Source organism: Anomaloglossus baeobatrachus, chromosome 1, assembly GCF_048569485.1.
Source record: "Anomaloglossus baeobatrachus isolate aAnoBae1 chromosome 1, aAnoBae1.hap1, whole genome shotgun sequence".
NCBI lineage: Eukaryota > Metazoa > Chordata > Amphibia > Anura > Aromobatidae > Anomaloglossus > Anomaloglossus baeobatrachus.
In genome coordinates, this window is record NC_134353.1 from 771,946,151 (window position 1) to 772,018,239 (window position 72,089).

Below are 72,089 nucleotides of genomic sequence, written 5' to 3' on the forward strand. Positions count from 1 at the left end.
AATAGTGTTTGCAATCTGCCTATTGAGCCCCGCTGCCAGGAGGTAATTAACATTATTTCCCCTGGCAGCGGTCAGGTTTTAGTCATCGGGGAAAAACACTGGCGTGGGTTCATTGTTCACTCTGTTTCTCAAAAGTGGCTACTGTCCCCGTGCCTCCCGCACTAACTGACAGCCGTTTCTAATGCTGAGTGGCTGTCAGTGGGTGCGAGGCACGCGATAACAGGCTGCCACTCTTGATACACACAGTGGGGACTGAACCCGCACCTGCACCTTCCTTGACGACTTTTCTAAATAACCCAACTTTCCAGAAAAAGGTAGGTCAGAACTGAAGTTACCTTTTTTTAACTGCATAATAAAGATATTGCAATGCTGATTTCCTTTCAAGAGAACCTGTCAGGTCAAATATGCACCCAGGACCACGAGCAGTTCTGGGTGCATATTCCTAATCCTTGCCTAACCGTCTCTGTATACCATAGCATAGATAAAGAGATCTTTAGAAAAAGGTGATAATTCATAGGGTCATTATTTAACAATAACTTTTTCAAAAAGTAGAAAAAAAAATGTGTCAAATTTAAGTACCATGAATCAATATCAATATAAAGTACCATATATCAATATCACTGAATCAACAGTTTGTGCAATGGTCTATAGTAGCAATTACTTGAACTATGCATGTTCTGTATGACTTGGAGCAGGCTCCCACCTTGTTCGGGAGGAATTAAATTGTTCTTTAAATCCACTGAGGTATGTGGCTATTCGTTTGTGCACAGCCTTCTCAAGTTGCCACCACAGCATTTGTAAACATTAAATGTGCTCCTATGTTGTTTTTAAATACAAGAGGCTTTCTCCTGGCAACCCTTCCAAGCAAGTTATAAGTGTTCAAGTTCATGACATTTAGAAAAAGAATGAACATGTAACATTCTGAGGCCTTTAGAGTCTGAGCTGTAGGTCTTTGTTTTTTTTGCAATTGTTATGATAATTGCATTCTTTAATTTTGGGTGCATATTTGCTAGAACACCCACTCCTTGCAAGATTGTCAATGTTTTAAATTAGTGAATAATTTTTCTCACTGTAAAAAGATGGACACCATATTGTTGGTAATTTGACATATAACCCTTCGTAGATTGATAGCAACAACATTTGCTTCCCTAAGGTCATTGCTGATGTCTTTCCTCCTCCTCATTGTGTTAACACTTGCTTGAATGTTACAGACCAGCAAAATGCCAAAACGTCTGCTTTTATAGAGGTAGTCACACTACTGATGACCAATCAATCAAGGGCATTTGATTGCCTGGCTGATACATACACTCCTAATTCTTATGGAAGCAGTAGGAGTGTACTATTCTTTCACACAGTACTTCTGCATTATGGCCTAGTTTTCGTTAAACAATGACAGTCTAATTACATAGGTTGAAAAAAGACCTAGGACCATTTAGTTCAACCTTCTGCACCAAATATATATTTTGTCATTAAATATAATTGATAATGTTTGTACTGAGGAAATCATCCAGCCCTTTTTTAAAAGCTGTTATAGTATCTGCCATTACTACCTCTTGTGGTAGGGCATTCCACAGTCTGACAGCTCTAACTGTAAAGAACCCTTTCCTAGTTAGCTAACGGAATTGCTTTTCTTCCACTCGCAGTGAATGCCCCCCGGTCCTTAGTATTCTCTTTGGAAGAAATAAGCCATGTGCCAGTCCTTTGCACTATACATATAAATGAGATCTCCTCTGAGACAACATTTTTCTAAGCTAAAGAAATCCAACTTTTCAACCTCTCATCATACGGGAGGCCTTCCATTCTTTGCAATTATTTAGTTGCCCTCCTTTTGAACTATCTTCTTAATATCATTTTTAAAATGTGGAGCCCAAAGCTGGATTCTATATTCTAGATGCGGCCTTACAAGTGATTTATAGAGGGGTAACACTACATTGGGATCACGGGTTCCAATCTCTCTTTTCATACACCCTAAAATCTTGTTTGCTTTAGCAGCTGCTGCTTGACATTGAGTACTGCTGCTCAGATTACTTGTAACCAGAAAACCCAAGTCCTTCTCCTGTTCTGTAGTCCCGAGTTTACTTCCATTTAATGTATATGCAGCTATAGGATTACTCCATGCTAGGTGCATTACTCTACATTTATCAACATTAAATCTCATTTGCCAAGTGTTTGCCCAATTTGTAATGTATTCTTTTGTATTTACCCGATATTAAGACCTTCATTTTAAATTATGTCCGGATATGTAAAACCATAGAATTCAAAGAAGGTGTACTTAATTTTTCTGATGACTGAGTGGTAAAACCTAATCTACCACTACTATGAGTAAAAGTGGAAAAATAAAGAAAAAAAAAATTATCTAAAATGATGTAAATCGTACTGTTCTGCCATCTGGTTTTGATTCTCCTCCACCTGCCATGTAATTCAACATTGTAAGCACTAAAGAGAATTTCTGTGTTAATCTTACATTTCATTAACAAAGCATACCCCACCCCGGATTGATGTCTTCCAGATGGCGAATTATGTGACAGACAGAAAAGAATGAGATTATAGCAGGATGTAACTGATTTTCTAAAGTATAGTAACCCATATTAACCTAATGCCGATAGGCAAGCAAAAAAGAATCTATGGTAGAACAAAAAGGTGGAAAAAAAGTCACATTTTATTCAACAAGGATTGGCCAAAAATGGAAACAGACAGATACAAATTGTACAATCTAGAAAGATCTCCACACAAAAACTGCACTTTATATAGGTGTATTTTAACTGAGGTACTGTATAGAACACACAGGCACCTTAGAGCCACTTCTAAAGTGGCACTTACTTTACAGGACAAAATTTGGAATTAGAATGGAACCACAACATATCCATTGAATAAAATATACAGCATTATGTTTGCTTATATAGTGTCGATATATTCTGTAACACTTTAGACACTGAAATCACGGTCCCCATTGGGGCTCACAATTTGAATTCACTATCTATGTCTTTGGAGTGTGGAAGGAATCTGAAGTACTCCGAGGAAATTCACGTGAAATACAGAATCTAAATTATAATTTAGTGTTTAAGTCTAACAAAAATTGTTGGACCACAGCGTTTGATGAATTCCCAGCAGGTAAAGCTATTTTACATTGATGGTACATGACTAAGATGGCCATAGTTGTAGGACTAGTCGGTCTCTGACCACCACCAACTAGGAAAAGAACAAGTCCGCAGAAGCTGCTGCAGAAAAAGATATTCCATCAATGGAAGATCTTAGGAAACCTCTTAAAATTTAGTCCATTTGTAACATCCCTCCTAAATCCAGCCTTCAATGGCCAGTATGGAACAACTTTAGTTGGAGACTATTCTTTGCTTATCAAACTAAAGCATAGATGGCTCATTATAAAAAAATATTACACATTCTGCATTACTTTTACTATACTGGAAAAAGATGTATGCCCTACTTTATACAAGAGCGTCAAGAAAATGTGCAGTTTTGGCATACATAACCCATATTTGGACTTTCTCCGACATCTAGACCAACAGCTTGTATTCGTATCCTGTTAATTCCCAGTATTGCTTCTCCAAACCCAAAGAATAATCACTAACTGAGCATAGACCCAACTGCTGCCACACAGATATTTCCTCCAAATAACACAGATTAAATTGACCTTTTCTTAGTACAGTGGAACCTTGGTTTACAAGAACAATCCGTTCTGGGAGTGTGCTTGTAAACCAAGTTACTCGTCTAGCAAAGCAAAATTTCCTATAGGAAATAATGTAAGCTCAGACAATTTGTTCCACAACTTGTTCAATGTCCCATCCCGGTCCCCTATTGTGCCATTACACACACACACACACACACACACTATACTCACCTTAACTTCCGTTCCCTTCGCCGACCTCCTGATTCTTGTAGTTCGCCGGTACAGGATGTGTATCGGTTAACCATCGCGACCGATACCTGAGCTTCTACTGCCAGCGTGCTGACATCAAAGGCAGAAGCCACTTGCTTCTGACTGGCCAGCGGGCTGCCTTTGAGAAGTGGCTGACAGCGGAAGTTCCTCCATCGTCGCGATGGTTACCCGATACACATCCTGTACTGGCAAACTACAAGAACCAGGAGGCCGTCGAGGGAACGGAAGGTAAGGTGAGCATAATATGTGTGTGTTTGTGCAGACTGCAAGAGCGGGTCAGAGCGTGGTTAAAGTATGGAACCGGAAGTGTGTGCGGTGAGTATTTGCTCGTTCAGCAAAGCTTGCTCATAAACAGAGTTGCAAATTTATAGCAAGCTTTGCTCGTATAGCGAAATACTCGCTAACTGGGTTGCTTGTAAACCGAGGTTCCACTGTATTTAATTTTACATTACTAATCCGCTGATGAGGATAGTAGTCCTAAAGTCAAAGCCTAACATTCGATTTCAAGCAAAAATAAAAACACGGGCCTTGTTCTTACTCTGCAAATAAAAAAAAAAAATAAAAAAAGTGCCACCTATTGGAAATAGCAATCATAAAAGTCAATATCGACCCGTCTACCTCTCAGAAGAGATCATTTGCATATTTAATTTCCCAGAGGAATACTACAGGCTTTTATGTCTCCTCATACTGGCATGTCATTTTCCACAAGGAAAAGCCTAACCTAAGCCTAGGACATCAGGTAAGATGAATGGATGCTGCCATAGACATGAGAAAAGATTTGAATTGATAAGCTTGGAAAAAAAAAAAAATTCCATAACGCAATTTTATTTTATTCTGCATATTCCATATCTTTATTTCATGGCCCCCTTATTGTCTGTGGAAAAGTGTTGAATCCAGCACTCTGCATGGATATGAAAATGGCAGTCCGGTAAAATACCTCTGTGACCACTTTTTGGTTGTCCACGGCTCGGTTCACTTCTGCGCAGGTGATGAATACCCCAAGGGCATGTATAGGTAGAGAGCACAAAATCTACTGTGTATGAGAACAGAGAACCAGTTAATTGTGTATCACCTGCCCACCGCCAAACTCCATTGTAGGAGCTGGCGACAGTCTAATGTTTACATAGGCAGCCGGGGGCCTCTATAGTAAAGCTAGAGTAAGCAGTGAGGGGGCACAGTAAGGGGGACATCTATAGCATGACATCTTCTCAACTGTCCCCTTTATAATTTTTTTTTTACAATGTGTTAGTGGAGATTGAATATCCCAATCTCTGTATGAATTCCTTACAATGGTGATTGATAGCATTGCAAGGGGAAGACTTTTCTCCTGAATACACTGAACTTAAACTTTTATGTGCCAGGATGTTTTTGTGCCATTTTGGCAACTAGAAGTACAGACCTGTAGATTTAACATGCTCTCCTATGTAAAAGCAACATATCAATCTTGTTTAACCAGACCGAGTCTGTAAAACGTAGTTCACAAATGGCTTCTGTTTTTAAAGGGAACCTGTCACCAGGATTTTTCCAAATAAACTGTTCCACCACCAGTGAGCTCTAATATGCAGAATTCTAGAATAATGTATATAAGAGCCCAGGCTGCTCTGTAGAACATAAAAAAGACCTTTATTATACTCACCTAGGGGGCGGTTGAGTGCAATGGACATTCTTGCCCTCAGGTCCGGTGCCTCCTCCATCTTGTGCAGCGGCCATCCTCCGTCCCAGCCCCGTGTGGATGACATCTCCTACGTCATCCACACAGAGGCCACCATTGTAGTGCACATGCGCACTTTGACATTTCCTTGCGCCTGTGCATTACTTTGCTCTGCCCGCAACGTGCACATGTGCAGGAACGCAATGGCAGCCTCTGTGTGGATGACGTAGGACGCATCATCCACACAAGGTTGGGAAGGAGGACAGCGACTGGACAAGATGGAGGAGGCGTCAAACCAAGAGCAGCGACACCCATTAGACCTGACCCCCTCCCTAGGGGAGTATAATAAAGGTCTTCTTTATGTTCTATAGAGCAGCCTGGGCTCTTATATACAGCATGCTAGAATACTGTATATAAGGGCTCACTGGTGGTGGCTGCAGTTCATAAGGGAAAAACCTGGTGACAGGTTCCCTTTAATATAGACCCCTAAATTTTAATGACTAATTCCTATCTGTAAAAAATGGACTAGAGAAGGACATGCACTAATTTTCCTTTAAAAGGACAACATGAATGACAAATGTTGTGTGAATAAGGCCTGATGCTGACAGATCAATCTTATAATCTCATAGTGCAATGTAGGAACATAAAAAGAGTTATCTAGAAGACTGCAAATTATTGCTATAAGAATTTGGTCAATTACACAGAAATTATGTATTTGAATCAAGCAAGCCTTTAGTAGAAATTTCCAGTAATCAGCTAAATAAACCCTTTAATATAGACTTGGTACTAGATGAATATGTATAGAAATAGGGTTAAAATAGATGTATGGCACAATCAGTTTTCTTCCAGTTTGTGGAAGACGCAACAAGTAACTGGCATTTGTTCATGCCGTAAACTTTTAACAACCAGCAAACCCAAATTTACACACGCATAAGCAATCTCCAGAGTCCTGACTATTCCAAGTTAAAGGGTTATTCCCATCTCCAAGATATTATTCCAATATGTAGTAGGTGTAATAATACTATTAGCAAGTACCTCCAATTAGAAATGTAGTATAGTTCTCATACAACCATGTCTCTAAAGCCTGCTTTACACGTTGCAATTTCGCATACGATATCGTATGCGATTTGCAACGCCCCTATCGTATGTGTGGCATGTTCAATTTGTTGAACGTGCAGCACAAACAATTAACCCCCGTCACACGTACTTACCTTCCATACGACCTCGATGTGGGCGGCGAACGTCCACTTCCTGGAGTGGGAGGGACGTTCGGCGTCACATAGACGTCACGCGGCCGCCGGCCAATAGAAGCGGAGATGAACGGGACATAAACATCCCACCCATCTCTTTCCTTCCGCATTGTCGGCGGGAGCCATGGACGGAGGTAAGCTGTCGTTCAATGTTCCCGGGGTGTCACACACTGCGATATGTGCTGCCTCGGGAACATTGCACAACCGCACGTTCAATCTTTGAGGAATGAACGACGTGCATGCGATGAAAGGATTTTCGATCAATCGGAATTGCACGGAGGTTTTACACACTACAATCATACTTACGATGCCGGATGTGCGTCACTTACGACGTGACCCCGCCGACACATCGTAAGATTTATTGTAGCGTATAAAGCGCCCTTTACCTCATGTTCAGGGTATTGCAGCTTAGGTATCCATAGTTTTATCCACTCAAATAGTGACAATTAGGTATCCATAGTTAAGACCACAAGCAACTAAGCCCTGCACATTAGGTAAGGCCCTGTGCCCACAGGAGAAAATACCTGCGGATTTTGCTGTGGAAATCCTGCGTATTTTCTAGATTTTCCAGATAAATCCGCAGGTTTGCGCAAGTACACAAACTCTCCTTGTTATCCTACGTGATTTGGTGTGTGCTGTTTATATGCTGCCAATTTTCCACCTGCGGAAAATGCTGCGGAATTTCCGCTGCCGCAAAGAACTGCATGTCAATTATTCCTGCGGATTGTCCTGCGGATTTCCTGCCTTTCTACTATGGAGATACAGAGGGGGGGGGGGGGGCAATCCGCAGGACAAATGCACAAATTCCTCACATTTCCCTTAGGTTTTCCGCAGCAATTCCGCATAAATGATAGCTGCGGATTCCAGGGAGCTGCTGGGTGACCCTGTAGAAATACCTGCAGAAAAATCCACAGGTATTTTCTCCCGTGGGCACAGGGCCTAGATGATATGGCTATATAAAGAGCACTATACTGCATTTCTAATTGGGGGTATTTGCTAATATTATTACATCTACTACATATTGGAATAGGATAAAGAAGATGGGAATACTCATTTAAAATAATAAAGACTAACATTGCACATACTCATCATGATCACCACAAGGAACCCCTTGCCCAAGGAGACAATATCCGTAAGCAGCTATAGACAATACTGTATTCACTTCATATGACAAACAGGCAAACAATCAGATTACAGATGAATCCATAAAGGTATCAGTTATTAGTGTACTGCAAGGTACTCATACTGGATACTCATGCAGATTTCCAACGGATTAGTACTGGATACGACCACGAGTAACATGAATCCAATTAGAAGCATCGTTCATTTTGCAGTTAGACTTTAGAGAGGAGTCCTGACTCGGGGGCACTTGCTTTAATAAGGTTTTGGATTTCTTTGAATTTAGGATGATCCTTATCCGCGACCAACTGTAAGAGTACAGCCTCACTAGTGGTAATAATAATCCCGTTCCTTGCAAGACGCTGCAAAAGAAGAAAAAAAGTGCAACCATGAAAGGAAATTACATTAGATCATACTTTTATATAGTATCTAGAGAATAAAAAAAAACAAAAAAAAACAAAAAAAAAACCACCCCAAAAACACACACACCACACCTCACAGCTCCTGTTGGGTTTACAGTGGATATAAAATGACTGCACTACTGTTGAAATGCCAGATTTGTGTCATGTTAAAAAAAACAAAAAAAAAAAAAAACAACCAATTACAATCCCCTCAGAACTTTATCCGCCTTTAATGTTACTCATAATGTGTACATGCATTGAGAAAGAAACTGAAATCATCTTAATGGGAAAAAATGAATAAGTCTAAAATAATGTGGTTGCACAAGTATGAACACCCTTTTATAATTGGGGATTGTTTCCACAATTATTTACCTTAATGTGAAAGGGAACCTGTCACCAGGTTTTTCCCGTATGAGCTGTGGCCACCACCAATGAGCCCACAGCATTCTAGAATAATGTATGTAAGAGCTCAGCCTGCTCTGTATAACAAAAAAAAAATACCTTTTTTTTTCTCACTTAGGGGGTTGTCTGGTCCGATGGGTGTTGCTGCTATCGGTCCAGAGCCTCCTCCATCTTGTGCGATTATCGTTCTCCTGTCCAGCCCTGTGTGCATGACGTGTTCTGCGTCATTCAGAGAGGTCTCCATTGCACTCCTGTGCATGCACACTTTCATCTGCCTTGCTGAGGGCAGCACAAAGTACTGTAGTGCGCATGCGGTCTTTGACCGTTACCTGTGCCTGAACATTACACTATTTTGCACTGCCCTCAGCCGAGCAGATCAAAGTGCGCACGCGCAGGAGCAAAGTGGACGGCTCTCTGTGCATGACACAGAAGGCATCATGCACACAGGAATGGCCAGAAGGACGGTGATCACACAAGATAGAGGAGGCGCTGGACCAAGAGCAGCAACACCCATTGGACCAGAGCAACCCCTAGGTGTGTATTATAAAGGTGTTTTTTTTTTTAAAGTTATACAGATCGGCCTGGTCTTATATACAGTATTCTAGAAAGCTATATATAAAGAGCTCACTAGTGCTGGCCGCAGCTCATAAGGGAAAAACCTGGTGATTGGTTCCCTTTAAATAGCAGTCAGTACTACCATCATGTAAAGTGATTTTGATTTACCCCATATAAAAGTTTCTGTTCTAGTCCGAGTTTCCTGACAAAATCATTGCCCGTAAACAACTTACAACATAGCCAAGGGATCTCAATGTTAAAAGTAATCAGTCAGGAGAAGAATACAAACAAACAAAAAAAAAAATTTCCAGACATTAGATATACCATGGAACATTGTGAAGATGGTCATCAAGTAGTGGCTTAAACTTGGCACCACAGTGACAATACCTAAAATTTGATAATTATGAAAAGACAAGAATAAAATTTGTCCAGGAGACATCCAAGAGGCCTGCAGCAACATTAAAGGAGCTTCAGGATTTTTGCAAGTACTGGTTATACACTGAAAGTAACAATAACCCATTGTATTCTTCATAATTTTGGCCTCTGGAGTACGGTGGAAAGACAGAAGCTTTTCGTTACAAAGAAAAACATTCAAGCCTGGCTATGTTTTGCTAAAATCTACATAGAGTCTGCCAAAACATGTGGGAAGAAAATCAAAGTTTTGGTATGGGCCAGCCACATCCCAGATTGAATATAATTGAATACCTGTGGGTTGAACTGAAAAAAGCTGCACAGAGGAGATGCCCTCACAATATGACAGATTTGGAGCACTACTACTAGGAAGAACTGACAAAGATTGTCAGTTCTTGATGTACCATGCTAATAGACTGCTACTCAAAAAGACTAAAGTGGGCTTTACACGCTGCGATATCGGTACCGATATCGCTAGCGTGCGTACCCTTGCCCATCGTTTGTGCGACACGGGCAAATTGCTGCTCGTCGCGCACAAAATCACGCACCCCCGTCACACGGACTTACCTGTCCTGTGACTTCGCTCTGGCCGGCGATCCGCCTCCTTTCTAAGGGGGCTGGTCGTGTGGCGTCACAGCGACGTCACACGGCAGGTGTATAACAGAAGCGGAGATGAGCGGGACGTAAACATCCCGCCCTCCTCCTTCCTTCCGCATTGCCAGTGGAGGCAGGTGAGGAGATGTTCCTCGCTCCTGCGGTGTCACACACAGCGATATGTGCTGCCTTAGGAACGAGGAACAACATCGTTAATTAGAAGAGAACATTTTTTTGTTTTAGGACGACCTCTCGGCGGCAAACGATTTTGGCTGCTTTTGCGATCGTTTTAGGTCGCACAAAAGTGTCACACGCTGCGATATCGTTAATGACACCAGATGTGCGTCACTAACGACGTGACCCCGACGATAAATCATTAACGATATCGTAGCGTGTAAAGCCCGCTTAAATGTTGCCATAAATTCAAAAGGGAACTTCAACAAAAGTATCAGTTTAAAAGGTGCTTGTATATTTATTCAACTGCATTATTTTAGTTCTTTTTCGTTTTCCAACTGAAAAGATGAATTTGTACAGAATATAGGTGACATTAAAAGGTGGAATATATTCTGAAATTATTCTTGGTATGATTTTGACTTTTTAGATCTATTATCTATTATCTTTAGATCTATTTTATGTGTAAAATTAATTTGATCTGGAAGCTACCAGCTATAAAGAAGCACTGAATATGGTTAGTGTTCCTATAGAATAACATAACTTATACTTCTATATCTGTTTTTGTATGGGGAGTCTTTCAGATGGATATACAGTGCCTACAAGTAGTATTCAACCCCCTGCAGATTTAGCAGGTTTGAGAAGATGCAAATAAGTTAGAGCTTGCAAATTTCAAACAAGAGCAGGATTTATTAACAGATGCATAAATCTTACAAACCAACAAGTTATGTTGCTCAGTTAAATTTTAATAAATTTTCAACATAAAAGTGTGGGTCAATTATTATTCAACCCCTAGGTTTAATATTTTGTGGAATAACCCTTGTTTGCAATTACAGCTAATAATCGTCTTTTATAAGACCTGATCAGGCCGGCACAGATCTCTGGAGTTATCTTGGCCCACTCCTCGATGCAGATCTTCTCCAAGTTATCTAGGTTCTTTGGGTGTCTCATGTGGACTTTAATCTTGAGCTCCTTCCACAAGTTTTCAATTGGGTTAAGGTCGGGAGACTGACTAGGCCACTGCAACACCTTGATTTTTTCCCTCTTGAACCAGGCCTTGGTTTTCTTGGCTGTGTGCTTTGGGTCGTTGTCTTGTTGGAAGATGAAATGACGACCCATCTTAAGATCCTTGATGGAGGAGCGGAGGTTCTTGGCCAAAATCTCCAGGTAGGCCGTGCTATCCATCTTCCTATGGATGCGGACCAGATGGCCAGGCCCCTTGGCTGAGAAACAGCCCCACAGCATGATGCTGCCACCACCATGCTTGACTGTAGGGATGGTATTCTTGGGGTCGTATGCAGTGCCATCCAGTCTCCAAACGTCACGTGTGTGGTTGGCACCAAAGATCTCGATCTTGGTCTCATCAGACCAGAGAACCTTGAACCAGTCTGTCTCAGAGTCCTCCAAGTGATCATGAGCAAACTGTAGACGAGCCTTGACATGACGCTTTGAAAGTAAAGGTACCTTACGGGCTCGTCTGGAACGGAGACCATTGCGATGGAGTACGTTACTTATGGTATTGACTGAAACCAATGCCCCCACTGCCATGAGATCTTCCTGGAGCTCCTTCCTTGTTGTCCTTGGGTTAGCCTTGACTCTTTGGACAAGCCTGACCTCGGCACGGGTGGAAACTTTTAAAGGCTGTCCAGGCCGTGGAAGGCCAACAGTAGTTCTACAAGCCTTCCACTTCCGGATGATGCTCCCAACAGTGGAGACAGGTAGGCCCAACTCCTTGGAAAGGGTTTTGTACCCCTTGCCAGCCTTGTGACCCTCCACAATCTTGTCTCTGATGGCCTTGGAATGCTCCTTTGTCTTTCCCATGTTGACCAAGTATGAGTGCTGTTCACAAGTTTGGGGAGGGTCTTAATTAGTCAGAAAAGGCTGGAAAAAGAGATAATTAATCCAAACATGTGAAGCTCATTGTTCTTTGTGCCTGAAATACTTCTTAATACTTTAGGGGAACCAAACAGAATTCTTGTGGTTTGAGCGGTTGAATAATAAAAAGACCCTCTGAATAAACGTTTCACAATTTAAAGGAAAAATAAAAAAAAAGAAATAACATTCTTTTTTGCTGCAGTGCATTTCACACTTCCAGGCTGATCTACAGTCCAAATGTCACAATGCCAAGTTAATTCCGAATGTGTAAACCTGCTAAATCTGCAGGGGGTTGAATACTACTTGTAGGCACTGTACATACTACAGAACTTCGAACATAGCAGCAAAATACTTGCAAATGCCACATTAAAAAGCAGTATTGCTATATACTCCTAGTGATATTATATTCTCTGGTTCACGATGAGTATTATCTATAGAGTTTAACCATACCAATTAAAAATCATATATTACAATTGTGTAAAATTAAAAGAAAAAAAAAAGAAAAAATAAAATTGGGTTATGTGGAGATTTCCTAATCTGCTAAATTACCCTGTCAATAATACCTAAGCTGTAATGCCCTGCACGTGAGGTTAAGGTACTGTCACACAACAAGATCGCTAGCTGAGTCACGGTTTCTGTGACGCAGTAGCGATCCCATTATCGATCTCGTTATGTGTGACACTTACCAGCGATAAGGCCCTGCTGTGAGATCGCTAGTCGTTGCCGAATGGTCCAGGTCATTTTCTTCAAAGGCGAGGTCCTGCTGGGCAGGACACATCGCTATGTTTGACACTGTGTGACAGGGTCACAGTGACTGTCGCTACTGCGACCTGTATTGTTCCTGCATCGTTGGCAGGGTCTGACTGTGACATCTCACCAGCGACCTCCCAGCGACTTACCAGCTATCCCTATCAGGTCGCTTAGTTTTCGGGATCGCTGGTAAGTCGTTGTGTGTGACTTGGCCTTAAGAGACATGGCTAGATCAAAACTATGCTATATTTCTAATTAGAGTTTTTTGCTGATATTATGATCACACCTACTAGATATTGGAATAGGATCTTTGAGATGGGAATACCCTTAAAGACTGATTAATGGTTTGCACCCTGGGGTGAAACCTCTGTATGTGCTCTCATGAAGTCTTCTCTTACAGTTCCTAAACTCACTAGTGCATTTAAAAAAAAAAAATAAAAAAATACAGCTTTTCTGCTCTCTCTCTGATGGATTTCTTATTTTTTTCAGTCGACTGAGGATCTGTTTTGGATCTCATGTTGTGGGTATACAGCAACATCTTCCAAATGCAAATGCCACACCTGGAATTAGCTCCAGACCTCTTATCTGATTACTTGATGATGGATTAACAAGGGAAAAATCCCATGCAGCCCATTGAATAGATTTTTAGATTCTATTGCAATTATTATTCAATTACTTTTGGCCCCTTGAAAAGAGACAGCTACATATTAAAAGAAGAGAGAGAAAGAAAGAGAAAGAGAGAAACCTATTCAGCTTCCAACATAAATTTTCAATTGAATTGAGATCAAATCTTTGTGATGGCCACTCCAAAACATTGCCCTTGTTATTCTTAAGCCACTTTGTAACCAGTTTGGCAGTATGCTTCTGGTCATTGTCCATTGGGAAAACCCATTTCCGCCTAAGCTTTAAGTTCCTGACTGATGTCTTGATATGTTGCTTCAGTATTGCCCCATAATCTTCTTTCCTTATGATGTCATCTATTTTGTGAAGTGCAACAGTGGCTCCTGCAGCAACATAACCCCACATGATGCTGCCATTCCCGTGTTTCACAATTTGGGATGGTGTTCTTAGGCTTCAAAGCTTCCCCTTTTTTCCTTCAAACATAAAACGATGGTCATTATGGCTAAACTTTCCAATTTTAGTTTTGTCAGACCACAGGACATGTCTCCAAAAATTAAGTTCTTTGTTCCTGTGCGCATTTACAAACATTAATCTGGATTTTTTAGGTTTCTTTTGGAGTAATGGGTTCTGCAGAGTGGCCTTTCAGCCCATGTTGATACAGTACTTGTTTCACTGTGGATTATGACACAATCTTTCCAGCTTCCACCAGCATCTTCGACAAGGTCTTTTGCTTTTGTTCTTGTGTTGATATGAACATTTTTGACCTTCTCTGATATACAGAACCCATCTCCTTCCTGAGCGATATGATGGCTGGAAATTCCCATCTTGTTTGTACTTGCGTATGACTGTTTGTACAGATGAACGAGGCACCTTCAGGTATCTGGAAATTGCACCCAAGGATGAACCAGACTTGTGCAAGTCCACAATTCTCTTCCTGAGATCTGGGCTGATTTTTGTTTTAACTTTCCCATGATGCTACACAAAGAAGCAGTGTGTTTCAGGTATGCATTAACATACATCTACAGGTGTGTGTCTAATTAACTCAGATGTTGTCAATAATAAGCTTTGAAAGACATGATATCATCATATGGGCTGTCCGATATGGTTTAAAGGCATAGTACTCATAGTGTATGTAAACTTCTGACTCTGCAGAAAGTAATAAAAATCCCTTAACATTCTCTCTCTCTTTCGTAAAACATTCTCTCTCTCTCTGTCATTATTACAGTCGGCTGCTGCAGTGAGCCATCGGTGATCCCTGCACATGTCTACTGATTTGAACAGCACACATGTGAGGTTAGCAGGCGAGGGTGGATCTGCGATTCACCCACGCCTGTTAACCCCTTAGATCGCGCTGTCAAAATCTGACAGCATGATTTAAATGGTCGCAGTGGGGAACGCGCCATTCCCTGCCACCATCGGAGGCCCCATGACGCGATCACGGGGAGCCGATGGTTGTCATGGTAACGACCTGTTGCTATCATGACATATTTCCTGTTAGAGCTGACAGAGCGTAGACTCTCACAGGAATGCTGCATTTCTGCTGATGCAGCACGTTTGGTGTCTACAAACCTGAGACATCATACTGATACATCAGTTTTACCATATAGTGAACACTGAATAAAATATCCGAAAAACAATCATGCAATTGCACTTTTTTTTGCAATTTCACCGCACTTGGATTTTTTTCCCCCATTTTCCAGTACACTATACTGTAAAACTCATGGTTTCATAACAAAGTACAACTCTTCTTGCAAAAAATAGCCCTCATATGGCAATATTGACGGGGAAAAAAAAAAAAAAAAGAAGACGGTTCTCGGAAGAAGGGGAGCAAACAAAAATAAAAAATAGAAAAAAGTATAGAAAAAAATTGCCTGGGGTAAAGGGGTTAAAGTTCGTGGACCAGAATAAAAATCAATCACCTGTCTGTACATAACTGGTGAATTTGAGGCTTTGTCTCTGCACTTTCCGCTAAACCTCCACTAGTTACACAAATATAACGATGCCATTTTGTGTAATGATTTCATAGTGCTCAGCCATTGATGCATGGATTTTGCCCGTGGTGACTGGCGTTCAAAGCTGTAAATGTCAGCACAGCGGGTTTATTCAGAGAATTCAATTCGCACTTATGCCACGATAATTTAGTGGCTTTTCAGAGACTAGCTGGGACGCAGACTGCAAGGTCTTCACACAATTTAGCTGGGTCATCGAGTGCTCCATGCGTCTGCCTACTGCTCAGCTGGCATACACCGGCTAACGATCCTCATCAGCCCACAGCGGACTGATAGCTGAAGGAAAATACGTATTATCCGGAAAGATCTCTACAGTATGGCAGAATCATAAACTGAAGGAAACAGAACAAATACCATAAACCATCGGCTCAATCAGGGCTATTTTAGTGGCAGGCCAACAGCTATAACCTACTTTGTTTTTAATAAACCCCTGTGGGAAGAGTGTGGCAAAAGCTACATGGATGAAGGATGTGAGACTTATTCATTAAAAGACATATATATATATTATATATATATATATATTAGTCAAACATATAATGTTAAACATTAAACCTTTGTTTCAGAAATAGACACAGAAGTCTAAATGGGGAGATTAAATGTAGACTAAAGCGGACTTGTCATTTATAATAATACTAGAAGGTGGCCCGATTCTACGCTTCGGGTATTATAGAATTTACGTATTGTGTAGTTAATGTATGATTTTTGTATATATATATTAGATGTTGTCTGTAGTTAGCAAGTGTTTGTGTAGGGGCTGTACATGTTCTGGGTGTTGTCTGGGTGTGGCGGGGGGTGAGAGCGGTGTTGTTTGTGTGTTGCGTTGTTTGTAGAGCGCTGTGTGTCTATCATTGTGTATGTGTGTTGCGTGGTTTGTGTGGGCGTGTGTGTGTGTGTTTGTGTTTTGGGGGGGAGGTATGTTTTGTATAATGTGTGTGTTGTGCGGTATGTGCGTATATTTGTGTGTGCCGCGGTGTTTGTGTGTTGGGTGTTGTGTGTGTGCGTCGTTGTCTGTGTAGGGCAGTGTTTGTGGTTCCCAGTGTGTGTGTGTGGTGTGTTGTGCAGTGCGTGTGTGGCAGTGTGTGTGTGTGTGTGTGTGTGTTTTGGGGGGAGATGTGCACCCCCCATCGTGCTCCATCCCCCATACTGTGCTCCCCACATCATGCTCCATCCCCCTTGCTGCGCACCCCCCATCGTGCTCCATCCCCACTCCCCATTGTGCTGCATCCCCCATGCTGCGCATTCCCCATCGTGCTCCATCCCCCATGCTGCGCACCCCCCATCATGCTCCATCCCCATGCTGCGCACTCCCCATCGTGCTCTATCCCCCATGCTGCGCACTCCCCATCGTGCTCCATCCCCATGCTGCGCACTCCCCATCGTGCTCCATCCCCATGCTGCGCACTCCCCATCGTGCTCCATCCCCATGCTGCGCACTCCCCATCGTGCTCCATCCCCATGCTGCGCACTCCCCATCGTGCTCTATCCCCCATGCTGCGCACTCCCCATCCCCTATGCTGCGCACTCCCCATCGTGCTCCATCCCCCATGCTGCGCACCCCCCATCGTGCTCCACACATCCGATCGCATACACGCGCTGACACAATCACAACATCCGGAGATACCACATGCTTCCAGCCATGTGATCCTCCGGCAGGTCCTGGAAGATCACTACACAGTATCGCCGCCGAGAAGCAAGCGATATCACGGGATGTTGTGAGTATGTGGATGCGATCTGGTGTGTGTGGTGTGTGTTGTGTGTTCGTTCCGCTGCAGGGGACCTTGATGCGCTCACCTCGTGTGGGGGGCGGAGCCTGGGCGATTGTCCAATCCGTGCGGGGGGGGGGGCGGAGCCTGGGCGAGGAGAGCGGCCAATCCGTGCGGGGGGAGGAGCCAAGGCGAGCGCCCAATCCGTGCGGGGGGGCGGGGCCATGGCGAATCCATGAAGCCGAGCGGCCAATCCGTGCGGGGGGGCGGGGCCATGGCGAGCCCAGCGGCCAATCCGCTGTTTGTCACCGTAACGACATGGCCAATCCGTGCGAGGGGGGGCGGACCCGAGGCGAGCGGCCAATCCGTGCGGGGGGAGGAGCCAAGGCGCGCGGCCAATCCATGCAGGGGGGCAGGGACATGGCGAGGCCAGCAGCCAATCTGCTGTTTGTCACCGTAAGGACATGTCCCGGGACACAATTTTGGAGCAAGACAGACAGACAGACAGAATAAGGCAATTATATATATAGATGTTGCCTTGTCTATGCATCAAATGGCAAACAAACAACTAAAAAAATATATATATTATATACAGTGTCTTGCAAAAGTATTCGGCCCCCTTGAATTTGTCAACCTTTGCCTACATTTCAGGCTTCAAACAAAGATAAAAATGTTTAAATTAATGCTGAATAATCAAGAAGTGGGACACAATTGTGAAGTTGAACGAAATTTATTTTAAACATTTTTTAAAAAATAAAAAACTGACCAGTGGGGCGTGCAATATTATTCATCCCCTTTAAGTTAATACTTTGTAGCGCCACCCTTTGCTGCGAGAGACTGAAGTTCTTGCTCATTCTTCCTTTGCAAACAGCTGGAGCTGTGAGGTTGGATGGAGAGTATTTGTGAACAACAGTTTTCAGCTCTTTCCAAAGATTCTCGATTGGATTAAGGTCTGGACTTTGACATTCTAACACCTGGATACATTTATTTGTGAACCATTCCATTGTAGATTTTGCTTTATGTTTGGGATCAATGTCTTGTTGGAAGACAAATCTCCGTCCCAGTCTCAAGTCTTTTGCAAACTCCAACAGATTTTCTTCAAGAATATATTTGGCTCCATCCATCTTCCCATCAATTTTAACAATCTTCCCTGTCCCTACTGAAGAAAAGCAGGTCCAAACCATGATGCTACCACCACCATGTTTGCCAGTAGAGATGGTGTTCAGGGTGATGAACTGTGTTGCTTTTACGCCAAACATATCGTTTGGCATTGATCCCAAAAAGTTTGTTTTTTGTTTTATCTGACCAAAGCACCTTCTTCCACATGTTGGTGTGTCTCCCAGGTGGCTTGTGGCAAACTGTAAATTACACTTTTTATGGATATCTTTGAGAAATGGCTTTCTTCTTGCCACTCTTCCATAAAGACCAGATTTGTGCAGTGTACAACTGATTATTATCCTATGGACAGACTCTCCCACCTCAGCTGTAGATCTCTGCAGTTCATCCAGAGTGATCATGGGCCTCTTGGCTGCATGTCTGATCAGTCTTCTCCTTGTTTGAAATGAAAGTTTGGATAGACGGCCGGGTCTTGGTAGATTTGCAGTGGTATGATATTCCGTCCATTCCAATATGATCACTTGCACAGCGCTCCTCGGGATGTTTAAAGTTTTGGAAATCTTTTTGTAACCAAATCCGGCTTTAAACTTCTCCACAACAGTATCACGGACCTGCATGTTGTGTTCCTTGGTCTTCATGATGTTATCTGCGCTTTAAACAGAACACTGAGACTAAAGCTGGGTTTACATGCTGCAACATCGCAAAGGACATCGCTGTAACGTCACCGGTTTGGTGACGCAATAGCGACCTCCCTAAGTCTCTGCTAAGTCGCTGGTGAGCTGTCAAACAGGCAAACCTGGCCAACAACTTACCAGCGATCCGGACCTGCAGAGCGACCTAGCTGGTTGTTGTGGACGTTGATAAGCAGCCTTTTGAAAGGGAAGTTGCTAACAAAGTCGCTGAAAAGGATTCACACACTGAAACTTCATGCTGCACAGCGGGAAACAAAGGACCTAGGAATGGTCCTGAATGACTTGTAGTGATCAGCAACTTCCAGCAACTTCACAGCAGGGGCCAGGTCGCTGATAGGTTTCACACACTGCAACACTGCAACATCGCAAACAACATCGCTATTGCGCCACAAAACCGGTGACGTTACAGCGATGTCGTTTGAGATGTTGCAGTGTGTAAACCCAGCTTATCACACAGCAGGTGCATTTATATGGAGACTTGATTACACACGGGTGGATTATATTTATCATCATTGGTCATTTAGGACAACATTGGATCATTCAGAGATCCTCAATGAACTTCTGGAGTGAGTTTGGTGCACTGAAAGTAATGGGGACGAATAATGTTGCACGCCCCAAAAAGGTTTAAAATAAGCAAAAAAAATTCGTTCAACTTCACAATTGTGTCCCACTTGTTGATTCTTCACCATTAATTAAATTTTTTTTTTATCTATGTATGAAGCCTGAAATGTGGGTAAAGGTTGACAAATTCAAGGGGGCTGAATACTTTCACAAGGCACTCTACTCGTATGTTTACATATATATGCACTTTTGGCACCCTCACACTTTATTCACATGGCTTTAATATAAAATTAACGATCTCAGCAAAGAAATTCTGGAAAACCTAAAAAGTTGGCATTTTTATGACTCAAACTTTTTGGCTTTTACATAGAATGGCCATTTGGACAGATCAATAAATACTAAAAGGGAGGAGGGAATTATTCCAGACAAGTGTTTGTATGCCAGTCCTGATTTGGTGTCCGCTGGAGTAAGATGTGCCAAATTCATTAAGAGGAACATGCCCTCATAATAAATTTCGCGCATCTTTCAGAGTCAAAACATGTACCTTAGTCATGGACAGACAAAAATAGGATAAATAAGCAAATTCTTAAGCACAAAACTGCACACGAAGGATGGGAAATCTTCTGTAAGGAAATCCTTAATGCACAAGAACTAATAATACGAAAAGGAAGAAAAATGGGAAAGACCTAAAGAAACCAGGTTGGATGACCGAAGAATTATATCACCTGCTTAAAAAGAAAAAACATAACAAGTGGAAGACGGAATTATACCTAGGGAAAAATACATAGCAGTCTGCAAAATCTGCAAGACAAGCATCAAAAGGAACTAAGGCCGAACACGAATTGAGGCCTGCAAAAGAGGCCAATGGAGTCCTGCAGAATCAAAAAATTGAAAATAGTCAACAAGGTGGAACCGCAGGTGGCAATACTAAATTAATATTTCGTATCTGTCTTCTCCAAAAAAAACTAATGCAAGCATCTGCAATAATCATGATAGAGATGACGGTCAGGAGGAGTCCAAGTTGACATTAAGCAAGGGACTGATATTAGAACACTTAGCCAAGTTAAAGGAAACCAAGTCCCCAGGAGATGCTTTACACCCTAGAGTCCTGAAAGAGATAGCTGAGGAAATAATACCGCTTGCCATAATCTTCAATAAGTCATGGGAAACAGGAGTGATCCCTCTAGATTGGAAAAGGTTAAATGTGGTGCTTATTTACAAAAATGAAAAAAAAAAAAAAAAAGTAAGATCCAGGGAATTAGAGGCCAGTAAAATATTAGAGCAATTTGTCAAGGAACATTTAGTTACTTAAATACATGGATGGGAAGGCATTAATCAACCAAAGCCAGCACGGCTTTATGACCAATAAATTTTGGTCAGGCCAACCTGATTTCCTTTTATAACAAAGTAACTGAATGGTTGGACCAGGGGAATGCTGTGGATATAGTATACCTTGACTTCAGTAAGGCATTCTATCAAGTATCACATGACATCCTCATTGAAAGAATTATCAATTATGGAATTGACAAAAAAAAAAAAAAAAAAAGTTGGATGGCTTCATCACTGGTTTAATGATTGGGGACAACAAATAATACTAAATGGCTACACATCAACCAGAAGGAAAGTTAAAAGCAGAGTGCTTCAAGGCTCTATTCTGGGGCCAGTGCTGTTTAATATCTTTATAAATGATCTGGACAACAGAATTATTAGGGAACTCAAAACTCACAGATGATCCTAAGATAGGAGGAGTAGCCAACACTAGAAAGGATAGAGAGCGTATTCAAAAGGATCTAGACACACTTGAACAATGGGCTGAGGAGAACAGAATGGGGTTTAACAGGGACAAATGCAAAGGCCTACATCTGGGTAAAAGAAATGTAAAAAGGCTATATAGTATGGGAGGAGTAGAACTAAGAGATAGCACTAGGGGAAAAGGACTTGAGCATCACAGTAGAGATCTGACTCAATATGAGCCAACATGGCGGTGCTGCAACTAAAAAGACCAACAAAATTCTGGGATGTATCAAGACAAGCATTGAATCAAGATCAAGAGGTAAATATTCCGCTACACTTTGCCCTGGTCAGACCCCACCTGGAATCCTGTGTATAGTTCTGGGCGCCCCAATTCAAGAAAGACATCGATATATTGGAGCAAGTCCAGAGAAGGGCAACCAAGATGGTAGAAGGTCTGCAAACCATGTCATATGAAGAACAGCTAAAAGGACTAGGAATGTTTAGTGTGTAAAAGAGAAAGGTGAGAGGAGACTTCATAGCGGTCTACAAATATGTGAAAAATAGTCACAGTGCAGAGGGAACTATCCTATTCTAATTAGCACAAGGAAGTACAAGAAGCAATGGGATGAAACTTAAAGGAAGGAGATTCAGATTAGACATTAGGAAAAACTTTGTGACAGAGAGGGCAGTCAGGGAGTGGAACAGGCTACCACGGGAGGTGGTGAGCTCTCCATCAATGGAAATCTTCAAGCGGAAACTGGATAAATATATAGCTGGGATGATTTAGGAAAACCTGCACTCGCAGGGGATGGACTCGATGGTCCTTGAGGTCCCTTCCAACCCTACCATTCTATGATAATAATTGATCTATTTAGCTGCAGAAGGTCCCCTTTACAAATGTGTGTAAAACACAGATGCATGACACGTGAAAAAAAAAAACAAAAAAAAACTTACCTCTCCCCATTAAAACATACCGCATCCAAGCGTTAACCAAATTTCAAATGTATGGCCATATTTAAAAGGGTTTTTTTTTACTGCTTTGATACAAGGTAAAAACAGTAAATATATAATAAACCAATTCATTAACGCGATTATGCCAGAATTCTGTTGTAAATTGCTTTGTGAAGGCGGAATTTATTTTTATACAACATTGAGTTACGAAAACATTTTCTCACTTGGTATTTTTATACCAGAATCTGCAAGATCGGCCAAAATGGGTGGAGATGAAGAACAAAGGGGAGGTGTACTTTGTGCCACAAATCTTACACCTGTCTCACATGCCACTTGTCAGATGCTACTGGTTCATTAAGGTGAGCGTTTCAGTAGTCCACCTCGCATTGTTCCCGCTATTCTTGATTAATGAATGCAGGCTATTGTGTTTTCAATAAGTCATAAGTAATGTTTTCTAGATGTTCCACCACCAACCTGCTCAAGCTCTCAGATCTCACAGACAGTGGTGGTAGCATGAGATCGAGCAGCCCTGCGGCACAGGCACAGAGTGACCACAGTAAACGTCTAGTAATCTACTATAAATTTAGTCAATTCGATAATCCATTACTTTTTCAGCTAGAAAAAAAATTATACAGGGAAGTAGGGGGTATATGGGAAATGAAGGGAATTTTGTTACTTACCGTAAATTCCTTTTCTTCTAGCTCTTATTGGGAGACCCAGACGATTGGGGTATAGCTACTGCCCTCTGGAGGCCACACAAAGCACTACATTAAAAGTGCAAGGCCCCTCCCCCTCTGGCTATACCCCCCCGTGGTATCACGGGTACTCCAGTTTTAGTGCCAAAGCAAGAAGGAGGAAGCCAACAACTGGTTTAAACAAATTAACTCCGAGTAACATCGGAGAACTGAAAAACCGTTCAACATGAACAACATGTGTACCCGCAAACAGCAAAAACAATCCCGAAGGACAACAGGGCGGGTGCTGGGTCTCCCAATAAGAGCTAGAAGAAAAGGAATTTACGGTAAGTAACAAAATTCCCTTCTTCTTCAGCGCTCTATTGGGAGACCCAGACGATTGGGACGTCCAAAAGCTGTCCCTGGGTGGGTAAAGAAATACCTCATGTTAGAGCTGAAAAACAGCCCCCCCCTACGGGGATGTCACTGCCGCCTGCAGGACTCTTCTACCTAAGCTGGCATCCGCCGAAGCATAGGTATGCACCTGATAATGCTTGGTGAAAGTGTGCAGACTCGACCAGGTAGCTGCCTGACACACCTGTTGAGCCGAAGCCTGGTGCCGTAATGCCCAGGACGCACCCACGGCTCTGGTTGAGTGGGCTTTTAGCCCTGAAGGAACCGGAAGCCCAGCAGAACGGTAGGCCTCTATAATTGGTTCTTTGATCCATCGAGCCAAGGTGGCTTTAGAAGCCTGCAACCCCTTGCGCGGACCGGCGACAAGGACAAAAAGTGCATCGGAACGGCGCATGGGCGCCGTGCGGGAAATGTAGATCCTGAGTGCTCTCACCAGATCTAGCAAACGCAAGTCCTTTTCATACCGGTGAACCGGATGAGGATAAAAGGAAGGCAAGGATATATCCTGATTAAGATGAAACGAGGATACGACCTTAGGGAGAAACTCCGGAATGGGGCGCAGCACTACCTTGTCCTGGTGGAACACCAAGAAGGGAGCCTTGGATGACAGAGCTGCCAGCTCAGACACTCGCCGAAGCGATGTGATCGCAACAAGAAACGCCACTTTCTGTGACAGGCGAGAAAAAGAAACTTCTTTGAGAGGCTCGAAAGGCGGTTTCTGGAGAGCCACTAGTACTCTGTTCAGATCCCATGGATCCAACGGCCGCTTGTACGGGGGCACAATATGACAGACCCCCTGCAGGAACGTGCGCACCTTAGGAATACGTGCTAGACGCTTCTGAAAAAACACGGATAGTGCCGAGACTTGCCCTTTAAGGGAGCTGAGCGACAAGCCCTTTTCCAACCCTGATTGCAGGAAAGACAGAAAAGTGGGCAATGCAAATGGCCAGGGAGACACTCCCTGAGCAGAGCACCAGGTTAAGAAAATCTTCCACGTTCTGTGGTAGATCTTAGCAGAAGTTGACTTCCTAGCTTGTCTCATTGTGGCTACCACTCCCTGGGATAAGCCTGTTGACGATAGGATCCAGGACTCAATGGCCACACAGTCAGGTTCAGGGCCGCAGAATTCTGATGGAAAAACGGTCCTTGAGACAGCAGGTCTGGACGGTCTGGAAGTGACCACGGTCGGCCGACCGTGAGATGCCACAGATCCGGATACCACGATCTCCTCGGCCAGTCTGGGGCGACGAGTATGATGCGGCTGCAATCGGATCTGATCTTGCGTAGTACTCTGGGCAAGAGTGCCAGAGGCGGGAATACATATGGGAGGCGGAACTGCGACCAATCTTGCACCAAGGCGTCTGCCGCCAGAGCTCTTTGATCGCGCGACCGCGCCATGAATGCCGGGACCTTGTTGTTGTGCCGAGACGCCATTAGGTCGACGTCCGGCACCCCCCAGCGGCGACAGATTTCCTGAAACACGTCCGGGTGAAGGGACCATTCCCCTGCGTCCATACCCTGGCGACTGAGGAAGTCTGCTTCCCAGTTTTCTACCCCTGGGATGTGAACCGCGGAGATGGTGGATGCTGTGTCCTCCACCCAATTCAGAATGCGCCGGACTTCCTGAAAGGCTTGCCGGCTGCGCGTCCCTCCTTGGTGGTTGATGTATGCCACCGCTGTGGAGTTGTCCGACTGGATTCGGATCTGCTTTCCTTCCAGCCACTGTTGAAAGGCTAGTAGGGCAAGATACACTGCCCTGATTTCCAGAACATTGATCTGAAGGGTGGACTCTTGCGGAGTCCACGTCCCCTGAGCCCTGTGGTGTAGAAACACTGCTCCCCACCCCGACAGACTCGCATCTGTCGTGACCACTGCCCAGGATGGGGGCAGGAAGGATCTTCCCTGAGACAATGAGGTGGGAAGGAGCCACCATTGTAGAGAGTCCTTGGCCGTCTGGGAAAGAGAGACTTTCCTGTCTAGGGAAGTCGTCTTCCCGTCCCATTGGCGGAGAATGTCCCATTGAAGTGGACGCAGATGAAACTGCGCAAAGGGAACTGCTTCCATGGCTGCCACCATCTTCCCTAGGAAGTGCATGAGGCGCCGTAAGGGGTGCGACTGGCCCTGAAGGAGAGATTGCACCCCTGTCTGTAGGGACCGCTGCTTGTTTAGCGGAAGCTTCACTCTCGCTGCTCGAGTATGGAACTCCATGCCAAGATACGTTAGTGACTGTGTCGGTGACAGATTTGACTTTGGAAAGTTGATGATCCATCCAAAAGTCTGGAGAGTCTCCAGCGTAGCCTGTAGACTGAGTTGGCATGCCTCTTGAGAGGGTGCCTTGACAAGTAGATCGTCTAGGTAAGGGATCACCGAGTGTCCCTGAGAGTGCAAGACTGCTACCACCGCCGCCATGACCTTGGTGAAGACCCGGGGGGCTGTCGCCAGACCGAATGGCAGAGCTGCGAACTGAAGATGGTCGTCTCCTATCACAAAACGTAGAAAACGTTGATGTTCTGTAGCAATTGGCACGTGGAGATAAGCATCTTTGATGTCTATTGAGGCAAGGAAGTCTCCTTGAGACATTGAGGCAATGACAGAACGGAGGGTTTCCATCCGGAACCGTCTGGCGTGCACATGTTTGTTGAGCAGTTTTAGGTCCAGAACAGGACGGAACGAGCCGTCCTTTTTTGGCACCACAAAGAGATTGGAGTAAAACCCTCTCCCTTGTTCCTGAGACGGTACAGGAACCACTACTCCTTCCGCTCTTAGGGAGTCCACCGGCTGCCGCAGGACATCTACACGGTCTGGATGTGGGGAGGTTCTGAAGAACCGAGCTGGAGGACGAGAACTGAACTCGATTCTGTACCCGCGCGACAAAATGTCTGTCACCCACCGGTCTTTGACCTGTGACATCCAAGTGTCGTAAAAGCGGGAGAGCCTGCCCCCGACCGGAGATGCGGAGGGAGGGGACTGGAAGTCATGAGGTAGCCGCTTTGGAAGCGGTTCCTCCATTTGCTTTCTTGGGGCGTGAATGAGCCCGCCAGGAATCTGAGTTTCTTTGCGTCCTCTGAGTCCCTTTGGACGAGGAGAATTGTGTTTTGCCCGAACCTCGAAAGGACTGAAACTTCTGCTGCCACTTTCTCTGCTGAGGTTTGCTTGATCTGGGCTGGGGTAAAGAGGAGTCTTTACCCTTGGACTGTTTAATGATGTCAGCCAATGGCTCGCCAAACAGTCTATCTCTAGATAAAGGCAAGCTGGTTAAACATTTTTTGGAACCAGCATCTGCTTTCCAGTCCTTTAACCACAATGCTCTGCGCAAAACTACCGAATTGGCAGACGCCATTGAGGTGCGGCTGGTAGATTCTAGGACCGCATTGATAGCGTAAGACGCAAACGCGGACATCTGCGAGGTAAGGGACGCCACTTGCGGCACCGCTGGATGTAAGATAGCATCCACTTTTGCTAAACCAGCTGAAATAGCTTGGAGTGCCCATACGGCTGCGAATGCTGGAGCAAACGACGCGCCGATAGCTTCATAGACAGATTTTAACCAAAGGTCCATCTGTCTGTCATTGGCATCCTTAAGTGAAGCGCCATCCTCCACTGCAACTATGGATCTAGCTGCAAGCTTGGAAATCGGGGGGTCCACCTTTGGACACTGGGTCCAGCGCTTGACCACATCAGGGGGGGAAAGGATAACGTGTATCCTTAGAACGTTTAGAGAAACGCTTTTCTGGATGAGCGTCGTGTTTCTGGATTGATTCTCTGAAGTCAGAGTGATCCAACAGAGCACTCAATTTACGCTTGGGATAGAGGAAACGAAATTTCTCCTGCTCTGCCGCTGCCTCTTCTGCTGAAGGGGCTGGGGGAGAAATATCTAACAGCCTATTGATGGCTGAGATAAGATCGTTTACCATGGCGTCCCCATCCGGGGTATCCAGATTGAGAGGGGTTCCAGGATTAGACTCCTGATCACTCTCTTCAGACACATCACAGGGAGACTGATTGCGCTGAGACCCTGAGCAGTGTGATGACGTTGAGGGTCTTTCCCAGCGAGCCCGCTTGGGGTGGCTGGGGCAATCATCTGAGTCATTATACTCATCCTGAGAAGCCGGGGACCCCCTTGCAGTCTGGATTAAATCCAACTGCGGAGGATTAGAGGACATAGACCTCGCCGTGTCCATAGACTGAGCCCCAGGCATGGATTGCAAAGTTTCCAGGATTTTTGCCATAGTCACAGACATATTAACCGCAAAAACTGCAAAGTCTGTCCCCGACACCGGGGCAGGACTTACAGGCGTCTCAGCCTGGGTCACTATCTCTCCTGACTCCGGCTGGCGAAACAGCACCGGATCTGAGCATTGCACACAATGGGGGTCCTTGGAGCCTGCTGGTAGAGCAGCCCCACATGCAGCACACGCAGTGCACACAGCCCTAGCCTTGGCAGCTTTGCGTCTTGTGGATGACATGTTGCTGCCTCCTCAGAGCGATCTGGGGTATTCAGCCAGGAAGCGACCTCACAGTGCAAGAAATCAATAAATATCTATGTCCAGTGACACAATACACTAACATACACTGAGGCACTAGAGGGGCCAGCTGAAAAGCCGCTTACCGCCCGCTTAAGAGCGGGTGTGTGGTCTTCCAAAGCCCCTCAGTCTAGGTCTCCCAGAGCCTTGCGTCCTTCCTCCAGCCAGACATGCATGTAATGGCTGCCGGCGTCCTGAGAGAAGAAGGGGGGCGGGCCCTGGGCGTTCCTGACCAAGAGCGGGAAGCCTGCTTCCCTCTGTGCCTAGTGAGAGGGCTGGAGCATGTAAATCAGGCTCCAGCCCTCCTCGCTGCCGTGAAACAGCGTCTCTCCCCTACCCTGATTGACAGGGTGGGGGCGGGAACGATCGGAGCTGCCGGCGTCCTAGGCCCAAAAGCCGGGGACTAGAGTTATAAACGCCGCCGCCGTAAAAGCGCGGTCGGCGTATCCCCGGCGCACCACAAGTCACAGCAGCGCCGCCCGGTCCAGTGAGGGTCGGCGCTGCGTTCCCACAACACAAAGTCCCCCAGATAACTGTAGGAACACCAGCTCAGTGTACGGTCCCCGGCGCACTACAACACCCAGCCAGCCCGGAGTGTGTCTGTGCCTGCCGGGGACACAGAGTACCTGTATGATGCAGGGCCCGGTCCCTGATGGTACTCCTGCTCCGTATCCATCAGGTTCTAATGGGTCTGTGGATGGAGCCCGGCGTCAGAGCTTTGAGGCCGGCAGGATCCCACTTCCACAGAGCCCTACAAGGGGATGTGGAAGGAAAACAGCATGTCAGGCTCCAGCCCTGTACCAGCAATAGGTACCTCAACCTTACAACACCATCCAGGGGTGAGAAGGGAGCATGCTGGGGACACTATATGTGTCCTCTTTTCTTCCATCCGAACTAGTCAGCAGCTACTGCTGACTAAAATCTGTGGAGCTATGCATGGAATGTCTGACCTCCTTCGCACACAAAGCTAAAACTGGAGTACACGTGATACCACGGGGGGGTATAGCCAGAGGGGGAGGGGCCTTGCACTTTTAATGTAGTGCTTTGTGTGGCCTCCAGAGGGCAGTAGCTATACCCCAATCGTCTGGGTCTCCCAATAGAGCGCTGAAGAAAAAAATAATCTACAATGTCATGGGCAAAATGCTTCACTATAAGATAAGAGAAATCGGTAAGAACCGAGTGAATGCAATGAACACAGAAAGCAGCGTATTCTCACCTCTAAGGCAAACATTCTATCCATCATGCTTCTAGATGAAGAGGCATCTGCCACAATGTGGACTTCCACTCCTCGGCCAACCAGGTCCAGTGCAGTTTGTTGAATGCAAACATGTGTCTAAAAAAGAAAAAAATAGAGAGAAAGGACATTCATGAGCTACCGTGGTTCTGCTCCATTCATGATCTCACACGATCCAACTAAAGTGAAGGGCACCGCTATCATTCCCTTCAGGGGCACAACTAGCAGTAAGTAATATAACTGAATAGTCTCTCCCCAATCTGCCAATTTTGGGGTTATTATTATAGAGCCATCAATTCCATGGCGCTTTACATGTGAAAAAGGTGTACATAATAGGGACAAGTACAATAATCATAAACAATACAAGACACAGACAGGTACAGGAGGAGAGAGGTCCATGCCCGCGAGGTTCCCAGACCCAAACCATTAAATACTTAGTAGTACACATGAGGTCCATTTTGTTGGTTCTAAGTACTTCACTTACTTCATTACTAATGTATTTTCCAATAAAAATGTAAATCTGGCGAGTTGGGAGAATCTCTTAGCGTGTTGTGCAGAAGTCCCAAAATGTATGGTAAAGTTGCAGTAGCTATAGAGGGTGAAAAAGTCACTGTGCCACTTTAAAGGGACTCTCATCACTAAATGACTGTTCAAACCAAGTACAGGCGCTCGTCCATCATGGCGGGGCCAATCATTTAAATTCACCTTCCCAACCTGCTTGTTTTCCATCTTTCTCCACCCTTCTCTGGCTCTATGAAGCCAGAGCCATCAAAGAAGAGGGGAGGGTTGAAATACAGGGAAAACAAGCAGATGGGAAGTTGAATTTAAATGATTGGCCACACCACGATGGACGAGCGCCTATACTTGGTTTGAACAGGCATTCAGTGCTGACACAGGCCCTTTAATACAGTTACCAGCATGTCATCAAAATCACATTGTCTGATTATGGCAGTATAAAATATCTACATGCTTTTAATCAACTTACACTGTAATCTGCAACACTGTGTGGCTTACCTCCAGATAGTCTACAGAAAGACCTGTCAATCAAGCCTAACGTTGAGAGAGAACTGTCACTCAAGCTTAGTGGGGATAAGCCAGAGGTGACCAGTCCAGCACTTCTCTACTTTCTCTGAAAGATTGCAGCAGTATAAAACATGGTTCATGTGACCAATTCATACAGCTCATGGTTATTATTATTGTAGCGCCATTAATTCCATGAAGCATTACATGTGAAAAGGAGCATACATAATAGGGAGAAGTACAATAATCATAAACAATACAAGGCACAGACTGGTACAGGAGTAAAGAGGACTCTGCACCCGGGAACTTTTAGTTCAGTTTACAGGTGATGGGTGTGGCACAGACTGGTACATGAGGAGAGAGCACCCTGCCCCTGAGAACTCACAGTCTACCGGGGATGGGTGAGGCACAGACTGGTAGATGAGTAGAGAGGGCCCTGCCCCCGAGGACTCACAGTCTACAATATGGTTAGGATGAATGTACAAATAGGTTAACTTTACTCTTTCACTGCTATAAAATGTACGTAACATGCCTTGCTCTTAAACGCAAGCCAAGTAATGGCTCAGCTGTGCATTAGTGCAGAGCTGGCTGTGAGTCAGTGTTGGGTGTGCTTACAACTGCTGTTCTCCGTGTCCTGCAGCTGCATCAGCACACCTGCATGACAAAGCCGGTGGCCGTCAGGATCTATCCTAAACCTAACACTTGCCCTTCCAAATAATACAATAGGAAAAGTTGGTAAATGCAGCTAAAACCACAACACATTGAGCTCACCTCAACTCCAAATAGTACAACGCTACGAACTCCAGGAATTTCCGCCAACGCTGCCTCTACTTCTGGTAAGACCATAGAAAACTTTGTCTTTGGGACCACAAGCTTCACTCCCGTTAGGTCAAGTTCTTGTACTGTGCTCCCAAGTCCTTTAGGATATTGCTCTGTGACAATCACTGGTATTCCTAGTATCCGTGCACCTTGTAGCTGGGAATAAGAAAGGGAAATGGAAATACATGAAATATATAATGCTGTGATGACATAATGGCAATCCTTAGACATGATAAAATCCAAAAGAAGGTTACATTTTTGAGGCCCTTTAAAAGTAACTGTGGGAGCAGCACACTATTATGATACTAGTTCAGTTAAACGCTGGAAGAATAGAGTATTGAAGGCATAACGCAAAGCTCCAATGAGCACAAATTCCTGCCGGCTCCGTACTGATGCACTGCGGAGTCGGTTGTCATGCAGAAACGGTTTGAGCTTACAGCCGCTGCTTACAGTATAGCGAGTGTTGACTGTAGCTGCACTGGCACATCTGCATGACTGAAAGACTATTGGACATGACAGGTTCCCTTTAATTTAAAAGAGCACTTCCCATGTTATGGCTTCAGGAGCACACCACTCCTCTGCCGTCTTGGGATGGCAGGGCACTCCTGAAGACTGACAGGACTAGTGGAATCAGGGGCGGACACATCATTGGTGAAACATGTGCAGCCGCACAGGGGCTCACTTCCACCTCCAAAATATCAAGCAGCTTTTGTTACAGAACTGACTGCAGGAGGTTCATGTACTGTTCTTGCACAGGAGCCATTTCCTGTTTGTGACTGAGCAGAATGGTCGCACCGCTGGTCTGAGTTTAGCACTCTCCAGAAAGATATTGGGGAAAATATTTTTAGGCTAGGGGTTTTATACACTGACAATACTGAAAAGCCAACTAGAGTGACTTGCAACTGTTATTTTGGACACATAGGAGTCTTAAGGCTGCTTTACACGCAGCGACATCGCTAGCGATGTCGCTTGTGAAAGTACCCACCCCCGTCATTTGTGCGTCACGGGCAAATCGCTGCCCGTGGCGCACAATATCGCTAGGCCCCATCACACATACTTACCTTCCTAGCGACGTCGCTGTGGCCGGCGAAGCGCCTCTTTTCTAAGGGGGCGGTTCGTGTGGCGTCACATGGCAGGCATCCAATAGAAGCGGAGGGGCGGAGAGCAGCCGCATGAAAGACACCCCCACCTCGTTGCCGTAGGACGCAGGTAAGCTGTTGTTAGTCGTTCCCGGGGTGTCACACGTAGCGATGTGTGCTGCCTCAGGACCGACCAACAACCTGCGTCCACAACAACCAACGAGATTTTGAAAATGAACGACGTGTCAAATATCAACGATTAGGTGAGTATTTTTGATCGTTAACACTCGCTCCTAGCTGTTACACGCAACGATGTCGCTAACTATGCCGGATGTGCGTCACGAATTCCGTGACCCCCGACGACATATCGTTAGCGATATCGTTGTGTGTAAACGGGCCTTTAATTTCAGGACCTGGTCATTTCCCCTCCCCCACCCCATGTACATTTTCCAGTTTTTTTCGTACTTGAGCTTTTAAACAGTTCTGAAATGCTCTATTCAAACCATTTTTTGTTTTTGCCTCATTTTGGGACTAGATTTTTTCCATTTTTATTTTTGCTGATATCGGGGGAAAATGTAAAGAAAAATAGGAAAACTTAACTATTTCTTACCTCTTTATATACTTTTTTTTTTACAACCATAAAGGACAGTTGAAAACATTTTAAATTGCATTCCCCTTTTTGGAGATTTTTTGTTTTTTATGTTGGACATATATTTGATAAGGATGCGGCTAGGATGAGCAATTTGGACTTAAGGCACCTCTGTTTTAAAAATTTTTCTCAACATTTATTTCACTGAGCCCCTCAAAGTTTTAAAAGACCAATTCATGCAGCCCATGATTAGGATGTGGGGGGACTTCTAACATATTATTCATTTTTTTTTATTTTGCTTATTTCCCCTGTAACTAGGGCTGATATATCAGCCCCAGACACATGGAAAATTCAGCCTACAGCCTGCATAGAAGAGCTGTTTGGTTCTCCTAAGGTCTAGCAGCTTTTATTCTCTCCCATGATTACTGGGTGTTGATGAGGAAGCACCCTTAGCACTTCCTATGCTGTAAACAAAGTGTTAGTTCAGCACTGTGTATGGGAAGGCAGATACGGTAATAAACCCTCTCTGCGGGTAGCTGGCTGTGTCTGACGGCTGCACAATCTCATGCAAGCAGCTAGTCTGCCTATTCTCATCTACTATTTAAAAAGAAATTAAGTCTTTTATGATGCAGATCAGATGTAGCATTCTGCATTATATATACCCCCACCATAATTTTGGGTGCTCTTGCAGGACTGTTTGCCCTCCAACTATATCAGTCCCATCATTTTTTTTTACTTTTACAGCAAGAAACACACAAACTCACCAATCTCTGCCCTACACTAATAATGTCTCCAAAATACTTGATTGCTGGTCTGAATCGCTCTTGCATGTCACAACAGAAAAACACAGTACTTGCAGGCGTAAGGTTCCCAAGAGTAGTCAGCTGCAAGAAAAGCAAAGGAAAAATCAAAATATACACATAAATTATATTCTCACAATATGGTTTATCTCCTAGTAAAAGTTAGAGGTCTAGAAAATATATTTAAAGGGATTATCCGGAATTTTATTTAAATTTCCCCAATGGGGCTAAGAATTTGCCAGCAGGTACTTGATAATGATCTGTCTGTACAGCCCTGTGAAGGTCTCTTCTGGCTCAGGCGGCAATTCTGCTTCCTTTGACCTCACATGAGCAGAGCTCCTTCTCTTCCCCTCTGCTGTGTCGAGAAGATGACACAGCCGCACCTGCTACTAGGTGCTTAGCTCCATAGAAAGAAATCCCAAAAGTCCCAGATAACCCCTTTAAGTCATAGTGGCCTCATGTCTGGATAATTAGAAAAAAGAATTGCTATTCCATATCTTTTTAGAGTCACAAGAGAAACACTACATAAGGCCTCTTTTACACGTCCATGCAAAACACACACATTTTTGACGGTCCATGGTGAAGATGCGTATGTGTGTTCAGCATGTGCTGTCAGTGTGCTATCCGTGTGACATCCGCATAGCACATGGACAGCATGAGCTTCTATACTTACCTGTCCATGGTGCTGCTGTTGCTGTGTCCAGTGCTGCTGCCGCTTCCGGTCCTTGGTGCAGTGCATATGCAATGAGCATAATGAGCGGGGGTCGGAAGCAAGTGACATCAGCGTTGGAGATAGGGGAGTATAGAAAAGCATTTTATTTCACAGACAGTGTTTTCCCCAGTACATGTCACACTGATGTCACACGGAGCACATCAGTGTGCAGTTTGTGTAGTCCGTGTGACACCCGTGCTGCCAGAGAAAACATGTCTATGTGTGGAGCAGACGGACACGCGGTCCATAGCAAAACACTCAGGTCTGCGCAAACCCATTGATATTAATGGGTCTACGTGTGCCCGTGTCTCCGGTACGTGTGGAAACAGACGTCACACGTACCGGAGACACGGATGTGTGGAGAGCGGGCCTAAAGTGTGTTTTATATTACAATTGGATTAGCAGTTTTTGATTTTTTGTATTCACTGCAGAAAGATAAATACTGTAGATATAATGATAAAGCAATAAAAAAAAAAAAACAAAAAAAAAAAAAAAAAAACAGAAACTCGTCACTATTCAAAAGTACAAAAGCCAAATGGAAACTTTAGATTTGGTAACATTATTAAATCACAAATGTGGTGGAAATGCTGGGAAAAAACCTGAATTCTATAACCAACATTAATTAAGATCTGGGATTTTGTAATGTAGTCTGAGAAAAAAATAATAGCATCCAAGTAATATTAAAATGCATATCTCTAATAATTTGGACATATTTGGGACAGTGAAAGTCAGAAAACAAGATCTACATCTACGATGTGAAGGCGATGTGAAGACGATGTGAATCACTCTGGGTGACTGCAGACTTGGGAATCCTCACACTGCGTGGCACTGTGCGCTGTGAGGATGCGCCGGGATCAGAGATGGGAGCGGCGGTCATGTGAGCGACAGTATTTTTGACTATCATTTTAAGCAAAGAAGAACATTAGGGTTAGTGACAGCGAGTTCCCCTACTGCATATTGTTTGGGAGGTCTATTACCAGACACATTCAAAAAGTTTGTTTAAAAGAACTGAAGTCCTCAGTGGTTGATACCTTTTAATGGCTAACTGAAAAGATGGTAATAATAGCAAGTGTGACGCCCTGGGCAAGCCAGGGGTCACAGGTCATCACAACACCACACCCTACACCCCAGTTAGGAACACCAAGGCTACCAAAATCCTTGTTGCCTTCCTCAAGGGGCTGATGTTCACACCAGGGGGTGGGCCAGGCGGTTGGCTCCGCCCACCGAGGAGTTCACAGCTCTGGAGGCGGGAAGAACCAGGCAGATAGAGTTTGGAGGAGGAAGTGGAAGGAGTGGAGTGTGAGAGTCAGCTCAGGGGGAGCTTGAGTGAGGAGTAAACAAGGAGTCCAGCTAGGGACGGAAAGGAGTAAACAGTGGAGGGAGGAAAGTGAAGTGAAGTAGAAGTGAAGTGGTAGAGGAGCTTAGGAGAAAAGCTGAAGTAAAGAAAGAGTGACAGTAGTAAAGCCTGAAGCTGGTCCGGGTGTGTGCCCCGGGCTGAGAGACAGCAAGGTCAGCAGACGGCGGTGATTGTCCGCAGGGCTGACTGCTCGGAAGTTCCTGGAAGGACCGCGGACGGGTGGTGACCCGGCGGTCTGGAGCAGTGTACAAAGAACAGTCAGCACCAGGGCAGGGGCCTCTCGGACCCCGGCAAGGCTAGGAGTCGCCATAATTTGCCAAATCCGTCAGTGAATGGGGACGGCTGTCTCCCAACAACCAAGTCCCGATTGAAGGCAACAGCCCAACCATTAAAGCAGAGACACCGCCACCGCCAGGGCACCAGTTTCTGAGGGCCAGCGCCTGCGGGCAAAGAGTAGAGCTCCTCCGGTCCAGCTTGAAGCCGGGGAGCGGGTTACCGGTGGGAACCCTTCGCAACCATCAACAACATAGGTGCAGGACAGAGGGACATCACCGTCACCTACTGGGGAAAGCAAGCCGAGACCGAGCAGCAGTGGTGCTAACAAATCACCACAACCGTGGGTGGCGTCACGGGCAATAGACTATATCCCAAAACCAAATTCCCTTTCACTCACGGGCGAGGAGGGCCGCTCGAGAACCCCCGGGATCCGGCTCACCGCTCGAGCCACCACTGAGCAGCAGCCGCCGGACCCGAGCAGAGGGGTGAGCGCAGTGCTGACACCCTCCTCCCCGCCCGCGACACAAGCTTCCAAGACTACCCAGGTCTCTTCTTCAGGCATGGTATAACACAAAATCTGAAGAGTCACATATTTATACACAACAGGACATAGAATAGTGCAGTGAAAAGAAAAAAAAACAAAAAACAAGTCCTGTGGAGCAGAACTATCACTATGGCAAGGGGGCAAACTGTTGTGGCCATAAATATTGTTGTGGTTCATAGATAAGCAGTGTGAAAGTTTTATTGTCCTCTGATTGGGGTCTGGTCCGGGCTGTGATACACCCCCCCCCCCCTTTTTTCTCTAATTGTGTGGCGGTGAGAATTAATCCTTGTCCTGAGCTGTTGTCCGGTCTCCCCTACATACAGACCCCACATTGGTTGTGGTGCAGCTGAAGGTACCTGGGATCTTGTAGTCCTGATGTGATCTGGGAATCTATCTTGTTGTCAGTATAAATGGACAGGTCTTACATTTTTTCTGGTTGCAGGGAAATGTTCCTGTTGTTGTTGGAGAGGACAGGGAGCTTCTAACAATGATGCTTCTTAGATTCGGGGGCTGCCTAAAACACAGAAGTGGGGGGTCTGGAAAAATAGATTTTAAATCGGGCATCTTTTTGCAGTAATGGTTGTAGTTTCCGTTGCTCTTAACACCTCCAGATGTGGATTGTAGGTGATTACAAGAGGTACCCGGTTGTTTTCTTCTTTAGTTTTATAATGTAGGAGATGGTTTCTTGATATTCTGGTGGCTCTTGTAATCTGGTTTTCAATTGTTCTTGGGTGGTAGCTTTGATTCAGAAAGGTCTTTCTGAGGCCCTCAAAGTGATTGTCTCTATCTGTAGTGTTGGAACATATCAGATTGTACCTGATGGCTTGACTGTACACTATAGAGTTTGTGTTTTGGATGAAAGCTGAATCTGATCCCCAAAGGACTCTGGATTACAAACCCAATTCTACATACCTACAACACCCATTATGCACAAAACCTCTCTCACAGGACTTCTGAGAGACTAAGGAACCACCTTTTGCATGTCTTCTACAGCATCAAGAGTAAAATCCAGAGGGAATTTGAAACTCAAAAGGAAGGAACAAGGAAAAGAAGCTACACAGACTGCGCCTCAATTCTGGACTTAATACAAATAGGTTTTGGCTTTGTTTTCAACCTAACAACTTGGACAACTACTCCATTCAAGACACAAAAGCATCTAACTGTGTTCTAAATCTCTCGGATTATAAACCCAATAAAGTGGAACTTGCTGTGCTTTCTAGGGGACTCTCATTTTGTCCTACTAAAGCTATAGACAAAACTGAACTCTGCAGTGACATGGAAGAGTACTTCAGGAGACTACGCCTGAGGGAATATTTTAATGATGCAGATGATTCGGAATCCACCCAGACTGAAGGAAGACGGATCTTGACAAACAAGAAAAGATCAGATTGGACACCTGCACCTGGACGCAACCCTCATTTGGATACCAATATAGACACTTTCAGACATTTGGTAAAATCCTTTATCCTAGACACACACAGGAGGCAACCATCCAACATCAGTGTCCAGGAGAGAAGGGCCATAAAATCTTTGAAACCCAACAAAGAAATCATCATTAAACCTGCAGACAAGGGGGGGTGCAATAGTCATGATGAACAAATCAGACTACATGAAGGAAGCACACAGACAACTGATGGACACACGCTACTATAAAAAAAATTGGAGTCTGACCCTACACAGGACTATTACAAGGAACTTAACAAGTTGGCCTCTTGTCTGCCTGACATATCCATAAGAACTGATGAACTGATACCGGTGAGTCCAAGAATAGGCACATTCTACATGCTTCCCAAAATTCACAAATCTGGAAACCCAGGAAGACCCATCATTTCATGTGTGGGCACCCTCACTGAATAAGTCTCTGGATGGGTAGAGGGTATCCTTAAACCCTTGGTAAGGGATACACCCAGCTACATCCAGGACACTACTGACCTATTGAAAAAACTATCAGCAATAGGTCCTCTACCTTAGGTAACCATCCTTGCCACCATGGATGTGGAATCCTTGTACTCGAATATTCCACACCAGGATGGATTAAATGCTTGTAAAGGTTTCCTTGAAAATACAGGAATTGATGCAGATTCTGTGGTAAAACTTACAAAATTCATCCTCACCCATAATTACTTTGCATTTGACAATAACATATCTACAGGAGAGTGGGACTGCAATGGGAAGTAAAATGGCACTGTGGCGCCCTGGACAAGCCAGGTCGTCACAGGCACTACACCAACACACCCCACACCCCGGCTAGGCACACGTAAGTCAAACACAAATCCTTGTTGCCTTCCTCCAGGGGCTGATGTCCACACTAGGGGGTGGGCCAAGCGGTTGGTCCCGCCCACCGAGGAGTTCACAGTCCTGGAGGCGGGAAAAGGAGTCAGATGAGTTTTGGAGTTAGAGACGTGAAGTGGTAGAGGAGCAGCCTGACCGTGTCCAGGTGTGTGGCCCGGGCACATACAGCAAGGTTGGCAGACGGTGGTGACCGTCTGCAGGAGAGGCTGATTGGAGTGAACCGTATGGACCGGGGACGGGCGGTGGCCCGCCGGTACCGGATCGGGGAGTGAAGAGAAGCCAGCACCATCCGGCAGGGCCTACAGACCCCGACCAGGCTAGGAGTCGCCGTAAAACTGGTCAAATCCGTTAGCGAAGAGAACCTCCGGGGTTTCCCAGCAGCCAAGACCCGATTGAAGGCAACAGCTCACACCGTAAAGGGAAACAGTCACCGCCAAGGCTACAGTTCCCAGGGCCAGAGCCTGCAGGCAGAAGGGGCTCCCTCAGCATCCATCCAAGCTGGGGAGCAGGTTACCGGTGGGAAGCCATTGGAACCGTAAACACAACACAGGTGCAGGGAAAGGCAGTCACCATCAACCTACCAGGAGGAGAACAACCGCAGCCGCCTGTGGGACCCGTCTATCCAGCCGTTTGTTTGACCAGAGACTCAGTGTAAATTACTGGCTGAGTGAGTACCACCGTGCCGTGCGGCACAGCGCTGCCCCCGTGACCCTGCACCTCACCAGGCCCCGTAACCCGCCTGTCACCCCCCCAAAACCCTCACCGGGCCCCGGGACAACCAACCCCCTACCCACGGAGGGGAGAACCAACATCCAAGCTGCTTTCTGTCATCGCTCCCGGGATCCCCGTCCAGAGCAGCGGTGGTGTCACAAACTCACTACAACTGTGGGTGGCGTCACGGACAATATCCCCAAACCACACACCACCTCCCTTTCACTCACGGGCGAGGAACGCCGCTCGAGTCCCCGGGATCCGGCCCACCGCTCGAGCCACCACCGAGCAGCAGCAGCAGCAGCAGCAGCAGTAGTAGCCGGACCCGAGCAGTGGGTGAGCGCAGCGTCCCCTCGTCCGCACGCAACAGCACCACAATATGCAAATCTTTTCATGGCCAAGCTTGAGAGTGACTTTTATCCTCTTGTCCTATTAGGCCTCTGGCCTACTACCGTTACATTGATGATATTTTATTCATCTGGGCAGAGTCTAAGGAGCAGCTGAAGACCTTCCATGAACACTTTAATCAGTTGCATCCAACCATCAACCTAACGCTCAACTACTCCTGCACTGAAATCAACTTTTTGGACACCAACATTAAACTACGGAACAATGAAATAGAGACATCCCTGTACAAGAAGCCAATTGAGCGTCCAACATACCTGAAATGGGACAGTTTTCATCCAAAACACATAAAAAACTCTAGTGTACAGTCAGGCCATCAGGTACAATCTGATATGTTCCAACACTACAGATAGAGACAATCACCTTGCGGTCCTCAGAAAGACATTTCTGAATCAAGGCTACCACCCAAGAACAATTGAAAACCAGATTGAAAGAGCCACCAGAATATCAAAAAACCATCTCCTACATTATAAAACTAAAGAAAACAACCAGGTACCTCTTGTAATCACCTACAATCCACATCTGGAGGTGTTAAGAGCAAACTACAACCATTACTGCAAAAAGATGCCAGATTTATAATCTATTTTTCCAGACCCCCCACTTCTGTGTTTTAGGCAGCCCCCGAGTCTAAGAAGCATCATTGTCAGAAGCTCCCTGTCCTCTCCAACAACAGGAACATTTCCCTGCAACCGTAAAAAAATTTAAGACCTGTCCATTTATACTGACAAGATAAAGATTCCCAGATCACATCAGGACTACAAGATCCCAGGTACCTTCAGCTGCACCACAGCCAATGTGGTGTACTTAATTATATGTACCAAATGTCCAACTGGGGGTATGTATGTAGGGGAGACCGGACAACAGCTCAGGACAAGGATTAATTCTCACCGCCACACAATTAGAGAAAAAAGTATGGATCTACCTGTGGCCAAACATTTCTGTAGCCCCGACCATAGCATTATGGACATGAAATTGCTGGTATTGAAAGGAAACTTCAAGTCCCAGAGAGATAGGAGACTATGGGAGTACAAACTTATGATGACCTTTGACACATTCAGAGCAGGAATGAATGTGTCTTATGGATTTATGTCTTTTTACATCAATTAAGAAGTGTGCTCTTCAGAGCATCGGGGGTACTCAGACTCCGAACTAGGTTATAGGCCACCACCATAGTCAAATCAACTGATTGCGGTCTGGACCTCAGGGGTTCATTCCCTCCTAAGTCCCGATTGAAGGCAACAGCCCAACCCGTCCGGAAAGGTGCCACCGCCAAAGGCCAGAGATCCAAGGGCCAGCGTCTGCGGGCCAACGGGCTCCTACGACACTTATACGCCGGGGAGCGGACTACTAGTGCCCAGGCACAGTAGTCAAGATACACACACACACACACACACACACACACACACACACACAGGAGAAAGGCGGACATTGCCAACCTGACTGGAGAAGCTGCAGCCGACTGCGGGCCCCGTTCATCACCTCGTTTGGTTTACCAGCGCCTCCAGTGTCTTGTATCAGAGTGAGTACACCAATGCCCTCAGGCACCGCACCGCAACACTGCGCCCTGCACCCCGGCCCTCGCCAACTGGGCCCAACATCCCCTACCCACGGAGGGGTCAACACCTAGCTGCGCCACCACACCGCTCCCGGGAGTCCCCGTACCTTCACCGCAGCGGTGGTGTCCACAATCACCACAACCCGTGGATGGCGTCACGAACTATCATCCCAAAATCAAATACCCGCATCTCCCGCGCGTAGCGCCAACCCCCCTTGCAGAGTGACATGACCCCCGGGTCTGTGAGAGGCTCGAGCCACCACCCGTAGAACGCGAGCACGGATGCGAGCGGCTCGGCGGCCTCAGCCGAAGCCGCGGGGTGGTACAAATATCAGAGGGTTTATACTACTTTAGGAGAACATCTGACCTTATTAAATTTTTGTTAAGGCTTTATTCAGAGGTCTATTTTTCACAAACGTGTTCTAGGATAACATCTGAATGCGACCTTCCCCCATTCATTGTCACTGCCATAAAGGCCACACTTGCTGCAGCACTGTCCATGTAGATCAGGGGTGAGGAACCTCCGGCCCACGGGCCGTTTGCGGCCCGCAATGACTTTTTCTGCGGCCCCTGGGCACATTCCAGGGAACCGCAGTGTTTGAGCGCAGCCGTGCTTTTGCCGGCCCTTTAAATCGCACTGCGTGATGCGAGAAAGCGCACGCACTCTGGGTAGATGCTAGAATGTACCGGCTTCTTCCAGAACCTGATTGCAGCTCGTACTAGAATGTACGGGCTCTTTCAGGGACCTGACTGCAGCCCATACATTTTAGGCTCAACCCTGGCCTGTGCTAGCGTGCTCAGGGTTTACCTTGTGGGCGGGGTAAGCAGCATGCGGTGCTCCTGTCACAGAAGAGGTGCAGCTGATACCTCCCTACTGTACATGCTTCCCGGCCCTGTGGTGTGTGAGTTCTCCCACCCCAGTACTGAGTATGCAACCCATTGCTGCTCCTCTCCCACGTCCAGTTCTGTGTACCCCTAGTACTGAGTGTAGCCCTAGGTGCTGTGTAACCCGTGCAGCCACCTAGTGCTCTCTGTGCTGCAACCTAGTGCTCTCTGTGCTGCCGTGTCACCCAGGGTTATGGGGTACTCGGTCCCGGGCGGTGTATAACTGGGGAATGTCACTTTGGTGGCCGTTGCCCGGTTCCGTGCCCTAGGCCATTTTTGCAAAGGGAAAATATTTAGAGGGGAAAGAATAGTGTTCACACGTGATGCCACTTGCAGTTTTGAGGCTATAGGGATGGAGTCGCCGCTGCACAATGTCCACTACTGGGGCTGGTGTTTATGGAGGGCCTACCATCTCGGCTGCCATTAGCAGGGCCTGGCCCCAGAGGGTAGGTGAAATGATGGGTATCGGAAGAAGGTAGTCCACACAAGGGGTTCAGTGCAACTGGTTCTTTACTCAATTTTTCTGGTGGTAACTGGTTACCCGAGACCGGCTGGTTTCACCGTCAGGTCCCCTTTGTCCCAGTGCCAGTTTAGTAATCTGGTACCTTCTTTCTCTGCACCTGTCTCTGGTTGGTGGGTCCCTGTGGCGTAGAGCAACCTGGGGTCCCCGTCCGGTGGTTTTCCACTGCAGTCCGTATGAGGATAGCGTGAACACTGTGGGGTTGGAGTCTCTAGTACTGTCCCCCGTTGTCCCTTTTCTACTGAGTCTTGGATTTTAAAGTCAGCAAGGTCCTTGATGGTCCCCTCACTGTGCAGATGTTAACAGGCCCGCCTGGAGCTTCTGCCTGTCCTAGGGTCCTGGATCCCATTGGTGCGTAGTTCCGGGAGCACTCCACCAGCAACTATCCTCCTGGGCAATGCTCACTCCAAGTCAGTTTGTCTGCTCTCTTTCACAGTCACCTCTAGACTCCTACTGTCTTTCTGACTGTCCACAGTCTTCCGCTCCCACCTGGTCAACTAGTGGACTGGACTGTCTCCACCTCTAGGCGGCCATCCATTGGTCCGACCCTAGCCTTGTACCATACTATGGGGGATAATTAGGGAAAAACTGGGATTTTGTGAAGTGTTTGTGTGTTACCGGCACTGGTCTTGCGGAGCCCTAGGGGGTGGCCCTACATCCTGGTGAGGATGCAGAACCTTGTAGTTCCCTGATGGCTTTAGGGGCACTACATTGCCACCCAGTGCTCTCCTGGGATGTACACGCCCCAGCGTCTCCTGGGATGTACACGCCCCAGCTTCTCCTGGGATTTACACGCCCCAGCTTCTCCTGGGATTTACACGCCCCAGCTTCTCCTGGGATTTACACGCCCCAGCTTCTCCTGGGATTTACACGCCCCAGCTTCTCCTGGGATTTACACGCCCCAGCTTCTCCTGGGATTTACACGCCCCAGCTTCTCCTGGGATTTACACGCCCCAGCTTCTCCTGGGATTTACACGCCCCAGCTTCTCCTGGGATTTACACACTCCTGCCGCTCCTGGGATGTATACGCCGCTTCTGGGATGTATACGCCCCTCCTGTGATGTATACGCCCCAGCGTCTCCTGGGATGTGTACCCCCAGTGTGTCCTGTGATGTACTGTATATGCCCCAGTGTCTCCTGGGATGTGTATGCCAAAAACAAACCAGGCCGCAGCCAATACAGAAGGGAACCAATATTGCAAAAAAACAAGGAAAATCTCCCTTAAAAAATAACCTTTATTAATACGTTTAAAAGGTATAAAATTTACCAAGTGTAACACTCACCCTAATAGTGTAGGGACAATAGAAGAATAGGGGCTTATCAAGGGGAGAGGTGGGAAAATATCCCTATACTGGCCCTCCAATCGCCCTACCTAGCAATGGAGGGTATGACACCCTAGGGTTGTGGCGCCCCCATTCACCGACGGGAAGCCCTGAAATAACCCTGGGTCAGCCCTACACTACACTAATGTATGCAAAAATTGGATTAAAATACCTCAGTAATGCAAGTAGTCAACATAATAGTGTGACTTATCTGGCCATCATGTCAGATCCTCAGACGTCGTCTCGATGCGTTTCTCCCCGCTTACTCCACAGGGTTCATCAGGGGACAGTTAGAAATAAAGTCCAGGACTAAAATTTCATCCTGGTATAGCCACGATCCAAATGCTGTAAGGAGAATCCCTTGATTACCTTAATCCAATTTTTGCATACATTAGTGTAGTGTAGGGCTGACCAGGGTTATTTCAGGGCTTCCCGTTGGTGAATGAGGGCGCCACAACCCTAGGGTGTCATACCCTCCATTGCTAGGTAGGGCGATTGGAGGGCCAGTATAGGGATATTTTCCCACACCTCCCCTTGATAACCCCCTATTCTTCTATTGTCCATACACTATTAGGGTACACTTGGTAAATTTTATACCTTTTAAACGTATTAATAAAGGTTATTTTTTAAGGGGGATTTTACTTGTTTTTTTGGGATGTGTATGCCCTCAGCCTCTCCAGACCGAAGTAAACCTGGAAAAGCAGTTGTGAAAAAACAACATGATCAATATCACCGAACATCACAGCCGCACCAGCCACCAAAGTAGGGGGGAGTTAATTGTTTGACCAAATATAGCAGGGTAGTTTTCAAGTTGAGAGCGGCCCCCGATGGTTGGTAGAAAATTTAAAATGGCCCCTGGCAGTAAAAAGGTTCCCCACCCCTGATGTAAATAGTGAGAGAATACAGCAGCATCGGGGAAAGTTATCATAATTCAAGTATGTCACTATCAGCTAGCCACAAGAAACTTGCCACATCTCCACCAGAGCCTGCTCCTGTGACGTCTGCTTCTGTCATCAGTCACTGCTGTATTCACTCTGCAGGCAGCGCTGCTGATAGAGGAGAAGTCAGAACCTGACGCTCTGGACAGCGCAGGCCCTATCCATATACTAAGGTTAGAGTGGCAGGGACCTGCAGTGCCGTCCAGTCTGGCAGTATGGGTGTCTGCTGTTCAGCTGGAGTTATCAGTGCCTTGCTTCAGACAATAGGAAAGCACCACACCCTACTACAGCTTCCAGGTTACCGCTGGCAGATACAGCCTTGTGCTGTGTGTCACGATTCCTACTAAAGTTAACCTGACATACCTGTTGCCGGAAGATTCCCAGCACGTGAAGACCCCGAGGCGACCTGCAGGTGAGGGGCTTCACATCTGGCGTCACGAACAGGATCAGGACTAGACCTGATAAGACAGGTGACTGTGCACCTTGGCGGTCCGCTTCAAACGGCGCCATATTGCCACCTCAAAAAGCGAGCCAAGAAACAACAGCAGCCTGCGTAAAAAGTAGAAACCGCCCATGAAGAGGTGTGGCGATCCTGGAACCAGTGGAGTGCTCTGACCGGTGACGGGGAGAGAGAGAGGGGGGAGAGAGAGAGAGAGAGGGAGAGAGAGAGAGAATAGTGTCTGCAAGCATAGAGCCAGAACCAAGCACTGCCGCCTGGTGGGACTGGGAGCTCGCCAAGTTCTGCGACCGGGTGCAAGCACGGATCCTCCAGCAACTAATGGAGTGGCGCTCAGAGCTGCGGGAGATGGCTGTGGCGATTCGAGCCCACGAGAAGTGAACCACGCGACCAGTGCCGTGAAGAGAAGTGACCACACAGACCCCCTGCTGCTGCCCTTGAGTGAGTCCCACGCTGCCCCTGCCCAATCGGGTGTGCCCCGCTGGCGCTGTTACCGGAGGCGATCCCTGCTGCGGTTCCTGCTGTGACCCCTGCTGCGACGTCCGGTGCAGCAACGTCCAGTCCAGCCAGACCAGACCAAGCTACAACAACGTCGCACCCGGCCAGATCAGACTAGGCCGCACAACGCCTTCTACTTCTACCTGCATGTCATGATGTATGTGCTTTTCTCCATCCCATATTTTTTGTATGCCATGTGATGTATTTTACCTTCTCACTGTATTTGCTGTAATACTATGTCAGGATGTGATGTAACTTTCCTTTGGTTGTACTTACTGATCACTTTGAAATGTCTTGGGATGTAAGTAACCATACCTTCCCCCCCCCATCTCCTGTGTCTCTGGGCCCATAATGCAATTATCTCTTGTCCACACAGCCAGGGGAACTTCACATTGTTTCGTAAGCAGTGGATAACGCCAACTACACAAACCTGTAGACATCTCGGAGCCAACCTTCTAGAATCTTCTAGTGGGCCCAACCATTGCATAGACCCCTACCCTTGAGGGGCTGGCCCACGAGCTCAGACAATACACTCCTGTTTCTAAGTGCAGTTGGGAGCTGAGCTTTGAAGAGGAAGGGAGCGAGATCTGATTCTGCGGACAGATCTCGCCGTCCAGTGGATTGTGTGGGATTTCTGGGACTCTGAAAAGGACTATTACGTCGTGAACTGGCACTTTGGATTATCGGGAGGTGCCCCCGAATCTGTTTTATTTGGACTTGTCGTGTGCTGTTCCTGTATTCCTGTTAGTAAACCTGTTGGATCATCCTCGGCCTGTTGTCTCTCCTTGCTCTGCTATACACCCCGTCACACTGCAGACCAGAAGCAGTCACAGCTCCCCAGTCGCTGACTGAGGACGCCGCCCACAGGTTCTTCCCAGAAGCGGCCGAAGAGGCGGCTCGACTTAAAGAAGACTTGAAAACCCGATTCCCGGCGCACCTGGTAGACATGTACCTGGTCCCCAGGCTGCCGTCCGGACCCGGAGCGGTCCCAGCAACTTCTGTGTTGGAGAAGAGTCCACCACCCTGGCCAGCTGATGAGAGCCCATCTCCAGAGCCACTGCCAGCGCAGCCAGAGGAAGAGAAAGAACTAAAACTCTTTATGCATGTGACCTGGGAGCCCGCAGACGAACAGGTAATGGTGATGAGGAGGCCAGCCCGCAGAGGACAGCGCCGTGTGAGGGCAAGACACCCCCCTGTACAGCCTACCACTGAAAAAGAGGAAGTGGATGGATGAATCCCATATACTTCAAGTCGGTGGTTATCCGAAACAAGAAGTGCTAGGAAGGCGAGCTTACAGTCACCCTTACTTCAGCCTAAAGGATACCTGGTTCTCCCTGCAGTGTGTCTCAGCATCGCCCGGGTTACCTCACAGTGAACAACTGAACGTGAGTAAAAACCCTGAAAGACATTCTGGACTGTGTGTGAGGTCTTCTGCGACCTGTGATACTACGCACTTATACCCGAGCCCCTGGGGCTAGCCTCACTCTCGGGAGGCCATAACACCAGACTGCAATTACCATCAGCCCTTGATACTCATTAAACTGCAGTGGCGGTCACCCCTCACCCTGACCGCAATTACCGAGAGTGGCGTCACGATTCCTATTAAAGTTAACCTGACATACCTGTTGCCGGAAGATACCCAGCACGTGAAGACCCTGAGGTGACCTGCAGGTGAGGGGCTTCACACTGGCAACATTAATCCAGCATACTCATCATAGGACAAAAAAGGAGTACAATGAGCACTAACTGGTCACATGTAGAAAGTGGAACTAAACCTTCAAATAAACAACATATGGTAAGTAGCAGAGCCGAATGTAGAAGAAATAGGTGGACCTCACCCCGATCCATAAAAGTCCTTTATTTTGTTTGCTTAAAAATCATGGATGCAGGAGGACAAAGCAGAGCGGCCCGCACACTCCTGCATCGCGGCCCGCACACTCCTGCATCGCGGCCCGCACACTCCTGCATCGCGGCCCGCACACTCCTGCATCGCGGCCCGCACACTCCTGCATCGCGGCCCGCACACTCCTGCATCGCGGCCCGCACACTCCTGCATCGCGGCCCGCACACTCCTGCATCAATGATTATTAAGCAAATAAAATAAAGGACTTTTATGGATCGGGGTGAGGGCCACCTATTTCTTCTACACTCGGCTCTCTTTTATTACAATTACGAATACTGCACGGGTAAAAATGTTTGTGCAGTACCCTGTGACGACCTGAATAGTCCAGGGGCGTCACATGATTAGTCAGATGGCCCGACAGGTCCTTCACCTCAGCCTCCATTTTGGTCCAGTACATTTCCTCTCCTGCTCTACGCCGATCACATAGATCAGTGCAGGAAGAGAGAGGGCAGCTCTCGGTCAGCGACCCCACGGAAGAACTTGAGGCACACATCGAATGCCGTCTTTCCCTGTTCTAGCCCGCAAGCTGCATAGTGACATCAGCAGCTTCAGCCTTACAAAGGCACAGTGCAGGTTGACTGCAACTAAAGGAGCCGGCATCCCTGCAGTCTTAAATAGCTGCTGGAGGACCGGCCCTGGAAGAAAATGCCATGCCGGCCCAGCCCAGCTCTGATAAAAGAGCTGCATGTGTGCATCCTTTGAGTGAGTGAACGAGTGGCCCACTGCAGGCACCGGCCCATCTGGCATTTGCCAGAACTGCCCTAAGGCCAGTCCGGCCCTGCACATCGGTATTTGTATGCCAAAACCTGGAGTGTTTCCAAAACACAGAACAGGTGCTAATCTTTCACTAAGTTTTTCCTCTGTCAGTTCCATGACAGCTTTTGCCATACAAGCACCAATACAAAAACACTGACGTGTAAACGAGGCCTTACTAAGGCTATGTGCCCACGCTAGAATGTCCCTGCGGATTTTTCTGCCTGAAAATCCGCGACTTTCGCGGCAAATCCGCACCCGTGGATTTACCACGAATTTAATTTTTTTTTTTTTCCCCCATTCAAAACCAAAAATCCGGACCAAATCTGCACCAAATAATTGACATGCTGCAGATTTTTCCGGATCAAAATCCGCGGCAAATCCGCAGCGGAAAAATCCGCAGCATGGACACAGCATTTCCAAAATGCCATTGAAATGGCTTGGAAGTGCTGCTGCTGCAGATTTTCGGGAAATCCGCAGCAAAATCCGCGCAAAATCCACAGCGTGGGCACATAGCCTAAGACATCGCAGCTGCGATGTCGGTGGGGTCAAATTGAAAGTGACGCACATCCGGCGTCGCAGTCGATATCGTAATGTGTAAAGCCTTTTTGATACGATTAACGAGCGTAAAATCGTCATAATCGTATGATCGGTGTAGCGTTGGTCATTTCCATAATTTGGAAATGACCGATGTTACGATGTTGTTCCTCGTTCCTGCGGCAGCAAACATCGCTGTGTGTGAAGCCGCAGGAGTGAGGAACATCTCCTACCTGCGTCCTGCGGGTCACACTGGCTATGCGGAGGAAGGAGGTGGGCGGGATGTTTACGTCCCACTCAGCTCCGCCCCTCCGCTTCTATTGGCCGCCTGCCGTGTGACGTCGCAGGGCAGGTGAGTGCATGTGAAGCTGGCGTAGCGATAATGTTCGCTACGCCAGCTATCACCATCATATTGCAGCTGCGACGGGGGCGGGGACTATCGCGCTCGGCATCGCAGCATCGGCTTGCGATGTCGTAGTGTGCAAAGTGCCCCTTAGGGCTCCGCCACACATCCGTGAAAAACGTGCGTGTTTGGTCCGTTTCCGTGTATACTGGAGACACGGCCAAACGTGCACCACTATATCTCAGCGGTTACAAATGCGTTTTTGGTTATGTCTGTTAGTCCGTCTCCGTGATGCGTTTTGTGGGCCGTGTCTCACGCCAGCATGTCCGTTTTATTCACGCAACACGCAGCACGGACCCAATGAAAGTCAATGGGTCTGTGCGCACGTCCGAGTGACACGGACGCATCTCTGTTTGTTCCCTGTATGTTTTGTGTTTTTTTCATGTGATGTCAGTCTTTTTTCTTTTTATGTTTCGTTCTCTCCCTCAGTCCGTCGGTCGGTCTCTATGTCTGTCTGTCCCTCTAGCTGTCTGGCGGTCAGTTCCCCCCTCTCTCATACTTACCATTCCCCGATCACCGGCGCTGCACTGCTGTTATAAAAACTCCGGCGGCTTTTCCTCTTTTGAAAAAGCCGGCCGCCCATTAATCAATCTCGTATTTCCTGCTTTCCCCGCCCACCGGCGCCTGTGATTGGTTGCAGTCACACACGCCCACCACGCTGAGTGACAGCTGTCTAACTGTACCCAATCACAGTAGCCGGTGGGCGTGTCTATACTGTGCAGTGAAATAAATAAATAAAAAAAAAACGGCGTGCGGTCCCCCCCCATTTTAATACCAGCCAGATAAAGCCATACGGCTGAAGGCTGGTATTCTCAGGATGGGGAGCTCCACGTTATGGGGAGCCCCCCACCCTAACAATATCAGTCAGCAGCCGCCCAGAATTGCCGCATACATTATATGCGACAGTTCTGGGGCTGTACCCGGCTCTTCCCGATTTACCCTGGTGCATTGGCAAATCGGGGTAATAAGGAGTTATTGGCAGCCCATAGCTGCCAATAAGTCCTAGATTAATCATGTCAGGCGTCTATGAGACACCTTCCATGATTAATCTGTAAGTGACAGTAAAAAAAAAAAAAAAAAAAACAAACACACACACCCGAAAAATATCCTTTATTAGAAATAAAAAAAACAAACAAATTCCCTCATTACCAATTTATTAAACCCGACAAACCCTCCTTGTCCGGCGTACTCCACGGACTCCAGCGTCGCATCCAGCTCTGCTGCATGGAGATGACAGGAGCAGCAGAAGACACCGCCGCTCCGGTCACCTCCACGCAGCTAATGAGATGAGTAGCGCGATCAGCTGCTGTCAGTCAGGTAACTCGCGGCCACCGCTGGATCCAGCGGTGGCCGCGGGTAACCTCAGTGACAGCAGCTGATCGCGCTACTCATCTCATTAGCTGCGTGGAGGTGACCGGAGCGGCGGTGTCTTCTGCTGCTCCTGTCATCTCCATGCAGCAGAGCTGGATGCGACGCTGGAGTCCGTGGAGTACGCCGGATATGGAGGGCTTTTTGGGGCTTATTAAATTGGTAATGAGGGAATTTGTTTGTGTTTTTTTATTTCTAATAAAGGATTTTTTCGGGTGTGTGTGTTTTTTTTACTGTCACTTACAGATTAATCATGGAAGGTGTCTCATAGACGCCTGACATGATTAATCTAGGACTTATTGGCAGCTATGGGCTGCCAATAACTCCTTATTACCCCGATTTGCCAACGCACCAGGGTAAAATCGGGAAGAGCCGGGTACAGCCCCAGAACTGTCGCATATAATGTATGCGGCAATTCTGGGCGGCTGCTGACTGATATTGTTAGGGTGGGGGGCTCCCCATAACGTGGAGCTCCCCATCCTGAGAATACCAGCCTTCAGCCGTATGGCTTTATCTGGCTGGTATTAAAATGGGGGGGGACCGCACGCCGTTTTTTTTATTTATTTATTTCACTGCACAGTATAGAAACGCCCACCGGCTGCTGTGATTGGGTACAGTTAGACAGCTGTCACTCAGCGTGGTGGGCGTGTGTGACTGCAACCAATCACAGGCGCCGGTGGGCGGGGAAAGCAGGGAATACGAGATTGATTAATGGGCGGCCGGCTTTTTCAAATTAGAAAAAGCCGCCGAAGCAGTGTGAACGCCGTGCAGCGCCGGTGATCGGGGATCGGTGAGTATGAGAGAGGGGGGGACACTTCAGTCACTCGGGGGATTAGCGGTCACCGGTGAATCCTTCACCGGTGACCGCTAATCAGTACACGGCACACATACAGAGCCGCGGCATGACAATGAAGTCGGGTGAAGTTCACAGGGCTGTGGAGTCGGAGTCGGAGTCGTGGAGTCGGAGTCGGAGTCGGAGCTCATTTTGGTGGAGTCGGAGTCGGAGTTGGAGTCGGTATAAAATGCACCGACTCCGACTCCTAAAATATATAATAAATTGGGGACAGGAGTGCAATGCAGAATGTGCTGAATATTTTACTAAATAATAACATTTAGTATAATGCTTATATTTAAGTGAAAAATTTATTGTAGTACAATGTGAACATCAGACATTTAATTGTTTTTATGATACAATAATCAAGATATTTGGATAGAACATAAAATATTTATTGGATACAACTTTAGAACACAAAAAACTAATAAATTGTAAATATGTAATATTATATATATATATATACACAGTGTATATACACACACAAGATATATATGTAATCTACTGTATATTACATAGTGTATTACATATTTACAATTTATTACAGTTTTTTGTGTTCTAAAGTTGTATCCAATAAATATATTTTATGTTCTATCCAAATATCTTGATTATTGTATCATAAAAATTATTAAATGTCTGATGTTCACATACACATATTCATGTACTACAATAAATTTTTCACCTAACTATAAGCAATATATGTAGGAGTCGGAGTCGGAGCCGGAGTCGGAGTCGGAGTCGGAGCCGGAGTCGGAGTCGGTGCAAGAGAATTTGAGGAGTCGGAGTCGGAGTCGAAGGTTTGGCTTACCGACTCCACAGCCCTGGAAGTTCACCCGAGTTCATTCTCATCCCGCTACTCTGTCTTCCGACATGTAGTAACCACATTTTGCATCACACACGTACATTTCACACGGACAACACATACACATGTCAGTTATTTCACTCACGCACACACGGACATTCCACACGCACATACGGCTAGCATACGGGATACACACGCAGGCCACACATACCATAAAAACGGACATAAAAAACGGAAAACGGACCCGAAAAACGGCCCGTTTTACACGGACGTGGTTTTCACGGATGTGTGGCGGAGCCCTTAGACAAAGCGCCAAAACATTATCCAAGCAAGCAGCAACAGGACATTTTTAATAAGGAAGTTGGGAGAGCATTAATCATTGGCGCCTCAGCTACAAAGGAGGCAGGTTCACTCAGCAGAGTATTAGCGCATGTCTTAATTCTCATTGTCCGATGATGATGATACAAGTAATAAAGACACAGTATTGTCATGCAACCAGGAGCCCAGCATTGGCAGGGCGCTAGTGATACAACACCCAGCACCTGTCCTCAAATAAAATCTATAAAAGAGTATGTAAAAAATAGATGAGCGTGACCTGTCCTGGTGTGGGAAATATTTAACATATTAGCCAAAAAGACACAAGTGTGGTGTGCATCATCTCCATATGCAGAAATGTGGGACAAACGGTGGCAAAACCACATTTATAACGACAAGAGAACAAAAAATACATAACTAATTCAAGTTAACGTGTTTTCACTGGACAACCCCTTTAAGTTATTACCTATTGTATCGTTCCCCGATTTAGAAATTTTTATCCAATACGGAACTTTTATCTCAACTACAAAATGGTGCGGATCATCAAATACCGGAAAAAAAAAAAAATAACTAATGCAGCCTAATAGTAAATAAATGGAGCGCATGTCGCACATGTGCACAGCAGGTCCATTATAACAGGGATAAAGGTTCCCAGTACCGCCTGCACTGACAGGTGATCACTTGTTTTCATTGGACAACCCCTTTAAAATAAAATGAATAAAAGCAATTAAAAGTCAATATTTGAAAATAGAAAAAAAAAAAAATAATAATCCTGAAGTAAGGCACCAAAGCAATGATGAGTCAGCCCATAGTGAGCAGACTAGGGAACAAACAGGATAAAAATGGTCTCAGTAATGCCAATGAACTACATTTCGTCTCTCCCCACCCACAAAGAGTTGACAAAGTACAGACGTCGCATAGAAAACTGATGTTTCGGAGTCAAACGTTCTTATTGGCACAGGTTTCCCTTACTGGTGCACCTTCATATCCTGCTGTTATGTAGGTCAAAATAAAATGGATATATGGAATAACGCCGGATACACTGCCAATCTTAGGCCCCCTTCACACGTCAGTGATTCTGGTACGTATGTTACAGTTTTTATACGTGCCAGAATCACAGACATGAGCAGACCCATTATAATCAGTGGGTCTGCGCACACATCAGTGATTTCCCACTGACCATGTTTCTGTGCAGTGTACACACGTCTGTATGTTCCACACAGAGACAAGTCCGTTTTTCTCTGGCATCACTGATGTCCCACGGACCACACAGTAGTGTGATCTGTGGTACCAGAGAAAACATGAGAGTCTTTGAAATAAAATTATTTTTATACTCACCTGTCTCCAGCCGCTGCTATCTCCTGCTTCCAGGCCAGCTAATTATGCTGATAAATATTCACTGTACCATGACCCGGAAGTAACAGCAGAGGGGTAAAGGGTAAAGATGACATATTTCCGTTGTATTTTAGGAAAAAAAAAAAAAAAAAATAATAAAAATTATATATATCTTTTACATTTTAAAAATTACAAAAAAGAAAAATGGGCCGATGTAAATATTTGGCCACCCTTGGAGATTTATTTGCTTAGATAACTGTGACCAAGGTTTCAGACCTTAATTAGCCTGTAGGGGTTATGGCTTGTGCACTACCATCCTTAGGAAAGGCAAGGTGATGCAACTTTCACAGCTTTATAAAGACCAGCCTTCTCTAACCTTGTGCCAAAAACCAGCAGCCATGGGTTCCTCTAAGCAGCTGCCTAGCACTCTGAAAATAAAAATGGTGGAGGCCCACAAAGCAGGAGAAAGCTGTAAGTAGATAGTAAAGCATTTTCATGTTGCCCTTTCGTCACTTTGACATATAATTAAGAAATGGCAGTTACCAGGAACATGGGAGGTCAAGATAAGATCTGGAAGGCCAAGCAAAATTTCTGTGAGAGCTGCGCAAATATGACCTTCATGGAAGAATCATCAGAAGAAAACTTCTCCTGTGTCCTCACCATAAAATTCAACATCAGAAGTATGCAAAAGAACATCTAAACAAGTCTGATGCATTTTGGAAACAAGTCCTGTTCACCGATGAGGTTAAAAAAAAAAAAAAAAAAAAAAGAACTCTGGCCACAATGATCAAGGTATGTGTGGAGAAACTAGGTTAACAGCATTTCAGGAAAAGATCAGATCATAACCCCAACCATTAAGTATAAGGGTGGATCAATCATGCTTTGTGGAGGATGGAGTCTACCAAAGGATAGTAATACTATACACATGGCAAAGTCCACAATAAACTACCTCAAAAGGGACAAGCTGAAAATTGTACTATGGCCCTCACAGTCCCCTGATCTGAACATCATTGAAAATCTGTGGTTAGACCTCAAAAGAGCAGTGCATGCAAGACGACCCAAAAATCTTACAGAACTGGAAGACTTTTCCAAGGAAGAATGGATGACAATCCCTCAAACAAGGATTGAAAGGTTCTTGTCTGTCTCCAAAAAGTGTTTACAACCTGTGATACCTGCCAAAGGGGCTGTGACTAGGTACTAACCATGCCGGGTGCACAAAGTTTTGCATTGTCCTTTTTTGTTCATTTTAAAATGTTAAAGATGTAAACAAAATTATTATTTTTTTTGCCTAAATTACAAAAGGAAATGTCTCATCTCTAACTTTATGCCTTTTAGAGATTATTTTATCTTCAACTTTACTGTTCACAATAACAGTAATTTTGGCCAGGGGCGCCAAAACCTTTGCATGCCTCTGTACGTGACACCAGGGAATAACATCAGATCTACTGTCAGCCCTACAGATGATGGATGACACCTTAGAATAACAGCAGATATACGGTCAGCCCTACAGATGATGACACCTGAGAATAATAGCAGATGCACTGCCAGCCTAGAGCTGACACCAGGGAATAATAGCAGATGCACTGCCAGGCTAGAGCTGACACCAGGGAATAATAGCAGATGCACTGCCAGCCTAGAGCTGACACCAGGGAATAATAGCAGATGCACTGCCAGCCTAGAGATGACACCAGGGAATAATAGCAGATGCACTGCCAGCCTAGAGCTGACACCAGGGAATAATAGCAGATGCACTGCCAGCCTAGAGCTGACACCAGGGAATAATAGCAGATGCACTGCCAGCCTAGAGCTGACACCAGGGAATAATAGCAGATGCACTGCCAGCCTAGAGCTGACACCAGGGAATAATAGCAGATGCACTGCCAGCCTAGAGCTGACACCAGGGAATAATAGCAGATGCACTGCCAGCCTAGAGCTGACACCAGAGAATAATAGCAGATGCACTGCCTGCCTAGAGACGACACCAGAGAATAATAGCAGATGCACTGCCTGCCTAGAGACGACACCAGGGAATAATAGCAGATGCACTGCCTGCCTAGAGACGACACCAGGGAATAATAGCAGATGCACTGCCAGCCTAGAGCTGACACCAGGGAATAATAGCAGATGCACTGCCAGGCTAGAGCTGACACCAGGGAATAATAGCAGATGCACTGCCAGGCTAGAGCTGACACCAGGGAATAATAGCAGATGCACTGCCAGCCTAGAGCTGACACCAGGGAATAATAGCAGACGCACTGCCAGCCTAGAGCTGACACCAGAGAATAATAGCAGACGCACTGCCAGCCTAGAAATGACACCAGGGAATAATAGCAGACGCACTGCCAGCCTAGAGATGACACCAGGGAATAATAGCAGACGCACTGCCAGCCTAGAGATGACACCAGGGAATAATAGCAGACGCACTGCCAGCCTAGAGATGACACCAGGGAATAATAGCAGACGCACTGCCAGCCTAGAGCTGACACCAGGGAATAATAGCAGACGCACTGCCAGCCTAGAGATGACACCAGGGAATAATAGCAGACGCACTGCCAGCCTAGAGCTGACACCAGAGAATAATAGCAGATGCATTGCCAGCCTAGAGATGACACCAGGGAATAATAGCAGACGCACTGCCAGCCTAGAGATGACACCAGGGAATAATAGCAGACGCACTGCCAGCCTAGAGCTGACACCAGGGAATAATAGCAGATGCACTGCCAGCCTAGAGATGACACCAGGGAATAATAGCAGACGCACTGCCAGCCTAGAGCTGACACCAGGGAATAATAGCAGATGCACTGCCAGCCTAGAGATGACACCAGGGAATAATAGCAGATGCACTGCCAGCCTAGAGATGACACCAGGGAATAATAGCAGACGCACTGCCAGCCTAGAGATGACACCAGAGAATAATAGCAGACGCACTGCCAGCCTAGAGATGACACCAGAGAATAATAGCAGATGCACTGCCAGCCTAGAGATGACACCAGGGAATAATAGCAGATGCACTGTCAGCCCAGAGATGACACCAGAGAATAATAGCAGATGCACTGTCAGCCCAGAGATGGGGCACTCACCTGGATTTGCAGGGGCACCAGGCGGACCTTGCACCTGTCGCTGACCACGAAGCCCTTGGGCAGGTCTATGTACTGGCCCCACTCCTCCGCGAACAGCTGCACTATAAACTTGCGGTGCATGTCTATCTGGTCCCCGTACAGACTGAGGAACTTCTGGATCAGGACCTCATGGCCGGAGCAGTGCGGCACCGAGGAGGGCCGGGCAAACACCGAGAAGCAGAAGAGGACGGGCACCCCGCTGCCGCCGCCGCTGCTGTTCCCCGGGCAGCTGCTCCCTTGTGCCGCACACACCGCTGCCGGCTGCTCTGCCATGTTCAGGGCTGCGGACTAGACCAAGATAATGGGGGAGTTATCTGTAGCGTTATCCCCTCCCCCTGGAGGAAGTGTCACTGTCCCTCCCACTGTCACCCCCGCAGGAGAGTGCGCCTCCCCTATGTGCATACGTCACTGGCCCGCCCCGCAGCACTGCAACCTGTGGCTGTAGGAATACATACCAGTCCCAGGATAAGCCCAGCCCTGCTCACTGGGACTTGTAGTGCTCCAGCTTCACCACCAGCAGTATGAGCACACCGCCGTCTGCACAGACTCACTAGCTGACAAGCTAGGATGGGGTGACGTCAGGCGAGCAGCATACGTCATCAGAGGCGGGTGACGTCACTGCAGGAGACGCGGGCAGACGCAGCTATAGCGGAGAGAGGCTGTGTGCGAGCTCTCTATCCCAGCACTGCAGTGAACAGATCTCCACACAGAGCAGTCCCGCCCCTCAGCAGAGCCCTGTGTAATGTCACAAGCTAAGTGCACTGCACACTATGTAACTATGCATCGGCCATGTACCAGCTTTACCCCGCTGTCCCCTCTGTAACTTTCTGTCCGCTTTTCTGTTTTGCTTTTGCTTACGTCCGATGAGTATTTTAGGTCTCCCAGCATGCACTGGTGCTTCTCAAACATTGGCATCAGGTGGCAGCGCTGCTGTCAGTCACACTGCTTCTTAGGCTGCTTTCACACATCCGGTTTTTGCCGTGCAGCCAGGGCTGTATTTTGCCTTCGTGCTGCCCTAGGCACTTTAAGTGGTCGCGCCCCTTAGTGACAACGTAAAACTGAGTTTTCGCACACGACATCTGTTTAAGGCAGATCTACTCTGTAAAACACTTTAAAAAGTATCAATGAGAAACGAAGGGCACTAACCCCCCCAATGGGGATCACCATGGGCACATCAAAACATAGCATGAGTATAAAATATTCCCACCACACCGTCCCCACTTATATACTGTGACTGTCACACTGCCCCTAATAAACTACACACTGCCCTCCCTTATAAATTATACCCACCACACCTTCCTCAATTATGAAATATGATCTGCACATTGACCTCACATCATGCTGCCCCCTCCTCACAATGTCCCATGCATGCTGCCCCCTCCTCACAATGTCCCATGCATGCTGACCCCTCCTCACAGTGTCCCATGCATGCTGCCCCCTCCTCACAATGTCCCATGCATGCTGCCCCCTCCTCACAATGTCCCATGCATGCTGCCCCCTCCTCACAATGTCCCATGCATGCTGCCCCCTCCTCACAATATCCCATGCATGCTGCCCCCTCCTCACAATGTCCCATGCATGCTGACCCCTCCTCACAGTGTCCCATGCATGCTGCCCCCTCCTCACAATGTCCCATGCATGCTGCCCCCTCCTCACAATGTCCCATGCATGCTGCCCCCTCCTCACAATGTCCCATGCATGCTGCCCCCTCCTCACAATGTCCCATGCATGCTGCCCCTCCTCACAATGTCCCATGCATGCTGCCCCCTCCTCACAATGTCCCATGCATGCTGCCCCCTCCTCACAATGTCCCATGCATGCTGCCCCCTCCTCACAATGTCCCATGCATGCTGCCCCCTCCTCACAGTGTCCCGTGCATGCTGCTCCCTCCTCACAGTGTCCCATGCATGCTGCCCCCTCCTCACAGTGTCTCATGCATGCTGCCCCCTCCTCACAGTGTCCCATGTATGCTGCCCCCTCTGCACAGTGTCCCATGCATGCTTCCCCCTCCTCACAGTTTCCCATGCATGCTGCCCCCTCCTCACAATGTCCCATGCATGCTGCCCCCTCCTCACAGTTTCCCATGCATGCTGCCCCCTCCTCACAGTGTCCCGTGCATGCTGCCTCTCTCCATGAGCTCCTAATGCTGCCTTCCTTTTTTCCAAAATGACACCTCCATGCTGCCCCACTCATCATACTAAGACCACCACAGTAACGCTTATGCTGACACACACACACACACACACACACACACACACACACACACACACACACACTACCCCACTCTTGATATTGACTCCCCTACATTGTTCCACTCCATACTGAGCCCACACATGCTGCCACTTCTCCATAATGAGCTCCCAATGCTGCCCCCCTCTTATTCTGAGTCCTTACACTCCCCCCCCATCGATATTGTCATTGCACTATCCCTCAACCCTTGTCCTCTGTCTCTAGCATTGGCCCCTCTCTCTCATTCCCCCAGCAGCAGCCTCTCTCCCCCCGCCTCCAGCAGCAGCCTCTCCCCCAGCATCAGCCTCTCTCCCCCCAGCCTCCCCCAGCATCAGCCTCTCTCCCCCCAGCCTCCCTCAGCATCAGCCTCCCTGCTCCCAGCTTACCCCAGCATCAGCCTCTCTCCTCCCAGCCTCCCCCAGCATGAGCCTCCTCCAGCATCAGCCTCTCTCCTCCCAGCCTCCCCCAGCATGAGCCTCCTCCAGCATCAGCCTCTCTCCTCCCAGCCTCCCCCAGCATCAGCCTCCCTGCTCCCAGCTTCCCCCAGCATCAGCCTCCCTCCTCCCAGCCTCCCCCAGCATCAGCCTCCCTCCTCCCAGCCTCCCCCAGCATCAGCCTCCCTCCTCCCAGCCTCCCCCAGCATGAGCCTCCTTCAGCATCAGCCTCTCTCCTCCCAGCCTCCCCCAGCATGAGCCTCCTCCAGCATCAGCCTCTCTCCTCCCAGCCTCCCCCAGCATGAGCCTCCTCCAGCATCAGTCTCTCTCCTCCCAGCCTCCCCCAGCATCAGCCTCCCTGCTCCCAGCTTCCCCCAGCATCAGCCTCCCTCCTCCCAGCCTCCCCCAGCATCAGCCTCCCTCCTCCCAGCCTCCCCCAGCATCAGCCTCCCTCCTCCCAGCCTCCCCCAGCATCAGCCTCCCTCCTCCCAGCCTCCCCCAGCATGAGCCTCCTCCAGCATCAGCCTCTCTCCTCCCAGCCTCCCCCAGCATGAGCCTCCTCCAGCATCAGCCTCTCTCCTCCCAGCCTCCCCCAGCATGAGCCTCCTCCAGCATCAGCCTCTCTCCTCCCAGCCTCCCCCAGCATGAGCCTCCTCCAGCATCAGCCTCTCTCCTCCCAGCCTCCCCCAGCATCAGCCTCCCTGCTCCCAGCTTCCCCCAGCATCAGCCTCCCTCCTCCCAGCCTCCCCCAGCATCAGCCTCCCTCCTCCCAGCCTCCCCCTGCATCAGCCTCCCTCCTCCCAGCCTCCCCCAGCATCAGCCTCCCTCCTCCCAGCCTCCCCCTGCATCAGCCTCCCTCCTCCCAGCCTCCCCCAGCATCAGCCTCCCTCCTCCCAGCCTCCCCCAGCATCAGCCTCCTCCAGCATCAGCCTCTCTCCTCCCAGCCTCCCCCAGCATGAGGCTCCTCCAGCATCAGCCTCCCTCCTCCCAGCCTCCCCCAGCATCAGCCTCCCTCCTCCCAGCCTCCCCCAGCATCAGCCTCCTCCAGCATCAGCCTCTCTCCTCCCAGCCTCCCCCAGCATGAGGCTCCTCCAGCATCAGCCTCTCTCCTCCCAGCCTCCCCCAGCATCAGCCTCCCTGCTCCCAGCTTCCCCCAGCATCAGCCTCCCTCCTCCCAGCCTCCCCCAGCATCAGCCTCCCTCCTCCCAGCCTCCCCCAGCATCAGCCTCCCTCCTCCCAGCCTCCCAGCCCCCCTCCTCCAAGCCTCCCCCAGCATCAGCCTCCCTGAGCATCAGCCTCCCTCCTCCAAGCCTCCCCCAGCATCAGCCTCTCTCCTCCCAGCCTCCCCCAGCATCAGCCTCCCTGCTCCCAGCTTCCCCCAGTATCAGCCTCCCTCCTCCCAGCCTCAGCCTCTCTCTCTCCCCCCAGCCTCCCCCCCAGCCTCCCTCTCCCCCCAGCCTCCCCCAGCATCAGCCTCTCTCCTCTCAGCCTCTCTCTCCCCCCAGCCTCCCCCCCAACCTCAGCCTCTCTCTCCCCCCAGCCTCCCCCCCAGCTTTAGCCTCTCTCTCCCCCCAGCCTCAGCCTCTCTCTCCTCCAGCCTCTCTCTCCCCCCAGCCTCCCCCCCAGCCTTAGCCTCTCTCTCCCCCCAGCCTCTCCCCCCAGCCTCAGCCTCTCTCCCCCCAGCCTCAGCCTCTCTCTCCCCCCAGCCTCAGCCTCTCTCTCCCCCCAGCCTCAGCCTCTCTCTCCCCCCAGCCTCCCTCTCCCCCAGCCTCAGCCAATCACAGTTAGCACAGGCATTTCTGAGTATGCAGTGCGCCCCTCCCCCCATCACATAGAAATGCCTGTGCTTACTGCTAATTGTGAGTATGCATGCAGTGCACCCCTCCCCCCATCACATACAGTTAGCACAGGCATTTCTGAGTATGCAGTGTGCCCCTCCCCCCATCACATAGAAATGCCTGTGCTTACTGCTAATTGTGAGTATGCATGCAGTGCACCCCTCCCCCCATCACATACAGTTAGCACAGGCATTTCTGAGTATGCAGTGCGCCCCTCCCCCCATCACATACAATTAGCAGTAAGCACAGGCATTTATGAGTATGCAGTGCGCCCCTCCCCCATCACATACAATTAGCAGTAAGCACAGGCATTTCTGAGTATGCATGCAGACTGCATGCATACTCAGAAATGCTTGTGCTTACTGCTAATTGTATGTGATGGGGGAGGGGCGCACTGCATACTCAGAAATGCCTGTGCTAACTGTATGTGATGGGGGGAGGGGTGCACTGCATGATGCAGTGCACCCCTCCCTCCATCACATACAGTTAGCACAGGCATTTCTGAGTATGCAGTGCTCCCGTCCCCCCCATCACATACAGTTAGCAGTAAAGCCCCCCCTTCACATATAGACAGCTTATTACCTGCTCCGGACCCGGTGATTATCCTCCAGACGTCACACTGGTGCCTGCTGTGAGCTCTGCACAGGTTTGGATGTCCCAGCTCTTGGCAAGAAGCTGATTGGAGCGCGCGTGTTGTGACCCCGGAAATGCAGCTGTCAGCAGTTCCGGGTTCAATCAGCTCCCTGTGCCCGTTGCCTGCAGTGTATCTGTATCCGCTTTAAAGACGCGGATACATACAAATCAATAGAGGGGCGCCCGTGCGCCCAACACAACACCCCCCTTTACCCCGACACCCCCCCCCCCGCGAAAAGACTGCGGATTTAGTGGGATAGGTAAAAAAAAAAATTTTTTTTTTTTGCTGCTAGAAGGCGCCGCCCCCCCGCATCGCGCCGCCCTAGGCACCGGACCACAGGTGCCTAGTGGTAAATACGGCCCTGCGTGCAGCACAATACGGCGCTCTGCAGAAAAAACGCAACCGTTTTTTTTTGCCGCCGGTTGCATTTTTCCGCATAGACTTGCATTAGCGCCGTATTGTGCCGCACGCCTTACGTTGCGTCCGGTTTTTGCCGAATGCGGCATATTTAGCCCATGCAGCGGCCGGATGGAATGTTATCTGGCACGTTTTTTTGTGCGGCAAAAAAAACCGCATCGCGCCAGATCCAGCGTGATGCAGCGCGATTTACAATGCAAGCCTATGGATGCCGGATGCTGCGTCCTGCGACAAAAAACGCATCCGGCCCCTGGATGCCATTTTTTGTACTGCGCATGCTCAGTATCAAGCCGCATCCGTCAAAAAACGGACGGGCCGCATGGAAAAACTTATGCAACAGATCCGTTTTTTTTCGCCACATCCGTTGCATAGGTTTTTGAGCCGGATTGAGCCGCACTGCAAAAACCGGATGTGTGAAAGCAGCCTTATCTGACACGTCACTGCAGCTATTACCCGAGCTGTCACTGCCATGCACTGATGCTGTGTCAAGTGGTGACAGAAGCTGTGAGGCGGCGCTGCTGTCAGTCCCACTGCTTCTTTCTCTGACACGTCACTGCAGCTATTACCCGAGCTGTCACTGCCATGCACTGATGATGTGTCAGGGTGGTGACAGAAGCTGTGAGGCGGCGCTGCTGTCAGTCCCACTGCTTCTTTCTCTGACACGTCACTGCAGCTATTACCCGAGCTGTCACTGCCATGCACTGATGATGTGTCAGGGTGGTGACAGAAGCTGTGAGGCGGCGCTGCTGTCAGTCCCACTGCTTCTTTCTCTGACACGTCACTGCAGCTATTACCCGAGCTGTCACTGCCATGCAGTGATGCTGTGTCAGGTGGTGACAGAAGCTGTGAGGCGGCGCTGCTGTCAGTCCCACTGCTTCTTTCTCTGACACGTCACTGCAGCTATTACCCGAGCTGTCACTGCCATGCAGTGATGCTGTGTCAGGTGGTGACAGAAGCTGTGAGGCGGCGCTGCTGTCAGTCCCACTGCTTCTTTCTCTGACACGTCACTGCAGCTATTACCCGAGCTGTCACTGCCATGCACTGATGCTGTGTCAGGTGGTGACAGAAGCTGTGAGGCGGCGCTGCTGTCAGTCCCACTGCTTCTTTCTCTGACACGTCACTGCAGCTATTACCCGAGCTGTCACTGCCATGCACTGATGCTGTGTCAGGTGGTGACAGAAGCTGTGAGGCGGCGCTGCTGTCAGTCCCACTGCTTCTTTCTCTGACACCTCACTGCAGCTATTACCCGAGCTGTCACTGCCATGCACTGATGCTGTGTCAGGGTGGTGACAGAAGCTGTGAGGCGGCGCTGCTGTCAGTCCCACTGCTTCTTTCTCTGACACGTCACTGCAGCTATTACCCGAGCTGTCACTGCCATGCACTGATGCTGTGTCAGGGTGGTGACAGAAGCTGTGAGGCGGCGCTGCTGTCAGTCCCACTGCTTCTTTCTCTGACACGTCACTGCAGCTATTACCCGAGCTGTCACTGCCATGCAGTGATGATGTGTCAGGTGGTGACAAAAGCTGTGAGGCGGCGCTGCTGTCACTCACCCTGCTTCTATCGCCACTCCTGATGTCATCTGTCATAAATGACAGGATGGGAATAGAAGCTAAAAGCAGTGGGGACTGAAGATGCGGGTTACGTAAGAGAAGCAGTTGTCACTTCTGTATCCCCAAGACTGAAGCGAGGCATCATGAAGATGGTGGTGACAGAGGCTGTGGCAAGTGACTGCAGCTCCATCTCACCATAATGATCCATTTCAGGGTGGTGATAAAAGCTGTAAGGTGGCGCTGCTGTCACTCACCTTGCTTCTGACGCACCCCAGGGATTTGGGGTACTCGGTCCCGTGTCTTGTATTCACTGGGACGTATCACGGGTGGCCGTTGCCCGCTTCCGTGACCCTGGGGGTCGCTTAAAAAGGGGATTATAAAAAGGGAAAAATAAAAATAAAATGTTTGTCGTGACGCCACTTGCGGTATGCGGCTATATATTGGGAAAGCCACTCCTGCAAAGTCTCTCACTGCTCGGGCTGGTGGTATTAGGCTATGTGCGCACTAGAGCTTTTTACCTGCGGATTTACCCGCGGATTTGCCCCGGAAATTTCTTGAGAAATGTCTGCAATCTTTGTGCAGACATTTCCCATGAAATTCAATGAGAAAAAAAAATAGCTGTGCGCACTGTGCGGATTTTTCTCAAGAAAATTTCTTGAGAAAATTTTCTCGAGAAACTTTCTTGAGAAAATGTGCATGTCCATTAATTTCCGCAGGTACCGGGGGTATTCCGGGGGTATTCCGCAGGTAGCAATGATGTGCGGTATACCACCGGAATAGCCGCGATTTACCTGCGGGAATGCTCATCGCTGCCTGCGGTTTTGCAGGAAGCGATGTCATTATGCCAGGAAGAGGAGGCGGAGCAGAGAACACAGACGTCACACTCCCTGGACGCCGCACAGAAGCACTTCCGTGCAACCTCCAGGTGCCCGTGCAGTCTGTGTCCTGCTCCGGCCTCGCGGCTGCCTGCACTGCAGGGTGTCAGTGTCTGCCCGCAGTGTCAGCAGCCTGTCACGCGGCAGCGCAGGCAGACACTGACACAGGCAGACACTGACACCCTGCAGTGTTGGGAGCCGCGGGGATGACGATCGCTGCTGTCAGGAGGTGAGATCATTACCTGCTGTGACGATCTCCTGCCTCCTGACGTCAGCGCTGTCTATGCCCGTCTCACGAGCGGCCCGAGACTGTCACTAGCGGTGACGTCACGGGCTCTCGCGATACTTCTGACAACGCAGTCAGTGACAGCGCTGACGTCAGCAGTACAGGAGATGATCACAGAAGGTAATGATCTCATCTATGCTCCTGATGGCAGCGCTCGTCATCCCCTGCAGTGACCTGAGCTGACCTATTGATGTTAGCTCAGGTCACTGCACAGCTCTCCCAGCCAATGGGGAACATTCTGTTCTTCATTGACTGGGACAGCGACTATGGTATGGATCGCCGTGGGACCCCCCCCCCCCTTATTGGATTACGCCGGACGTGGATTGATTGTTCTTTTCAATAAATTGGTTAAAGAGGCTATGTGGGGAGTGTTTTTTGAAATAAAACTTTTTTTGTTGTCTATTTTTTAATTACTACTGACTGGGTTGGTGATGTCGGGTATCTGATAGACGCCTGACCTCACCAACCCCAGGGCTTGATGCCAGGTGACATTACACATCTGGCATCAACCCCATATATTACCCCGTTTGCCAACGCACCAGGGCGCGGGATGAGCTGGGGCAAAGCGCCAGGATTGGCACGTCTAATGGATGCGCCACTTCTGGGGCGGCTGCGGCCTGCTATTTTTAGGCTGGGGAGTGTCCAATAACAGTGGACCTCCCTAGTCTGAGAATATCAGACCCCAGCTGTCCGCTTTACCTTGGCTGGTGATCCAATATGGGGGGGACCGCACGTTTTTTGTTTTAAATTATTTATATAATTTAAAATAACAGCGTGGGGTGCCCACTGTTTTGGATTATCAGCCAAGGTGAAGCTGCCAGCAGTGGTCTGCAGGCTGCAGCCGTCTGCTTTACCCAAGCTGGCTACAAAATATGGGGGGACCTCACGTCGTTTTTTTTTAATTATTTATTTATTTTATGGTTAAATACAAGGCTAAGCACCCTTTAGTGCCACATGAAAGTCACTAAAGGGTGCCAGCTTAGAAAATGCAGGGAGGTGGAACATTATATAGGTTTTTCTCATCTATCTATCTATCTATCTATCTATCCCTCTATCTATCTATCCCTCTATCTATCTATCTATCTATCTATCCATCTATCCCTCTATCTATCTATCTATCTATCTATCCATCTATCCCTCTATCTATCTATCTATCCATCTATCCCTCTATCTATCTATCTATCTATCCATCTATCCCTCTATCTATCTATCTATTCATCTATCCATCTATCCCTCTATCTATCTATCTATTCATCTATTCATCTATCTATCTATCCCTCTATCTATCTATCTATTCATCTATCCATCTTTCCCTCTATCCATTATCTGTCTATCGATTATCTTTATTATTTATTGCAGGGACAAACCTGCGGTAAATCCGCGGTAAATCCGCGGCAAATCCGCGGCAAATCTGCGGCAAATCCGCATGCGTTTTTGCCGCGGATTTTTCCGCAGGTGCGGAAATCTTCCACTCCCAGAAGTTTCTCAAGAAATTTTCTTGAGAAAATTCACATTTCTAGTGCGCACATAGCCTAAGGCAGCTTAGGCTATGTTCGCACTAGAGCTTTTTACCTGCGGATTTACCCGCGGATTTGCCCCGGAAATTTCTTGAGAAATGTCTGCAATCTTTGTGCAGACATTTCCCATGAAATTCAATGAGAAAAAAAAATAGCTGTGCGCACTGTGCGGATTTTTCTCAAGAAAATTTCTTGAGAAAATTTTCTCGAGAAACTTTCTTGAGAAAATGTGCATGTCCATTAATTTCCGCAGGTACCTGCGGTATTCCGGGGGTATTCCGCAGGTAGCAATGATGTGCGGTATACCACCGGAATAGCCGCGAATTACCTGCGGGAATGATCATCGCTGCCTGCGGTTTTGCAGGAAGCGATGTCATTATGCCAGGAAGAGGAAGCGGGGCAGACGTCACACTCCCTGGACGCCGCACAGAAGCACTTCCGTGCGACCTCCAGGTCTGTCCCGTGCAGTCTGTGTCCTGCTCCGGCCTCGCGGCTGCCTGCACTGCAGGGTGTCAGTGTGTGCCCGCAGTGTCAGCAGCTTGTCACGCTGCAGCGCAGGCAGACACTGACATCCTGCAGTGCTGGGAGCCGCGGGGATGACGATCGCTGCTGTCAGGAGGTGAGATCATTACCTGCTGTGACGATCTCCTGCCTCCTGACGTCAGCGCTGTCACTGCTGTATATGCCCGTCTCGCGAGCGGCCCGAGACTGTCACTAGCGGTGACGTCACGGGCTCTCGCGATACTTCTGACAACGCAGTCAGTGACAGCGCTAACGTCAGCAGTACAGGAGATGATCACAGAAGGTAATGATCTCATCTATGCTCCTGATGGCAGCGCTCGTCATCCCCTGCAGTGACCTGAGCTGACCTATTGATGTTAGCTCAGGTCACTGCATTGCTCTCCCAGCCAATGGGGAACATTCTGTTCTTCATTGACTGGGACAGCGACTATGGTATGGATCGCCGTGGGACCCCCCCCCCTATTGGATTACGCCGGACGTGGATTGATTGTTCTTTTCAATAAATTGGTTAAAGAGGCTATGTGGGGAGTGTTTTTTCAAATAAAACTTTTTTTGTTGTCTATTTTTTAATTATTACTGACTGGGTTGGTGATGTCGGGTATCTGATAGACGCCTGACCTCACCAACCCCAGGGCTTGATGCCAGGTGACATTACACATCTGGCATCAACCCCATATATTACCCCGTTTGCCAACGCACCAGGGCGCGGGATGAGCTGGGGCAAAGCGCCAGGATTGGCACGTCTAATGGATGCGCCACTTCTGGGGCGGCTGCGGCCTGCTATTTTTAGGCTGGGGAGTGTCCAATAACAGTGGACCTCCCTAGTCTGAGAATATCAGACCCCAGCTGTCCGCTTTACCTTGGCTGGTGATCCAATTTGGGGGGGACCGCACGTTTTTTGTTTTAAATTATTTATATAATTTAAAATAACAGCGTGGGGTGCCCACTGTTTTGGATTATCAGCCAAGGTGAAGCTGCCAGCTGTGGTCTGCAGGCTGCAGCCGTCTGCTTTACCCTAGCTGGCTACAAAAAATGGGGGGACCTCACGTCGTTTTTTTTAATTATTTATTTATTTTATGGCTAAATACAAGGCTAAGCACCCTTTAGTGCCACATGAAAGTCACTAAAGGGTGCCAGCTTAGAAAATGCAGGGAGGTGGAACATTATATAGGTTTTTCTCATCTATCTATCTATCTATCTATCCCTCTATCTATCTATCCCTCTATCTATCTATCCATCTATCCCTCTATCTATCTATCTATTCATCTATTCATCTATCTATCTATCTATCTATCCCTCTATCTATCTATCTATTCATCTATTCATCTATCTATCTATCCCTCTATCTATCTATTCATCTATTCATCTATCTATCTATCCCTCTATCTATCTATCTATCCCTCTATCTATCTATCTATTCATCTATCCATCTTTCCCTCTATCCATTATCTGTCTATCGATTATCTTTATTATTTATTGCAGGGACAAACCTGCGGTAAATCCGCGGTAAATCCGCGGTAAATCCGCGGCAAAACCGCATGCGGATTTGGTGCGGATTTTTTCCGCAGGTCCGGAAATCTTTCACTGGCAGAAGTTTCTCAAGAAATTTTCTTGAGAAACTTCACATCTCTAGTGCGCACATAGCCTTAGATGTGATGGCTCTCCACAAGTAGAGCTAGGCCCCAGGGGAGGATGATGGAGGTTGAAGTATATTGGTGCAGACGTGTAGGAAGAATTCAGACAACACAGGGGCTGCGGTTTAACTTGCTCTTTACTCACTGGTTTGGAGTTGCTACAACCCGGCTGGTGCTGGTCTTGACTAATCTGGGCCTCAGGTAATCCATTATTACCTTGATTCCAGTGCAGTGAGCTGTACTTCCTTGCACCCGTCTGTAGTTGGAGGGTCTCCGTGTCCTGGAACGTTTTGTCCCCTCCTGTTATCACAGTCCTGGCCTGTATGGCACGCAGCTTGAACCTCTCTTGGGTCGGACCTCTGTCCCCGTTCCCAGGTTCCCTCTTCGCTGCTGTGCCCCGGACACTAACGTTGGTGAGGAACCGTGATGATTCCCTTACCGGGCAGATTTATCAGGTAAGCTTGAAGCGTCTACCTGAACCAGGGCTCTGCACCCCGCCGGTGCTCGTTCCAGTGAGTACTCACACCGTACTTTCCCTGGCAACCATACTCCTTTAGCCAAATCAGTCACTTATCACTCCTTGTCTGAGCATTGACTTCTGACTGATTGTCAGTCTGCCTTTTTACAATCTGACAAGATGTCCATCTTCCGTTTACTCCACTGACTAGCCCCTCCTCCTCCCAGGTGTCTGACTAGTGTATTGGATGAGTCCGACCAATAGATGGCCATCCATCAGTTGGTTTCTAGCCTGTGACCAGTCTGGGGAAAAGGGCGTGGATGTGTGTGTTTTGATGTTATTTACCGGCACTGGTCTTACAGGAATCCGGGGTTAGATGTAGTACCCTGTGGCACCTGACACTTAGGGGCGCCGCACTTCTGACATCTCACCCACCTGATGACGTCTCTCATTTCACTGAATGACAGGATGGGAATGGAAGCTAAAAGCAGTGGGGACTGAAGATGCCGCTGGTGTAAGAGAATCACCTGTCACTTCTGCATCCCACTACTAAAGCAAGGTGTCATCGAAATGGTGTTGACATATGCTGTAGCAAGTGACCGCAGCGCCACCACCAGATAATGATCCATTTCAGGTTGGTGATAGAAGCTGTTAGGCGGCGCTGCTGTCACTCACCCTGCTTCAATCACCATCCTTTGATGACGTCTGATTTCATTGAACAAGCTGGCGGTGACAGAAGCTGTGGGGACTGAAGATTCGAAGACAGAAGTGTGGCGGTGTGATAGAAGTTGTCACTTCTCCTTCCCAAACCCCCCCCTTGAAACAGGACGTCATCTAGGGACGGCGGTGCCAGAAGCTGTGATAAGTGACTGCACCGCTGCCTCCGATGATGCTTAATTTCAGGGCAGGTGATTAAGCCCTGGGACTGACAGCAGCGCCGGCCCCCTGATGTTGATCCATTGGAGAAGCCCCAGTGCATACGTATATTTGGAAAAACAGTAAGAAAAAAACCCCCAAGTAAGTTGTAGGGGTAAATTCCACCATGTTTGGGGGGGGGGGGTGTTCTGTGTCAATTGTAAAAGTCACCTGTCAACACGATTCCCCAGGTCTCTACGATTATCACACTTGTAGGGTTTTGGGATTTTTTCATTATATTTTAATGGTTAAAAAAAATTCAGACAATTATAAAAACCAATATTAAAAAGCTTTCTTTGGGTTGTTATTTTCTGATACTTCCTGACAGTCGCTCATCTTTTTATATTTCAATGTATGAACTTGAAGGGGGGAAACACTGAAAGAATTGACTTTCCGCAGATTTTAGAAAAATACTTTGATGGCTCAAATCTGTGAGGAAAAAATCAGCAGCGTGTGTACGAGATTCCACCAGCTTCATTCACTTTGCTGGAATGGTAGAACAATGCATTTTTCCATGGCGAAACGTCCTAGAGAGATGCGGCAAAAAACGCAAGGTGTGAACAAGCCCTAATTTAGACAGTGCAAGCTTAGGCTTTTGTGGCCATGCATTTAGTTTTTGCCACAGTTGCGACGATAAGACACTGTTTTGCAACAGTTTTCATCAAACGCGCCAAAAATATTGCAATTTTGATTGCCACTGTGAAGGCCTAGGCTATGAATCGTTTGTCCAGTATGATATTATATTATAATAAGATTAATCTGTATTTTCTATGTTTTATGTATTGCTTTTTACATATACCTGAATGAAATGTTGCAAGGATTGTAAACGTAAACCAACTATGCTTAGGGCTAAGTAATGAGTTTGCAGTCTCATAAATAAGTAAAGTGACATTCTTCAATGTCTTCTTCCAGTCTTGGAAAACCGGTTAGACTCATGATTAAGCAATATTCTTGAATAGACTTTCCTCTCTTCCCAGACACACCTGAATGCCTTAAAGGAATGTTGTTTTACAGGACTGTCCAAAAAGCTGTATAAAATGTTATGCTTTTGAATACACTGGCAGAAGGCATCCACTTCTCCCAAATAGAGACACGTTTCTCTGTGTGGTCATTTTCCTGATTCATATACATCTGCGCAGTTTTGATTTGAAATTCACCTCCGTGACCCTGAGAGACCGGGAGGTCTCCCCCAACAGTTTGGCGCCCAACGTGGGGCCCCCATAAGGAGCACCCCGATACCTGGACACCCCGATACCTTGGACGTCACGGACCAGGACCTCCCTCCGCTCCAACAGGCCTGATCAACCAACAGCCCCGGTAAGTGTTACA

At 47.6% G+C, this 72,089-nt stretch overlaps 1 protein-coding gene across 1 annotated transcript; it reads right to left on the reverse strand.

The window, feature by feature from the left end:
• Window positions 1-5,917: 5,917 nt before the first annotated feature.
• ISOC1 (isochorismatase domain containing 1) lies at window positions 5,918-57,860 on the reverse strand. The gene is made up of 5 exons (XM_075324650.1): window positions 57,414-57,860; window positions 33,578-33,697; window positions 31,098-31,301; window positions 29,289-29,405; window positions 5,918-8,277 (listed from the first exon to the last, which is right to left on the reverse strand). Exons 1-5 carry the CDS (start codon window positions 57,723-57,725, stop codon window positions 8,131-8,133), a joined length of 900 nt encoding a protein of 299 aa, XP_075180765.1. The 5' UTR covers window positions 57,726-57,860; the 3' UTR covers window positions 5,918-8,130.
• Between the last annotated feature and the right edge of the window lie 14,229 nt (window positions 57,861-72,089).

What these genes read in the sequence shown, in the direction of transcription:
- ISOC1 (XM_075324650.1), bottom strand. Translation starts at nt 57,725, where the DNA reads ATGGCAGAGCAGCCGGCAGCGGTGTGTGCGGCACAAGGGAGCAGCTGC. An exon ending in TTGTACTATTTGGAGTTGAG is followed by an intron (nt 29,406 to 31,097) that starts GTGAGCTCAATG and finishes TTTCTTTTTTAG; the next exon opens with ACACATGTTTGCATTCAACA. An exon ending in ATAGAATGTTTGCCTTAGAG is followed by an intron (nt 8,278 to 29,288) that starts GTGAGAATACGC and finishes CTTCTTTTGCAG; the next exon opens with CGTCTTGCAAGGAACGGGAT.